This window comes from Xyrauchen texanus, chromosome 38 (assembly GCF_025860055.1).
Source record: "Xyrauchen texanus isolate HMW12.3.18 chromosome 38, RBS_HiC_50CHRs, whole genome shotgun sequence".
NCBI lineage: Eukaryota > Metazoa > Chordata > Actinopteri > Cypriniformes > Catostomidae > Xyrauchen > Xyrauchen texanus.
The window spans coordinates 15,385,680-15,450,642 of record NC_068313.1 but is presented as its reverse complement, the minus strand read 5'-3'; the positions used below and the strand labels follow the sequence as shown (position 1 = coordinate 15,450,642).

Here is a 64,963-nt window from a genome sequence, read left to right as displayed (position 1 = left end):
ATCCGGGTGGCAAAGGACAAATCTCAGTTGCCTCTGAGACCATCAATCCTCACATCTTATCATGTGACTTGTTGAGCACATTACAGCAGAGACATAACTCATGTGGAGGTTTCACATCATCCAATGCAGCATCCACATGCCCCTCTGAGAGTGACCACATTATAGTGATCACAGAGAGGTTACCCCATGTGACTCTACCCTCCCAAGCAACCAGGTCAATTTGGTTGCTTAGGAGATCCAGCTGGAGTCACTCAGCATGCCCTGGGATTCAAACTAGTGAACTCCAGAAGTGGTAGTCAGTGTCTTTACCACTGAGCTACCCAGGCCCCAATGATTTTTTATTATTATTATTTTGGTAAACTTGTACTTTTACTTTACTACATTCCTGATCTCATGAAAATACAATTACTATGGCTTCATTGATGCAAAATTATATTATGTGGTTCTTTACATACAGTATATCAAGGCAGTTGAATATAATTTATACTGTGTGGCGCTAAAAGCGAGTTAAAAGTTGTACAAAACAGATCAAGATTTAAATAAAAACAGACCTCCCTACCCTAAACTTTCAACCGGACCTAACTGATAGTGCCATAAAAGCAAATGTGAAAAAGGAAAAAGCAATGGCCAAAGCAACTGTCATTTTGTGGTGCTTCTATGACACATTTGGCTCTTATGTGTTGACTTGTGTGCTCTCCAGGACTTGTACTCCAGACCTTTGCACCACAAATGCAATGCTCTATCAGTTGAGCTACTGCACAACTAAAGAACATTTTAAGCCTTACACAATAATAAAAACATTTTGATGTAAAAAAAATAGCATTGTGTGAGGAACAGGGTGATAAGTGTTTATGAAGTGATAATCTGTCATTTTATTCGTGATTTGTGTGAAAGAGAATAAAAGTAATCCTTGTTGTTGCTCCTCTAGTATTCATTTCGCCAGGAAACTGCTGAGACACGTACAAGGTTAGGTGCTTCTGGGAGACCAGGTTACATATTACTCAAGCTTACTTTAGAAAAAACATTCTGAATAACATAAAAAATATTGGACAATTCGTTTTGGTGGTAAAACACTCTCATATGAAGTGTGGGAGAATCTTTCAAGCAGACAGAGGGCATTGAAAAAGAACTACAGAATGAGATGCTCTTTGAGGTCGGGTAGGCTAACAGCAATACTATAGGAAACAAGTTAAAGGTGATCCACACAGACTTTTATGAGGCCAGTAAGGTCTTGATAGAAAGTTGTTCTCCTTGTGACCTTTACACTGCTCTACATGAACAGACAAAGAAAGAAAACTTACTTCCTGGAATAGATAGTTACGGTACATTGTCCTGATACCATTACTTGAAAATAGTTACCTTTGATAACTTCAGTCACATTGTTCATTCATCTGTTGTCATCAGGCTTGAAGTTCTTTCAGTCAGAACAAAGGCAAACATAAATAGTACTCTATAAATATTAATTTTCTCCTGCTTAATATTGGTTAGATCCAATGACTTGCTGCAAATGTGCTTGTCGTTCAATTCCTACTCTTTCATCATCTCTTCTTCCCTCTCTCCCCAACACCACCCATTTGTCCAGCTCTTTATGGTTCTACATCTTGTAATCCTGCCCATTTATTGCCTTCTCTGTGAGCGGCTGTCAAGGATAAGGCAATTAGCTTATCACCGAGACATGATTTATAGAATATACAAGTGACACAGTCCTTGCGAAACTACCCGGTGCCTCTTTGATTTTGGCAAAAATTTGCTCTCCATGACTCTGTTTCAAGACGTACCAAAGTCCCAGTGTCAGCCCTGCTGAAAAGACCTGGTTAACTAGCATACAATTCCCATGCTGGTTTAGCTGGTGGACCAGCATTGTTATGTTGTGCACTACAACTTAGCTTATGAAGCTAGTCGAACAGTATGGGTTTTCTGCAATTTAACCACAGAAGTGTTGCTGGTTAAGCTAGTCAAAAAGCAAACCTTGTCTCATAGAAACACATTACTATAACTAAATTTTTGCTAAATAATTGTGTGTGGATCATACTGATTGGAGCAGTTTCGTGGCTAAATGAACACTAGAGGTGCTACAACAACATTGACTTTTATCAATGGACCTCGTCAGGCCATTAGAGCATAATGCACGCAGGCATTGCTTTGTATTAGTTCTATTGGACTATGCAACTCGATATCCGGAAGCAGTGCCTCTATGCGACATCTTAGCACATAGTGTTGTGGAGGCACTCTTCAAAATGATCTCCCGAGTGGGGATTCCAAAAGAAATCCTCACTGATCATGGCACAATATTCATGTCACATACACTACACAAACTGTACAAATTATTAGGCATTAAATCGATTCACACCAGCATTTATTAACTGACAGGTTGGTTGAACAATTTAATAAGACCTTGAAAAACATGATTCGTAAGTTTGTAAATGAAGATGCAAAAAAATAAGGATAAGAGGCTTGAACCCCTGTTGTTTGCAGTGCGAGAGAAGCCACCACAGGGTATTCCCAATTTGAGCTACTGTATGGGTGTCGGCCGCATGGCATGATCGATGTCATATGGGAAGCTTTGGAGGATGGACCTTCGAATAGCAAAAAACAAATTCAATACGTTCTCGACCTTAATAGCTAAATTCCACACTTTGGGGCAGGTAACACAGGAATGGGGTTGCACAGAATTTTCTCAACTTCAACACCAACTGTACGACGGTGCACTTGACTATGGGAATTCACACAGGGAGATAAAGTGCTTGTATTGCTGCCCACTTCGAGCTCCAAATTACTCACAAATGGTAAGGACCCTTTGAGGTCACACGACGAGTTGGAGATCTCGATTATGATGTTAGACCAATGTATAGGGGAGGGGCACGCCAAATCTACCACCTCAACCTCCTCAAACCATGGAGGGAGGCAGTGCCTGTAGCCTTGGCTACTGTAGTTCTGGAGAGGGTGGAGCTTAGTCTGGAGGTGACTCCCAAACCAAATTCATTCATGCCGGTCCCTTGTGGAGACCACCTCTCACTGTTGCAGCTTACAGACATTGCCCAGTTGCAAGCGTAATTTGCGGACGTGTTTTCACAACTTCCTTATAGAGCACCATATTGGGCAATTGAGGCAATGCTTGTAATGGGAGTAATACAAGAGTCGCACAGCAATTAGGCCAGCCCAGTAGTTCTGGAACCGAAGAGTGATGGCTCGGTCCAGCTCTGTGCGGATTCAAAGGACAGATTCGTATTAAATATAACACCTAAGTTCTTTGCTGTTGAAGATAATGTAACAGTACATCCAACAAGAGTCAAATTATATTTTAGCAGCTTATTTTTAGAGGTTTTTGGTCCAATAATTAGTACCTCTGTTTTGTCGGAATTGAGTTGAAGGAAATTTCTGGCCATCCAATCTTTTATTTGATTGATACACTGTGCTAATTTGGAGAATTGTGAAATCTCATCAGGTTTTGAAGAAATATAAAGTCGGAAACTTATTCAATGATTCCTGATAATATCTCCCAGGGGAAGCATATACAAGGAGAAAAGCAGAGGCCCTAAAACTGAACCCTGTGGCACTCCATACTTTACTTTTGTTAGGTTTAAAAATTCCTCATTTACATAGACAAAGTGGTAGCGGTCTGCTAAATAGGACCATGCTAATGCAACTCCCCAAATGCCAACATAATTCTCTACCCTATTCAAGAGAATGTCATGATCTATCGTGTCGAATGCAGCACTAAGATCTAAAAGCACTAGAAGAGAAATGCAGCTGCGATCAGATGATAAGAGCAAGTCATTTGTAACTCTGATAAGTGCAGTCTCTATACGGTATTGAGGCCTAAATCCTGACTGAAATTTTTTGTATATACTATTTCTCTGTAGAAATGAACATATTGGGGAGGATACTTCCGTTTCTAGTATTTTCGACATAAACGGGAGATTTAAAATCGGTCTATAATTAGCCAGTTCTCCAGGATCAAGTTGTGGCTTCTTAATAAGCGTTTTGATAACTGCCATTTTAAAGTTTCTTGGGACATGTCCTAAGCATAGCGAGGAGTTAATGATATTAAGAAGAGGTTCTGAAATTACAGGAAATACCTCTTTTAAGAACTTAGTTCATATTGGATCTAACAAACATGTTGTGGCTTTTGATGTTTCAATATAGTTTTTAGCTCTTCATGACCTATGACAGCGAAGGATTGAAGTTGTATGTGAGGAAAATTATGCCATTCACCGCCAGTCTCCGCACACCTGCTCTCAAAACTGTTCTGGTGTTTTCTGACCAAATTTAATGACCAGCTGTGGGTTTAACACTTCCAAGTGTCAAGTGTCATATTAATTTTGATAGTTTATTCGCAAATAAAGCTTTTCCATTCAGGATTTCTTATGCGCAGTTTCAAAATATGCATAAAATAGTTGGATGGAAACCCAGCTAATACATCTAAATTATGTGGTTGTTCGGGAAATGCATATTTTCATCTTACATTTGATTTTATTACACTATCTGTTAGGTTTAGGTTTGAGGTGTAGGGTTGGAAATAGGGTTGGGCGTTTTACTGGTAAAAAAAGAAGAACCGCGATACTAAAAAAATAAAAAATGTATGGTATCATCTTATAAGCTAATTTCTAAAACACAGCTAATCAGATTTTTTCATTAATGTTTACATTAATACTTTGAAGCTCTGTTGTGCAGCATTTCATTTTATAAAAAAAAATTGCTATTTTTTGTAAAGAAAATAATTATGATTTTTTTATGTATCAATTTGATTAAACACCATTTGATTATAACATTTAATTATAACATTTAACATGGAATTCAGAAAAATTCAAACAGAAAACACATCATTTGTATCTGTGAAACTTTATGCAGTTCTTTAAATCAAGTCATGTTCTGTGTATTTGTTGATAATAGTATCAATTTAGTATCGATACCGAAGCAACCAGGGCTGGTTTCGTACCAAAGCCAAAATGTTGTTATCTGAGCAACCCTAGTTGGAACACCAGTACACTAGCATCCAGTGTTGTGGACCAGCATTCAAAACACTTCAGTAGGGTAATTCAGGGAGAGAGTGACTTGTTTTAGCAAGTGCCTGGGCAAATACAATGCATCGCTACTGTGCATCAGTGCCTAACTTTTAATGCCATTTAGAAAGCTCTGGGAGGTCTTAATAACCCCTTATGAAAATGACTGAGGCCATGTCTCTGAGTTTCCCACTCCCTGTGTTTGTGTGACAGAGTGAGAGGTCAGATTGCTGCCAAGCTTGATCCCTCCTGCCTTATCTCAGGTAATATCCCATCTCTCAAGGCATGTGATGTTGAGCAATGGGGTTGTAAAGCGGCGGAATGCTTTATGAGTGTTGCTTAGAAACTCAGGCTTCGCTGCACGCTCAATGACCGATCTGCCGCAGGGTCTTCATCTTTCTGTGCCGAGACATTTCCAAGTCATTCGCTCATGTTTGCTCTGCATCAATGTGGATACGGCTGAATTGGTTAAGATTAAATCACAAAAAACTTTGGTCTGGTGAATTTGAGATAATAGAACAAAAATGACCTATTAATAGTTCTGCTCATCTGTCCTGCAAAGTACTATAGTCTTTTCGGATGTTCGGATTCACTGCTATAATGTTAGGAGCTGCGTCTGAATTCACATACTGTCAGAATATGTACTGTATTTGATGAATAATGTAAATTTCAGCCGTTAATAAAATATGTTCCTTAGGTATGCAAGTGAGTAGCATGAATACATTCCCAAACATATGTAACCAGTCCTGGATACATATGTCCCGAATCGGGTCTCCGGCATGGGAGGTGGGTGTGCTGATGAGGAGGCTAAAGGCTACAGCCTCTTGAGGTTTACACATAACATACAGCTATCACATACCAGCTGGCTCCCGTTAAACATACTTCTTAAAATTTCCCATGACCCAAATATATTACATAGTAACAACAACCGTTTCCTTTGTTAAGCAAGTGTAATTTAACCACAAGTTACAGTTTGGTATATACAGTACTTACAGTTGAAAAGAGATGTCCAAATCATGTTTCTCCATTGTTGTTTTTTAAATCAGCATTTTTAAATTTATGTATCCTCAGTTCCTGAGGTCTAATGGATGTGTCCTTTACGTAGTTGATCAGCAGGGTGTTTCTTGCTTACTGTTTTAGGAATACTGAAGATTTGGACACACTACTCATTTGGCATACTGCTTTTGGCATACTGACTATATAGTAGGAAACATGCATATTCGAACTCCAGGAGGGTGTTCTGGGTGGTTGCTCACTGGACAACTGCAAGTCTCTATGATCTTCTGATTCCTAGATTTGGCTCGGTCCCATTTTTCATTCAAAAACAGTAAGTCAGATGGATTTAAAAAGTAATAGCAAACCTCTCTTCAACAAGCTTTGTGAATTTAGGTGTCATACATTGATGTTTCACACATGGGGTGGGGCAGGTTAGATGTTGAAGTGAAATACTTAGGGTTAGAGGTTTGTTTAAAGTGCTTAATTGGCATTGTTAAAGTAAAATATTCTCACATCGCTGTGCCCTGTGATTACCTGAGTCTACCCAAATCCCGGTAGACTGGTCTCAGCAGGAGGTTTGGGAACCAGTCGGGGGGTCAAGCATATCGACAGCTTCATTCCTGGACATAGTGAACGGTATGATGGCATGCAGTCTGGGGAGTGGTGGGCACCCAGGAGGGCAGTTTGTGAAAGTGCAGTTGGACCCCCGTGGACTGTTGACAGTGTTTGAGTGAGTGAGTGACTATGGGAGAAGAGGTTGAGTATGCGCTGGCACTGTGTTGAAATGCAGATGAACCGAGCCTCAGAGCGAGGGGTCGAGAGGCAGGCAAGGAGGGAGGGGGGACCGAGGTGGAAAGGTCAATCTGATGCGGCTCTTCATGGTTGGAGAGGGCCTGTTTTTCCATGAGGATGGCTCCAGTGGTCGGGGTTAATGTGCTGGCTGAGGAAAGGAGATGTGCAGATGAATTAATTAGCGAAGGAGCAGAGGAGCATGGAGACAGAAAGGCAAGGGGGCAAAAGGCAGAGTCCAATCTGAAGGGGGGCAGGATGGTGATGACAGACCTGAGCTGATCGTAGTTGTTTGTGGCCTGTTCATTATGTATACTCAAGCCTGGTATCATGAATTATATTACGTGGTTCCTTACATGTCTAGTGGCAGTTTTGAGGTGAAATGTCCACTGAGTGGAGGTGAAATGTCCACTGAGTGGTGCTAAAAGTCATGACATGTTTTCCCCAAACAGATTTGGTTTTTAAGGTTACTACTCAATCGAGTTTTAAATCAACAAAACCGACCTCCCCACCCTAAACCTTAACCTAACCAATAGATGTAGAATGTAAGATGAAAAATGCAATTGCTGAAGCAACCATGTCAATTTGTGGAGAATTTATGACACTTTCAGGCTCACATGTCGACTTGCACCCTCTTCAGGACTCCTACCATGGTCCTTTGCATTAGATGAGGAACTGCGCAATTGAATCTTACTCGAACAAGCTTGTAAATATAGTTGGTAATGTAATAAAATCTTTGTATTTGTAATTCAAATGTATCACCTTTCAAGTTATGCAAGTAAAAGTGTTTAGATGCCATAAATATAATATTTAGTGAGGAACAAGGCAAAAAGTAAGTGTTGTGCACTGATAATCTGCCGTTTTACTTGTGATTTGTGTGAAAGTGAATAAAAGTCATTGCTGTTTTAGTGCAACTAGTGTTCATTTTGCATGGAAACTGCTACAATACAAACAACGATTCGTAAAAAGCTAATTTTACTAAAATGTAGGTATACTGTAGTTACGTGATTCTATGACACACGGTTGGTACCAAATGTTCTCACTTTGAGAAGATCTCTTTGATTCATTTTTGTGTTAGGAGCTGGCGAGCAAACAATAATTACCAGTAGTTTTTATTAACATTTTTGGTTTAACATGAAAGCACATTACGCTTCAAGAGTTAAATTAAACATATGTGGTGATGGCCAAAGGGACAAAGGTGTTTCGAGATGTCAGGACAGACGCCATGGTTGATTGAGTGTGAAGTTTTTCTCTTTACTCATGCAATAATGGATAACTGTGGATTTAACATTAGGTGGCGTTTTGCCAGGAATTTGCACAAGATTGAGATCTCAGGGGGTATTGAAAATATATGCCATACAGATCTATTTAGAGATGGAGCCACCTTGCAACAGTTTCATACTTGTATTGTAACAGGTTCTGATGATGATGGAACAATTACAAATTAAATAACCGTTAATGATTTCATAGCTCCATTTGAATGCATACGTTTCCCCATAGGAAAATAATTATAATCACAAATTCTTCAAAGATCTTCTCAATATCTTGTTTGTTTCTCAACAAGTGAGTAATGGAGACCAAATGGTGACTTCCCTCAAAAATGTCAAGCTAATGATGTGTCAGGCTGAATGTTCGCCTCAGTCACCATTCATTTCCATTGAATTGAAAAAGTATGCAATGAAAGTCAATTGTGACTGAGGATAACATTCTTAACATTAACATTCTGAAAATTAACTTTCAAGTTTTAAGTGTTTGAAATAACAGAAGAGTGATTAAATAATGGCTTTAATTTTTTGGTGAGAATGAAAAAATTTTGCCGAACTATTCCTTTAACTCTCCGGCTTCTCTGAAGAATTAAAGGACTGTTTTCATGAGAAAAAGACCAGAGTATTACTCTTACTTGCCTCTCACTTGAGTTTCAAAAGCGATCTAAAAAACATTTCATACTGTGCTTAGATTTGCCAAGATAACAAAGTTGGCAATAAAAAGTCAAAGATTTTAATATAAACTCAAATATTTCTACAATATTCTATTATATTATAAAATTATATTCACAATAATTGTATCTCTATACTTTGACTGCATGTCAAAAATATTTTTTTGTATCTATTTTAATTTCTCCAAAGGAATTTTAGGAGAAACATCTGAGATAAAGTTGATATTTAAAAGCAGCATAACTTAGAACTTCAATAAGTCTGATGAGGATAAAAGAGGAAACTCTGAGCAATGCAATTTTCTTTTTGTTTAGCAATCTTAAACTCACTGAAGTTGGTGTTGCCTAAACTAAGCTCTCCTACAAATAAGAAGATATACCTCAAATAAATGTTTCTACTCCAAATGATCACCTGTGTTTTAGATGAACCTTGATACTGGAAGGTTCTAGTTGAGGGTAGGTTACACTGAAGTATGTAAAACAATACTGCCATTTAGTACAGAACACACCAACATTGATTAGTGTCTGAACTGAAAGGGAAATGTGTTGATTCCTCACCTCATCTGTAATACATTAACAACTGGCAAAAAAATAATGATTATTAAATAGAGGAAATAGATAACCTGCTGAATAGGAGAAACCACTGACAAAATTAAAGATCTTAACATATTCCAGATTCTGTGGTGTTTTGGCTTACATGCACAGTTAATAGGTGCATGATGAGAAAGTTTCTAGATTTATATTATAATTCTAGAGAAAAGGTATACACAGAAAATTAAAGAATAAAGTTTTCTCTTATAGACCTTGTCATGTTAGAAAATAATAAAGTATTGCAGACCTGATTGTTGTCTTATGTGTTAAGTTTGTGGGTGATCGAGCCAAACAGAGGAAAAATTAAACCACATTTTGAAACCACTCGGCGTCCTTGAAAAGATCATCAGAAAAGGGGATAGTAATGCTGGCTACCACCCCTGGAGTCACAAGTTCGAATCCAGGGTGTGCTGAGTGACTCCAGCCAGGTCTCCTAAGCAACCAAATTGGCCCGGTTGCTAGGGAGGGTAGAGTCACGTGGGTAAACCTCCTCATGGTCTCTATAATGTGGTTTGCTCTCGGTGGGGCACGTGGTGAGTTGTGCGTGGATGCCGTGGTGGATGGCATGGGCCTCCACACGCGCTATGCCTCCGTGTTAATGTGCTCAATGAGCGACGATTGACGGTCTCTGACATGGAGGCACCTGAGATTCGTCCTCCGCCACCCGGATTGAGGCGAGTCACTACATCACCATAAGTACTTACAGCAAAATTGGGAATTGGACATTCCAAATTACAAGAAAAAGGGAAGAAAAAAAGAAAAAAGAAATAAAGTCAACAGGAACGCATAGTTTATTAACTCTATCGCCTACTCCCAACCCTAAAACTAGCCATCAATGGAATAAAAATGTCAATGTTTATTGTGAATATGCAAATTACACATTGTGCTCGCTGGCACTTGACAATAATTCAGTAGTAAGTGTTTGATTTCAGGGAACAAATCCAACTTTTGGAAGCTACATGTCGATTTCCAGTGTGATCATTTGTGGCTTTTTACTGTTCCAAGAGCTTCCATAATAGGTTTGGTGTGTCAGTAGAAAGTGCTCATAACTCCATTTAGCTCTGGTGATTCTTTGAATAACCTTACATAAAAGAAAACAAAAATTAAATCAAGCCTAATTGAGACTTCTACCTAAGGTGTATTTTCTAAAAACTGTGTGTACTCCTCCTCGGCTATGTTTGCTCTGCAGTGTTTTGGGTAAGACATTCTGCTTCTCATGGTTGCTGATGGCCATCCTGTGTGCTCTTGCATTAATGAGGCGGCTCTAAACCTAGTCTTAATCGCAGAGGAAACCAAGCAGGTAATTGCCTTTGAATGTTTAATTGTGTGTGTATTTTGGGTGGGGTGGTGAGAGGTGGAGATATTGAGTGGATTTGGAGAGGAGGATCAAAATGACATTTTGGACATCACTGGTTTTAGTCCTCCAGTTTGACTCTGGAATGGTTTGGAGCTCAGGTCACAGGAAGGAAACTGAGTGCTGCTTATAAAAACAAGAATAAGTGGCAGAGACCAGTGCCCAGTTGCAACAAACCAACCTAGTAAGGTTCTTAGCAATCTGCTGTGGTAATTTATTTGATTTTCTGAGTTACCTCTTGATAGCACCAGTGAGTGAATCTTCCACAGACGGATGCTAGATAACAGGCCAGTGAGTGTATTCTATTAAGAGAACTGAAACTCCCATCAGAGCAGCGAAACTTTGGAAACAGCCGCAGAACATGCAAATACCCACCAAACGCACCACACCAGAAACACTAATAACTAACTAACTAACATGCAGTCTTGTGCCCTGTACAGGTATTAGAGGCCTTGGCCTCCTTACGTCTGGAATGTTTAGGAGTGGCAGGGGTGTTGGCTGACTAAACATAGAGGTTATGATAATGTATTTCTCCTCTTCTTTTATTCTGAGGTTTATATTAATTGTAATGACACACAATAAAGATGAAAAGTTCCATTCACTGTAACTTAAAAAGTAATTGTCTGTGCTACTTTAAAATCTGATTTAGTATCAACTTGACATGGAACCTTAAAGCAAGCATACAGTTGACTTTAATGTATACAACTTGTTGAGTATTAATTAAATGAGTTCAAAATCAATATTTAAGAATTTAATCGTAAATTATCTTTTTGATTGCTTACACTTCTACACTTCAACCAACAATAACATGAATACTTGGGTTATCTTAACATGTCTGATAAGAGGAGGTACTCTAGCCCTAAATTATATGTTATTACAAAGAGACAAAAACAGCATTTTCTTTCCTAAAATAAAATAACTTATTGGATTTGGACTTTGGTAAAGTATGAAATCTGGTAAGTCTTCCACCACAAACCACAGTCATATAGCAAACAAGACGCAAGCTAACACATTTGTCTTGTATGACCTTTCACTATCATGATGTCCACCTCTAGGCTGGAGGACAAAATGGGATTTGGTTGGCGTCTTTCTTCCCCTTCATTCATGCCTCAGTGTGCCTGCATGTGTGTTTTTGGGTCATTTGTTTTCTCTGAGTCATTCCGTTTGAATATGTGGCAGCTATTAACTTCAGCGCCAGCTGTTTGATTAATTACTCAGGTCTAGTCAGGTTTACAGGGCTACAGCGAAACATTCACACCTTTCTGAACAGAAGAACTGCTGTGCATGAACTGTACCTATTATTTTCTGTCTTTAAAGAGCAGCCAACTTGAACTATCCATTACAAAGTGTTGGATAAGTGTCTGGTGCCTATTAATAACATTTTTGCAGATTTTTGTGCATTGAAATATATTGATGTACATAGTTTTTGTTTCTCACTGGCATGAGATTTAAGAAATATTTGTTTCAGATTTGTATAGATTGTGTGGAAATAAAAGAGAGTTATAAAGTTAGAGCTGGGTGTGTCTCCTTGTGTTTCCCTGATTCTGCAAGTCTCCTCGGTAGTAAAGTTGTGAAACATGACTCTTATTTTGTTTTGCTCTGTATTCATTGTGCTCACTTGATTAATATTGACCCCTTGCCAGCCACTTAGAATATGTTTACTGTACTGTCTTAGAGTTAAAGGAATATTTCACCTAAAAATGGAAATTCTCCCATAATTGTTTTATGCCATCCAAGATGTGTATGACTTTCTTTCATCTGCTGAACTCAAATGCAGATTTTAAGAAAAATATCTCAACTCTTTTGTTCCATACAATGCAAGTGAATGGGTGCCAAAATTTTGAAGCTCCAAAAATCTCACAATGTCAGAAAGCGAGAGCTAGACAAGGAGACCCAAGAGCAGAGTAACAAAGACAGACAAACCCAAAATGATCAACCATGTCTCAAAGCATGTCATTTACGAGCCCCTGGAAGATGGCGGGGGCGCTGACCAATCCGAAAGACATAACCAAATATTCAAAGTTCCCCTATGGATGTTAAAAGCCATATTCCACTCATCTCCATTCCTAATTTTGAAAAGGTGTAAGCAAGTCGTAGGTCCAACTTCATAAAGACGGACGCACCCTGCAAGAGTTTGAAAGCTGAGGACATCAACGGCAAAGGATAGCGATTCTTCACTGTGATGTCATTCAGCACCAGATAATCTATACAGGGTCTAAGTGAGCATTTTTCTACTCCACGGAAGGGCGGATGAGACCGGCTGCCAGAGAATCATTTATATACCTGTTCATGGCCTCCCTTTTGGGAGCCGAGAGAGAATATAGCTGTCCCCGAGGAGGCGAGGTGCCAGGAAGCAATTCGATCGCACAGCAGTACAGGCAATGATGAAAAAGGGTCACGGCATGGGACTGGCTGAACACTGCCCCCAAGTCATGGTATGACAACGCTACTCCGGATAAATCTGCAGGTTCATCCTGCTATGAAACACAAGACTGAACTGGGGAGACAGCAGAATTAAGACTAATAAGGAGTTGGTTGACCAGTTTATGTGTGGGTTATGCATTACCATTCAAGGATGCCCCAACACTACTGGTGCCGCTGGAGATTGGATCAGTTAAAAGGAAAACTGCTCCATATGATTACCGGAGATGAAAGTGACTGGCTTGGTGGACTGGGTGATGATGGACAGAGGCATGCCACTGAGGGTGTGGGCTGTGATAGGTTCATCCAACTGGACCATGGGATGCCACCATTTGGATGCCAAGTTGATATCCAAAATGTTCCCTTCGGCTCGGGAATCCACCAGGGCTGAGACTGTGTGACAGGTAGATCCATACTGCTGATGGGCTGGGTGAATTGTACAAAGTCTGGGGGCTTTGTCCAAAGGTGATGCATTCGAAAATAACCCCCTTCCTACTGACGAGTGGTGTCTTTTACCGGGCAGAAAGCAGAGAGGTGGCCATACCACTCAGAATGAAAGCCTAGTCCATTAACGAGGCGTCGCTGCTTCTCCTTATGTGCAATGTGAGTTCTCCCGACTTTCATGGGCTTGCAGTGTTGGGGCGTGATTCTTGTGACCTGGCCGAAGTAGTGGAATGGAGAGAAAGGTCAGCTGCCCGAGGAGGTGGTGAGTGGCTTCGCCGATGGTGATAGCATAGGGCCAGGCGTTGATCGACTCGGATAGCTAGATCCACCAAAATCTTCTAAATGTGGGGGCAGATCCAAAGAACAGATTTTGTGCTGGATGTCATTGGAAAGCTCATGCAGGAGGGATATGAGCCTCTGAACGCCCAGAAACGTGGGGAACCACCAGGGCCAGTAATTGTGCTTCCTGAGAGGGACCAGCATCGGGAGGTAGGTGGAGTTGTTGAACAGCAGAGTTGAGCTCAGCAAGCTGCGACACCATTGTCTCCAGAGCCCGTTTAGATGTGGAGATTTGGTCCTGCTTACATCCCAGTAAGGCTTTTTGCTGATAGAAGGCAGAGCAAAGAGTAGATTCTAGTAGAGAGAGAGAGAGAGAGAGAGAGAGAGAGACAGACAAAGAGACCCAAGAGCAGAGGAACAGTTCAAAGAATTTAATAACAATAAATTATAACTTTAACTGTGCTGGTGAAAACTGGAGATCCCGGCGCCGGCTGTAGTTGAGGGAAAGAGTTTTGGGGATGAGTGTGCACCGTGGCTGCACAATGGGCAGATCTTTGTGTTGTTAGCACGCCAATTAGTGGCATGATCAGCGTTCCCCTGGGAACAACCAATGCTCCCATGGAAATATTGATCATGCATACCGGCTTCGCCTGCGAGACATGAGGGAGAGAAAATAACAAAACTCACAGAATAAACCGACAAACTCACCAGAACCGTGACACACAAGTCAGCATAAAAGAAATCTCCAGTTCTTAGATCCATGTCATCAGAAGCAATATGGTAGGTGTGGATGAGAAACAGATCAATATTTAAGTCCTTTTTTTACTATAAATTGTCCTCCCTGCTCAGTCAGTCTCCACTTTCACATTCTTCTTCTTCTGTTTTTGGTGATTCGCATGCTTCATGAACATCTCCCCCTGCTGGGCAGGGAATCTCTAGCAAAAATGGACTTAAAAATGCATTCTAATCCACACCTATCATATCACTTCAGAAGACATGGATTTAACCACTGGAGTCGTATTAATTACTTTTATGCTGCCTCTATTTGTTTTTTGGGACATCAACATTTTGGCACTTATTCAGTTTCATTGTATGGACCAACAGAGCTGAGATATTCTTCTAAAAATCTTCAATTGTTAAATGCAGAAGAAAAAGTCATACACATCTTGGATTGCATGAGGGTGAGTAAATGATGAAAGCATTTTCATTTTTGGGTGAACTATCCCTTTAACAATTGGAAGACTATATTGTTACTCATAAGATGAGTAAACATGATTTTGCCCATTTCTAGGATCTCATTTTTTGACAATTCTTATTAATTAAAAACTAGAAATAAAATCTTAATTTTAAAGTGATCTGAGGTAAGTAGTAGGTCTAATCTATATTTCAGTCTGAATCCTCTTACCAGTCATAAAAACTTCATTTAATGTTTTATTTTTTTTTATAGGTATCGCATCCTGGTTCCTCTCGATTGTTCAGGGCACACAGCTGCAAGAACATACAGTAAATGGGCCCATTTACAGTAGCTACCAATGTCTTATTAATGGTCTCTCTTTATTCATCATTTGCGTTTTGGGTGCACGATTTAGCCAACCCACTGGAACCTAGATTTAGTGTATGCTTGCCTAAATACACCAAATACACTTCATGGCCATGCATTCTGACATTTTGTAACCACTCTAATTTCACTGGTGATTAATGTGAGAATTTGTTTTTCACTGTTGGCTGGTGATGTCTCTTGGACAAAGATCTTGAAGAACAGATGACTAGAAACCTTGTTGTGTAATGTGAGCACTTCAGCCATTCAGGTAGCCTGATGAAGCCTGATGTAAGATACAGCAGTCTTAAAATAAGTCGTAAAGATTGACAGACTCATAACATAAAAGACACTCATTTGTGTCACCTACTGGCATGAAGATGAAATCGGCTGAAATGGTCACTGAACAAATCAGTGAATGAAATCAAAATGTATGATGAATCAAAATCCACACAACTATTTGGAATGCCACGAACACAGAGAAGAGGAATGATACGTAAACTGAAGCATCCCAGCTGTATATCAGCACTCATGAAACGCTGCTCGTCCAATCAGATTCAAGAACTAACTGTTGTAAAATAGTCACTAAAGTCTATTTTTAAACAGGTATTTCACCATAGACTACCTCTGTAATCAGAGGGTAATGACTGGTTGATTAGATTATTATTCAAGCCCTAATTCCAGCCCTAACCCTAATCCAAAACCTAACCCAAACATCTGATTGGTTGTCTGGCAAGCTGTTCCGAGACCAGTAAGGGTGTTTATCCAGGAACAGCTTTATGAAATCATGGTTAACAATTTTATTTTACATGTCCCAGACATTAAAAATGAATTATAGCCTTAATACAACAGTATGGCTTTTACTGTTTTATGAAAGAGCTCACATTGTCCAATGCTCCATTTGTCCCATGCATTCAACTCTGCTGAATGTTCATACATGTTTAGAAACCAGACTGCACTTTTGTAAATGCATGGGATTACAAACTTGTTTGAGTAAAGCCTTGTGAATGGTACTCCTACGCTGATGTAATAATTCAGAATTGTGGTGGGACAGTACTCTCCAGGCAAATAGGAAAGGGGAGGTGTATGCATAGGGTCATGGAGCCCTGATGAGGAGCTAAAGACTCTGAGGACGCCCTTACTCTGAACAGAGGCAGGGTTCTCCCACGCCATACTTATCTTGAGAGTAACCTCTTCTTATTGTCTCAGAGATAGGTCAGCTTGCATCTCTTTTCATCTAGAAGTGATTTTCACTGATACCTAACACCTGTTGTACTTGCTGTGAGATGCACAATAGAATTGGATTTAAAGGAATCGTTCATCAAAAAAATGTAAATGTTGTCATGACTTACTCATCATTTACCCTCGTGCTGTTCCAAACATTGACTATTATTGTACAGAAAAGAGCATTTCTCCTCTTGTGTTCCACAGAAGAATACAGGTTTGGAACAACACTTCCAAGTATTGGAAATATAGTATTAGTATTTTTACTCTAGCATGAACTGTCCATTTAAATCATTCAACATTTAATTTCAAGAAAAAATAAAGTTCATAAAAGATGAGGCAAAGAAACCAAGTAGAATGCCTTGTCGATAACTCTCAGAGCAACCTCAAAGCCAGTGTGATTTGACAGGGCTTAACAAAAAGAGGGAATTGAATCACTGGCCCTACACACACCTCTAGTATTTGTAAGAGTACACATGACAAGGAGACTTTAAAGTCTTGGTTACCTTTCAAGAAAAGTGTACACATGTCCACACTTACTCTGTAGTATGTGTTGACTGAGCCAACAGTGTGTCAGTCAGCAAAGGCCCGAGGTCCAGAGAGCCGCAGACGCAGTGTAGCCACGCAGAACACAATGCGGCCAATCATAGGTTCTGTTTGTGAAGAGGGTGGGGAACCTGGATCCATGAATCTGAAATACGTTCTTTTTGGGCTTCCCCCTCAAATCAATTTACAGGACTAACACAGGCTGTTGTTCTTCTTTTCCTTTTTTTGGTCTCATTCAGGTGAGTTCCTTTAGCATTGCAGATCAAAGCTCCATTTGATTTAAGTTGAAACTATGTGATCCAATCAGATCATCTATGTTCTTAATCAATGTCACTCATGAGCTCCTTCACAGTAAGAGGACTAATCAATCAACAATTCTTCACAGGTATCAAATCAACTGACAACTGTCATGTCAGAATAATAGCCACACCCATTAATGAGCCATTGCAAACAATTTTACAATAGACAATTTTGCTTGCATCTTACATTCAATTTTATAGCACTATTGGTTAGGTATGGTTTAAAGGAATATTCCAGTTTCAGTTAAGCTCAATCGACAGCATTTGTGGCATAATGTTGATTACCACAAAAATGTATTTTGACTTGCCCCTCCTATTCTTTAAAAAAAGTACAAACCCAGGTTACACTGAGGCACTTACCATGGATTGGTGCCAATCTTTAAACATTAAATAGCCTACTCACTGTTTCAAGATTTTAGCCTCAAGACATAACGTTTATGCGTGTAAATATGATTTTAGTGTGATAACATCTCTTACAAAAGTTGTAGCTAATTTTACAACTTTGTTGCCATGGCAATGTAATGTCAACAAACCCTAAAACAACTGTAAAACGTTCAATTTAAAAAACTTTACAGATAAAATAATACATGAGTTTTGACAGAATAATTAATATAAGTGCTTTTATAAAATAATAAGCTTTACATTTCTGATTTTGAACCCTCCATAAAATTGGTCCCATTCACTTCCAATGTAAGTACCTCACTCAGGGGCGGACTGGCCATCGGGAGAACTGGGACTTTTCCCAAAGGGCCGGCCGCAGAACGGGGCAGAATGGGCCACAATAAATTGAAATGGGCCACCGCGTTATGCAGAACGGGATAAAAAAACCACGTCGCAATATGCCAAAGGGGGGAGCTTCCCGGTCTGCCCCTGGCCTCACTGTAATCTTCAATTCCGAACCTGGAATATTCCTTTAAGGTTTAGAGAAGGGACGTAGGTTTTGTGGATTTAAACCTCAATAGAGCCTTAACCTTTAAAACCTCATATGCAGAAAATTTTAGCCTCCACTTAGTGGACATTTCACCTTGGAACTGCCACGATACATGTAAGAAGCCATGCAATATTATTTAGCAAAAATGGGTGTTCGCTGTACTTTTCTGCATATCGCGGCACCATTTTGTGGTCTGTTCTGCATAACGCGGTGGCTCATTTTAGCTTATCGCATTCGACACGTTTCTCGGCCGACCCACTGGCCCGCTAGGTTTTCACGATGGCCAGATCGGCCCCAAAGTACGTCGGCACACTGGGAAAATGCCAGAGTACCAGTCCAGGTAAGACGTTAAGTGGATTCAGAGATTGGATAACTAAGTAACTATTCGTCCTCCAATAATCTGGTGGAAACACATGATTTTATGACAAACTGCACCCCAATGTGCAGCTGTAGTAGCTCTGGGTGTAACGACGATATGTGTATGTGTTGCTGGAGATTCAGGTTCGAATCTCACTCCTTGACATAGTTGCTCCCATGTCTCTACTCTTAATATTTCCTCAATACTACATACAGTAATAAATAAAAGAGATTCCTAGCAGTGATTTGGTCACAATGAAGGTCAGGGAGTTCAGAGAAGGATTTGATCTGGATAAAATTAGTCATGGTTTTCTTGTGGTAATATTGTAGTAACCATGTGTTTTGGTGGAAACTATATAGTTCTGATGTACTAACCATGGTGTTAATAGCGTAACATGTTGTTAATAGTAGTTAATAGTAACCATGTTTAATTTTGTGGTTACTATCACTTTACTAGAATAATGCAATGGTGAGTCTATGGTTACTGTAGTAAAATCATGGTTTATTTTTGTACGGTAGGGTTATGGGTAGATGTTGGTGTAGGGTGTCTGTGGGACTCCAAATAAATTCAATAAAAATGCTGCAGTGATGCCACTATACTGTATGTTAGTATTTAAGCAGGGGTTTAAGAGTGTCTGCCACTATCTGCATTAAAGTACAAATAACATTTAATGCAATTTGCACTTGGTGCAAAGAAGATGCTTTTTGTTGGTTTTTCACTTAGTGTAAATCAATTGCATCAATAGCAAAAAGCCTCTGCATTTTTTTTTTCGTGAGATCAGGCTTGACATATACTTCAAGATAAACACAGTTCATGAATTATTCATTTTAACAGCAGTTAGGACAGGTAATAATGTCATCAAGAGGTAACAATATTTGTTTTAGAATGGAAGCAAGTTGAATAGAGGTTTACACGAAGATTCAGGCCAGTACATTCTCATTGTAAAGCAAATAAACCTCTGTGAACCTCACTTTTGCTAATTTACCACTGTTATTTAGTAGACCGCCAATTAGACAACACAAGGTGGCAGATGTTTAGAAGGAAAAACTAGTTCTTAAGCAGAGATGTGGAACGGTTGGAGAGTGCATGCTGAGGGTAAGGTCCGGGTTACAGTGTGGAACGAGACATGATCAGTGGCTGCTCAATCTCACACACACACCATACCTTCTCTGCCCTTTTCAGCCAAAAAGTTTCCAAGCGTTCCGCTCTATGCCCCAGACTGTGATGGAGGGAGGTTTAGGGTAGAGGAGGGGTATCAAGAACGTCACAGATCTAAATTGCTGCCAAGCACAGTTGAGGTCAACCAGCTATGCTCAAAGTTAACCTAAAACTTATTGCTTCATTACATCCACACTGAAACCACCATGAACTGACTTGAACTGGATTGAGCTCACTTTTGAAATCTGCAGTATTTTAGAAATTACTTTTTTTATGTGATGTCCAATTTGTCATAATCACAGTGTCTAAAATGTACATTTAGAGAGGGACAGATTAGCAGACACTTTCCAAAGTGCCCAGAAATAAACAGGACATGTAAAAGGTGGGACTCAAACCCAAATCCTTTGAATGACCTCTGTCTGCCACCCACAAGCCAAAACTATTGTACCAAGGACACCAACCTCAACCCAACCCAACTTGTGAACTGTACAGTCCCACTTTATTTGAGGTGTCTTTACTATTTACTAACACAACACAATATACACTAAATACAAAACAATATATTTATTGTGTAACTACATGATTCACATTTGGGACTGAGGTTGAGGTATGGGAAGGTATAGGAATAGGATTACGATTTAGGGTAAGGGTTGGGGTAGGTTTAGATTTAGGAGTAAAATGAACAGTGTAACTTCATATGTAATTAAATGCAGGTACTTCAAATATAAGTAAATTGCAAAAGGTTAAAGACACTTAATATAAAGTTGGTCAACTGAGCCTACTAATTAGCTACTAACACAATTCTTGGGCAATTTATTTAAGCTCTGTGATAAATGTATTAGTAGACTCTTAAATAAAATTTTCCCAACAGGGACATAGAAATGGATAATAATAAGAACCAATATCCTGATGTGAAGAACACGACATCAAGAACATTTTTAAATCCCAAGAACCATATGGCCTCCAGAACCCTGCAGCAAAAAAGGTTCTTGATACGAAGAGGGACCTTTGTTGAACCTTAGGTGACGTAATAGATATACTGTATATATTTGGCAACATGGAGTGTAATTTAAGGTAAGCTGGTGCTGTGTGCAATAAATCCAGAACTTCATGAAGTACTTGCGTGATGCAGCCAGGCAATCTATCACTATTCCTTCACCACATAATTTTCATCTACTAATATCACATCTATATTCAAATGCCAGCTTGTTCATGGGAATTGTTGGCTTTAGAAATCCAGAAAAACGTCATGGTTGGTCCCACTTTCTTATTCGAAACTTTCAGAATAAGTTGCTACTGATGAATATCATGCGTTTCTCTTGTAATTAAAGTAATTTACAAAGCGACCGGTTGTTTGAGCTCATAGCGCGTGCTGGCTGAGATCTGGCTGTTAATAACTATTTGCATGCACCGTTACTGTCCAACTGCTCACCATCGACAACCCACATAGGCCTACTGTATTCAAACTGTCCCTGCTGGTGCATGTATAATTTGTATCTTTGAGTAACACCAACTTTTAATAAATGATCTGAGAGATGTCAGTTTCTCGACACGCTGTACTGCGCAAACTCCTTTCACAACAGGGCTGAACCGGCTGGGGCGTTTCTTTCTGGATAAATAATTTTTGCTGTTTGTTATTATTGGTTGTTAATTGTTAAAAAGAAATGCTTGAAAAAAATGCTCGGGCCCATGCCCATTTCCATGTTGCCCAATGATAATTCGGCACAAAACATTGTGCTTCATGTGGTAACATTTAACTGCTTATTATTTAGCATCACTATCAACCTGACTACATTAGGTTATTCCAACAAATCTAATTTCAAGGGTTAGATCGGATAGCAATATGTACTTATAAGGCAACATTTGTAGTTTACCACTTTTTAGATATTATAGAAGAGCTATTAAAGTCATAAAAATTATATATAGGTTCATATGATAGGCTATATATATATATATATATATAGCATATTAACATATTATATAAGCATAATTTCATGATTGAGACTCAGATAGAAACGAAACAGAATTATCATCATAACTAATATGGTGAAATAATCTAATTGATTTTGTATGAGGAAATGTAGCGCGTTTGGATTGAGCGCGTGCTGGTATCCTCAGATTTAAACATAAAACAGGTCTCTTTATCTGCCTTCACTCAAAAATAGTTTAAGATATATGCATTTAAGTTTCATAACAAAATTTCATAAAATTCAACTTAGTAATCTTTAATAAAATAAAATGCAAAACGAAATACTTGATAAAAAATAAATAGTTGTATTCATTTAATTTGGTTAAACATTACACAATTCAATTTGATGGAATTTTGTTTTGAAATTGAGATGCGTAAATCCTAAAAATAGGCAAAAATAATTTTTGAGTGTATAGAAAGAGCTTATAAAAGCCTAATTAGAGCATTCCTTCCTTAAACCCTTTGTTACAGCATCAAGTAATTATATGTGAACTCTAGGCAATGTTTCTATGGAACATCCTTAAACTTTGTTTATCTGATTTTTTTTAAATATATTTATATTTAAGTCAATGTAAATCATTAGTTTGAATACTGAAATACATCAGTGAGTTTTTGGTGCATTTTGAAGCACCTGCTGGTAGCCTAAGCATCACTGAAAATCCCAATGGCTACTGTAAATGTGTTTATACAGATATAGGGCTGCATTTATGTCAGTATGTTGTGTATTAAATACTTCTCAAAGATTATTTATGCGAGGTTCCAGATTTATTGAATAGCCCATTCCCTAAACAAGAGAAAAATAAACAATATGTCTAATCTTCTTAAAATCCAATTCAACTTATTACTATTACAACCCTTTTCTTTCTTTCTTTCTTTTTTTTTTTTTTTACAAAAGTCGACAGAGTCCAAAGTTCTTGAAAGTTCTGCTGATAACAGAGACCAATAAAAACATCGCTGCTCTAGTGTGTAAACACGCCGTACCTGTACGTCAGTCAACATGGCCTCGGATTAATTTGCATAAAGGTCTTGAGCAGCCGCCCACTCATTACCATATTTTATATTGCCTGCCCTCTGGAAGCATCATGGCAAGTTATATCATTCTGTCCGACAGGCAAGTGGCCCAACTTCTCGAAGCAGGTGTCTATAGAGGAACTCATTGGAGGCGTGAGGAGGGGGACTTTGACATATTGTTTTCCCCTCTTTTCCTCCTTGCGTTCATTTAAATGTTTGCAAAAATGGTTTCTAAGTTGACATCTCTGCAACAGGAGCTTTTGAGCGCCCTACTGGACTCCGGAGTTACAAAAAACGTGCTTCTTCAAGCTTTGGAGGACCTGGACCCAAGCCCGAGCGGTTATGGAGTTAAACTAGATAGTCTGCAGATGTCACCGTCCAGTTCCAATCTGAATGGGAGTGATGCGGATTTAAAGCCGGTTTTTCATACGCTGACCAATGGACACAGTAAGGAAAGGTTATCAGGGGATGAGGGCTCGGAGGACGGGGATGATTTCGACACGCCGCCGATACTGAAAGAGCTGCAGTCTCAAAACACAGAGGAGGCAGCAGAACAGAGGGCAGAAATCGAGCGAATATTGGCGTAAGTTCCTGTTTTATTCTTCAGATATCTCTTGATCTGTATATTAAATATAACGAACCAGAGTTGGGCTACAGAGACGTCAAGGAGCCTCTGCACTGACATTGTACTGTGGCTAAAGGCCTTCTATAGCTACTGGGAAATGAATGCAGTTTGACAGGCCTACTTCTTTAGGATAAATAAAATAAAGTTGATTTATTATCTGCTTGGGTTGCACCTGGATGAATAAGTCAACCAAAATAAATTATATATATATATATATATATGTATATATATGACAAATGTGCTCGTAAAAGGGCATTTAATAAACACGTAGGCTACACACGCAGGCTCCAGTAGGCCTAATTCACGCTTAACAGTGATTTTTCAGTCATGATTTTTCATGATATGGGCCTACTGCGGTGTTTACACATTTAAAGCACCCGCCAGTGTTTCCTCTTTTCACATTGTAGTTACTAATTATCTACGTGGGTTATTTCTTTAACTTAGAGATATATCAGCTAAAGAAGATCTATTTATTATTAACCACCTCTCTAAAAAAAAAAAAAAAAAAACACGCGCATAGTTTCTGAATTAAATAGCCTATGACTTGATTCATGTAACATTTTATACCGTTTAGAAATTATACTAATAATTTATGCATTATTATTATTATTAATGTATGTAAAAAAACGCAAAAAAAATAATAGTAAAATAAAACACAATATAAATGACACAGGTTTGTTTTATTTGCCTACTTGTTTATACTTCTCCAGATTTCCACAATCGTTACAGCAACATTAGCGTCACGAAATATAGCTGAAAATCAAAACTTAACCTCGTGGAGTCGAGTTATTAATTTAATCCTATAAATCATCTACTGAAAGACACACAGTGACGAATGATTAGCGTGAATGAGATCTAGTTATTCATTGTCGAAAGTTATAAAGCAAGATCTCGCTCAGCCAAATGTGTTGTCATTCTCCAAATGCAACAGTCTGAACAGATTTCAACAATTAGACCTCCGTAACCAAAGTTTCATCTAAATGACCTTGGTAAGAAACTTCGTTTTAATGCATCTTGTAACACGCTGGCAGCCTCGGGCAGCTGGATACCACAATCAGCTTTCCGACCATGTGTATCTATTTTTATTCAGGTCTGTTTAGCTATTATTTTCATTTAACTTATTCAGTTGTATCATTTATATTTATCAATTTGCGTTTTTTAAATATAGCTATATTTTGCTGCTTTAATCGCAAACTTGATCCAGAAGGCCAAACCACTAAATTACTTAAGACGTGTTTTCCTCTATTTTTTAACGTTAGGATATTTCTCGATATGTTTCTTTATAAATGTAAAAAAAAAAAAAAAATGCTATGCAAAATATTTTGTAATATGAATTAGCTTATGACAGGTGTTCCAGTAAGCTAATATAGGTGAATAAAACATCTTGGCATCCTTTTGGATTAAGTCAGAAACGTGTTAATGTTCATAAAGGCTAAATAATAATATTTAGATATGTTGTTCTTATTTTTAGCATAACATGTTATATAGCCTACTTCAAGGGTATGCTTTTTAATAGCCGAACAAATTCGTTTCTCTACTTCAAAATCTTAGCTGCTTTGAGTTTAAGCATTTGTCGTATGTTTTTTCCCCACATGAACCATCGGGTATAAAATACAGAGCAATGCTTATAAGCGTGTTTAAACCCTTGGCTATAATAAGGACTTATTATTTATCTCGAATGGCTTTACAATGTTCTCACTGAACAATATACAGCTGTCTTGAAGTCCATCTCAGTTGTCTCCAACTTGTCCTTTTGTAATTAAATCATGGCACTTGAATTGCACGCACGCAATGAAGTCTTTAACTTTTGGAAGTATTTACAACCCATTGAAAGCGTTGATTAACGATTGTTTATTAGCGCTGGGAACAACTGAACGCGCTAATAACACTTTAAACTTAGAAACTGGAAAACACTAGTCCTACTGGCGCAGAGAAAGGGGAAACCGTTAAATGGATTACAAAATCACTGTTATAAATTTGAAAGACGCCAGACACGAAATCAAATGTCTAATTTTCATATAAAAATGAGAGTGTCTTATTAATGGTTCATGTGTGCTTTCTCTTCAGCGAGGACCCGTGGCGCGCGGCCCGCATGATCAAAGGCTACATGCAGCAGCACAATATTCCGCAGCGCGAGGTGGTGGATGTGACGGGCCTCAATCAGTCCCACCTGTCGCAGCACCTGAATAAAGGCACACCGATGAAAACGCAGAAACGCGCGGCGCTCTACACCTGGTATGTGAGGAAACAGCGCGAGATTTTGCGACGTAAGTTCATTTGTATTTCTTGCTGAATGATTATGTGACTTAATAATAGTTGAAACAATAATTACTTTGTTGTATTCCATGAATCTGTATGCAGAATCCTTTATGGACAGTGACTGTATCAAGCAGCAGTTTCTGAGATTAAAAAATAAATAAATCTGCCTTGTATCCAGTAAGATTGAATAATAATAATTATAATAATAATAAACGTATTGATGCATTAATTATTAAATCACAATAAAAAATACTTTTTATTTTTATTTGAAAACAAACGAGGCTAAGTACAAATTTCATAGTTGTTATATGCACTGTACAAAATCTTGTTGTTTCAATTAAAAAAAGAGTAAGTGTTCCTGCTGCATTACATTTTTTAGTTTTGTCAACTCCATATGGAAAGTTGTTTAAACAGAGCATAACGCATATAGTGAATATCTTGTAAATGAGCACAATGACTTTTTAAGTAAACTTGACTTTCTCAGTTCAATCAACTCCATTCTAATTCAATTCAGAATATTGAAGTGCAATTACTTATATTATCATTTAAAATTTACATTTACATTTACATTTACATTTATGCATTTGGCAGACGCTTTTAACCAAAGTGACTTACAGTGCAATTATTACAGGGACAATCCCCCCGGAGCAACCTGGAGTTAAGTGCCTTGCTCAAGGACACAATGGTGGTGGCCGTGGCCACCACCATTGCTAACCATATAAGTAGTTACTATGCCTTTGCATAAGTGAAAAAAAAAACTGCTATTTGATGGCCAGATGATGATCAGAGATTAACTAACTAATATGATCCCTCTATCATATTCAGACGTAACGCTTGTGCGACCTTCAGGACATTTATGTCTTTTTCATTTTATTTTTTTTCGATCATTTTGGCTGTGATAATGCCAATGGCATAACGTTTCCCAAAGGTGTGTATTTTTGGGGGAATTTTTATATAGATAAAAATATATTTATATAGATAAAATATATTTTATATATTTATAAAATAGTTACACTCAGGACCTTAAGGACAAAAATGTCCCCATTGAAACCCATTAAAACAGCAATATTTGATCCCAGTGCCATTAAAGCATAAAATCATGAATTGTATGATATTATGCTTTCATTCCGGAGCCCTGGATTCAAAACCTAATTAAAAAAAAATATTTTTTTTTTCTACCAGATGGTGCCATTTTTCTTTTGTTTAGCCTATGGAGCAAATACATGTTTTTTTTTTTCAATTTTCTGTTTGCTGTATTATAGAGCACTGTAGGCCAAACTAATAAATGATGCAGCTAAAATTATGTGGATGTGTTAGTATTGATGTCAGAGTGTGTTTTGTATCTGTGTACTGAGAAATTTGTGTGTGTGTAAAAAACAACAGTGGCATTATGTAAACAAACTGGTATTTAAAGAGTTAAAATCCTGAAAATGAATGAATATTTGGTAGTTATGATCAGGACTGATGTTGGTTAAAATATTAATTAATTTAAAGTGGGAAATAATATTAATATATAATATTATTATGGCAGTTTTTGACACTGACATTTCTGTCCTCTAAGGACCTCTGAGTAGCTTTTTTAAATTGATGTACAAGGGTTAAGCTTGTCAAGCAGACACAAATGAGCCCCAACACTTTACACACAAATCACAAACATATGGACTGAAAAGATGAGATTTGATTTATTTCCATTTTAAAAATTATTGAAAGTGATAACAAACACAACAACCAAGAGCATAAATAAATGCAGCAAACAGAAACAAATTACACTGTAACACTGCAATTTGCATAATTTATTCATGCAGCAGTGTTTGCTGGGGATCCAAATATGTTGATGTGTTTAATTATCTTGACTCATAACTTTTTGTTTGGCTGAATAGTTTTTCGAAGTTCAATAACTTGTCACAAGTTCAGCCAACAAAAACTTCTTTGACTGCGTAATCTCAACAACATCAATCCAGGGGAGTTATTCTCCCTCCCAATTTTAAGTTGTGGTAACTAAAATGCAAAATAATTATTTACAGATTGATTATACTGGTATTTAAAAAATAATAATATCATGCTTGCCCCAACTCACCCAGTTGTATATGAAACACTGTATGTCGTGTTTGAATATATGCAACATAATTATTCTAATTACTCACATTATGTTTCAGAATTCAACCAGGATATGCAAGGCTCTGGCAGCAACATGTTGGACAAAGGCAATCAGGATCAGGTGCTACTCTTTTTCTCAGAGTTTAGTCAGTCCGGACAGGGTATGGTGCAGCCAGGGGATGATGCTGGCATTGAACCTGCTTGCAAGAAGCTTAGACGGAACCGCTTCAAATGGGGACCTGCATCCCAACAGATCCTCTACCAAGCTTATGAAAGGCAGAAGAATCCCAGTAAAGAGGAGAGGGAGGCACTGGTGGAGGAGTGCAATCGGTAAGGACAAAACAGAGTGCTAATTGCTAGCAACAACATCAGAACACATTCCCCACTTTCACGTCATTTGAAATTATTTTAATAAATTTTTCTCACTACATTCAGGGCTGAGTGCCTCCAGAGAGGAGTATCACCATCCAAAGCTCATGGGCTTGGCTCGAACCTGGTCACAGAGGTGAGAGTCTACAATTGGTTTGCCAACAGGCGGAAGGAAGAGGCCTTCAGACAGAAGTTGGCTATGGATGCCTACAGCGGACCAACGCACAGCATTAACCCTCTCTTATCTCACGGCTCTCCACTTCACCCACAGGCCAGCAGCTCTCCACCGAGCAAGATGCAAGGTACTGAAACATTCATTGTATGCTCATGTCTTTTATTTGATCATACAATCATATCATTGCTCTCCAATTGAGTTGTTGGCTGCTTGGCAGAAAGGCCTGGAAATGATAATTAGCTCAAACTTCATCATATTCATTCCACGAGAGCAAGAAGAATGGGATGACATAGTTGATGACATCAGGGAGACAGCAGAGAGGACAGCAATGATCAATGAGACAGAGTGAGCTGACCAAATGGCATTGTTATTCCCAGCTTTGAAAACACGCTGAGAACAATCTGCATTGTACCTGCAATCTCAGCTCCACTGAAGTCAGCAGGCAAGAGTGAGACACAAAGAGCAGCCACCCTTGGACAGGGCTCAGGGTCAGTCCTGGGTCAGGCGAGAACAAGGCCAACTCACTCTTGAGGCATACTTATACCTGTAGGGTCACGACAGTTTACCGCCATTCCCGCTCCTCTGTTATCTAACGAATTGTATTCCCAGGAGGATTTATTGACTTAGTTTGGTATGGAAAGACTTTGACACTAAAAGAAATATATACTCTTTGACTCCGCTAGCTTATTACCTATTGTTTCCTCTTTCATGTTTGAGTACCAAAGAGTCAGAGTGCTTTTGCCGTGGGTGTGTTGTGTAAATGGCGTGGCAATGAGTGGCTTGTCTGTTTGCAAGTAGTGATTGCCCCTGCACACCTGACCAGTCAATGACCTCAGGTTGTGTATGTATATGTATGCGTGTGTGGAAGTCTGTTAGGATGGGGGCGGGTGCGTTAGGTCAGAGGTGGAAGAGAGTCTTCTCTTCCTCACTTTTAGTCAAGGGGCTTACAAGGTGTCCTACCAGTGCCCTGCCAGCAGCATCAGCTGTTTTTTGGTGTCAGAAGCTGGCCTGAAAAGAATGGCACAGCAGGCCACCTCATCACGTTACCAGGGCACAGCCTGTATTATGCATGCTTAATTGACAATTAAAATCCCAGGCTACTACATCTCCCAGGCCTTTGATAAGGGACTCCCCTCTTCCCTGGTCTCTTTACCCTCTCTCGGCAGGGAGCCCTTTTGTCTGGGGAATATTAGAAGACTGTAGTGACTATAACTGAGGTTCATTTATCTCTGCTGGGCCAAGGGGAGGTACACTCCAAAGGCCCTTTTACCTTTATGGGCTGGCCTATGGAGGCTGAGGCCAAGCTCTGAGCAAAACAGCAGGCGCTGTCCAATGGGGTATTGGCTCTTTTCGGGCCAGACAGGACTGATGAGTCCCTTCTGCTTGAGGTATGGAGGTTGAACTGGGTGATTCTTGCCCTCAGCCCCCCTCTCCAAAACTAAGTGAAACCCAGGTTTTCAGAGGTCGTTACCAGGTCAGATCAGAGAAAGACTCTAGTTTTTATTGATTCTTGTTTGGCCTGTTGATAACAGACAAGCCATTTTGCCACTGCTGGAAGGTCAGCCAATATGTGCTTTTGGGGGCTCACTGTGATCTCTCATGTGATGTTTGTGTTATGATGCCACTGGAAAAGCAAACCACAGTCAAAATGTTCTTTGATTACAATGTTACAATGTGCTGGTTGTCTAAATTATTAATCGTTTTTTAAAGAAACTTAAATTTTTAGAAACGTTTCACTTTCAATAATGTTGAATGTTGAGTACTATTATATTGTGTTGTTGAGGTGTCCTCCTCCTCACAATACTGGCAGACGACAACCAGAGGACAGGAGAGTTCAACTGTCCTTGCTCGGCCTATTGGGGGTAACAGAAAGGCTGAAAGTCCACATAGGTCCTGCTAAGACCCAGGAGGCCTCTCAAATGCAGCAATGCTATAAAGGGCACTGCCTGAGGATGAGGAGCAAGGCTTTGATATTACATGCGTCCAAGGGAGAGATGAACCCTTTAAAACCTGCTACCACTCCCCTTTAGGATTTCCCACCTCACTTTGCCTTTTTAGCTAGGGAATTTTGCAGTTGCAATAGATATTTGTACATTTGTATTAGCTTAGCCCACAACAAATGGTAATTACAAAATGTATTTTTAGCATACTTCATTGTAAAATATATGGAATTAAAAATACAGAAGCCTCAGCTAAATCAAATAACATCTACACAGCAAACTAAAAAGAATCTATAATACTAACCACAGGCAAAGAGCTGTAGTTCCAATCACTCAACTTTGCGATGCTTTTTGCGAATGTTCGGTGGAACTACGATTTCAGAAAACACCAAATCGTTGAACTACTTAGTAACAATGGAACTTGGGACCGTAGTTGGCTGACGATGTTTTGGGAAACGCACTTCAGGATGATTAAACAGCCAATATCAACCGATTACCTTGTCTGCTTGGTTGATTAACTGAAGTGTTAATACTTTGGTTCTAGTGTTTTTAACACTTCTATAGTATACTTCGGTTTTCCATGTGCCGCATCAATGCTATGCTATGCAAAATGTAATCAGCACAGAATTCGTGTACGTGTGCCATCTAGTTTTTCTAGATACGCGGACAGTCGACATATTAATGTGTCATCGGCACATGCTCCTGCTGTTGACTGTGCTAAAAGAGTGTATCATCTCTGTTTAGGCTTCCGGTCAAAAGAGTACACTTTGAAAGTTCAGAGCCCTTGAATGTACACAAGCTGTAACGGCACGGGTAAAAACTAAGTATATCCTAGCCTTTAGCTCTCCCTTGTATCAGCACCAAACTCTACTGACAACCATGTCTATAATAAGCAAATATGGTTTTCAAATTTGTTCAGTGAATTTTGAGTAAATAATACATATCAATAACATGTATACATTGAATCCTCATAAGTTGTTTAGGATAAAAGTGTCTGTCAAATGAATAAATATAAATGTACAAGCATTACATCGCCAGTGATCAGCCTGCATTCTAAATATTGGCGTCAGTGCTTGAAAAACCCATGTGGGTTGACCACTTGTCTTATATTCACATTTTCTGTGTTTTACAGTAACAAATGCTTCTTCACCATTCCACACAGCTTTTATATCATGTTCTCAGTAGTTGTATTTTGGTTCTTGGTTCCCTGAGAAACAGAGCCCTCCTGCTGGTCAGCATGGCCCAGACTGCACAGACCTGAATGCTTGAACATGAGAGGAGATCCCTGTAGCCTGAGTGAATGCCTGACGGAGTTGGACAATAGCCCGTTCTCTCCCTGACACTTTTAGTGGGTGCACGGCTGTAAAGTAAAGACTGTTTATGGTTGCTCTACCATTTTGTGGTAAGCAGGTCATAGGCACAATGGAATACTTTATTGTCCTGTCCTGGTGTTTACAAGATGCCTTTGAGAGTTGGCAATGCCGGCTGACTGCTGAGGGGGGCAAAGTTGTGTCTGCCCTGAGTTCCCTGCTGCAACGAAACACTATAGAGGGATCGATTGCTTGTTTTAATTCACAGAGCTCATGGTCAAATTAGCTGTGACTACTGTTGTGGTTTGCATATAAACAAGCTATGGGAATAAGCACTGAATAAACATCTTTTGTCAGCACAGAATCCTCACGGTTCATTAACAAATTGGGAAGCTCATTTGGAATAATATGTTGTGTTTACTTTACGCTTTTGCTGTTCTGTTGGTTTAGCTTTTTGTATGTTGTGTCATTCTGTGAGTGGCAACTAATCTTTCCACAGCAAACAGTGTCATCATCTTGACTGGCTAGATAAAGATACACACGGAAACACCAGTCAGCCATTTTGGAACAGACTGAAAAACGTGTCTAACATTATCATTAATTGACCAATGTTTACCTTGTTCATATCTGAGGATGCTGGGAGTGGCAAACATCCATTTAATAGTAGACGGTTTAGATTCCTGAGGCCCTGACTGGTCAAGAGTGCCAAAAGAAGATAAAAAAGGTCTAGACAGAGGATTAGAGTTTGGTAGAGTGAAATTCACTCATAAAATTTTATTTTACATAGATTCCTGTGAAGCTCAGAGGGTCAGTGTGGCGTAGTTGTTTATAGAGCTGAGAGCAGACTTCATGTACACATTTAGGTGGCCTTGACTGTTCTGGGGCCAATATCACTTGCAGGGGCCCATTTGTTTGCTCTGCCTTAAGCTGTCTGCGGTCAACAGAAACAGACTGGATCACATTTTTTATTTAGTCCTGGGATTCTCACGAAACCTGTCAAGAAAGGTTCTGGTCATATTTAACCTCAAATCAATACATAAAAATATAAAATTGTATTCAGCATAAAGGAAATTAAACCAGCATTAAGGACTATTATTTTAATTTTACATTGTGACATTATATTCAGGAGACTTAATTACATTTTATACATCTGGACATCTCAATTTTACTATTACCATTGCTTTCAATGATGAACCTCATTACTATAACAATGTATCATTTTTTGTACTGTCCAATGATTTTTTTTAAATCAGCAAAAATGAAAGGCAGTACCAAGAGAGAACTACTATTTACAGTTTAAACAATTTAAATATCTTACCCATTAGGGTAATGAGAATTGGGAGTGAGAAAATGTGCATAACTGTCATAATAATAATCTCACAATCTCAAACAATCTTAAAGGCATTAAAATAGGCTTAATTTTCTATATGCAAAATATATTTTAAGTTTTTAATTTGGAGTAAAATTGGACCAGGATATTTCCTCTGCAATTTTCAGAAGAATCACCCAGTCAGGGAACTAAAAGTTTATATGTGTGACACATTTTGTAAATGGTACTTTCATGTATTTTCTGTCTTTTTTCTCTTTTCCTAAACAGGTATCAGGTACAGCCAACAGGGTCCTGGCGAAGTCAGTTCCTCCACAACGATCAATCACCATAGCAGCAATGTCATCGCGACCAGCCAGTCAGTGTTACAGCAAGTCTCTCCGGGGGCCCTGGACCCCAGCCACAGCCTTCTGTCACCTGATGCCAAGATGGTAAGCACACATGGGCACTCCTGGGTTGAGATAAGATAACGGCATTTCAGCTCTTGACACAGAAACACAAAGTAGGGCCTAATAGATACTACATTTACCCAGTAAGTAGGCTAACAAATGCTGCATTGTACTTCCCTATGCTTACAGCAGATGCAGATTGCAGGCCTTGGCCTACAGTGCATCATGGGGCTGATGTTAGAAAATGTTAGCCAGTGGCAGTGAGAAAGGGGCACGGCCATGGCTGTGCCAACAAACCTGACAAAGAAACATTATGTTTGTATTGATTAAATGCCCCGTTAAGGGAGGAGAAAGGTGCAGTTTTGCTTGCTCTCTGTCAGTTTAGTGACAACTGCGCTCAATGAAGTTAAATCTTTATTTTCCGTTCCCCTGCGCTATCTAAATGCTAATGTTTGAGTAGGGCGAGATATTCATGTACTCTTTTGTTTCAGAACAGTTTTATATGCATACATTTTTCCAGCAAGGCTGCATTGCTACTCTGACACAGAGGTGGTTTGCACTATATGTTGAATTTATCATGACTTTAAGGTGTGTTTCTGTTAATGGGAGGGCGGAAGTCAGCACAGGAGGAAGGGAGTTTGACAGCAGCTTATCTGAGACGGTTGTCTGAGCACGGCCACCTCTCAACTCAACTTATTCAAATAAACCATCTGTGTCTCTCTCAGGGCTCCAATACCTTCTTATGATAAGAGTACTGTTGAAAAATATCTGATAGAGAACTGAAAATTCTAGCCGTTTTATTGGACAGTGAACTACTCTTAAAGGAGTATTTCACCCAAAATGAACAATTCTATAATTTCTTATTCATGTCTTTCCAAACCTATTAACATGTGAAAACATTGATTAGACACTCATTTCTATAAAGGGAGGAACACATCATGAGTGTTATTTCGAGGCGTGGAGTAGAATAGGCCACAGAATTTCTCTGTGACTGTGCTAAATGGCGTGTTTTGTTTATAGATCTCGGTATCAGGTGGAGGTCTTCCTCCTGTCAGCACACTGACCAACATCCACTCAACCCACCACACACACCAGCATACCCCCAACCTCATTATGCCCCTCTCTGGAGTCATGGCCATTGCACAGAGTGAGTATCGTACCATCATTTTCTTTCTTTCTTTCTTTCACTTTGGGTCTCATTCACGAACATGCTGCCCACACTGGATGTGAGCAGCATAACATGTCGCGACTGTCACAGTGTCGCTGGATGTGATGCGACTGTATTTCTGAAACGTAGCCATGCGTACACACTTATTTGCGCATGAAACCCTTTTTTTAACGCAGAAATCAGGATTCAATATAAGTTTGCACTTAATTTTATTCTAAATTGACAATAACATTTAGAACCAGTTGAAACCACACATATGCAATTGTTAGACTCTCTTCTAACCTTTGAATGGTTATTATATAAATTTTTAGAAACTGAATAACTGCATGACTCTACATTGAATAATACTTATGTAAAGGTGCACTCAGTAATTTATTCCTCATTAAAAAAGTTTAACTCCTAAAGACATGAATGATAATTTTGCTAAATATTTATGAAATCATGATCACTCACATTAAAATGAAGAATCCAATCATATCAGTACCTTATAAAAGCAGTTTTATTCTACATGGAGAGGGTCTGCACATGGAGGCTGCCATTTTGGAATCACATGACCAGCCGAATACTACTCTCTTAATCTCAGTAACTGTCCTGTTATTGGACACGTTCACTCATTGATTAAATTAATCATGGCTGACAGTGAATACTAAATTTTTACAATAGCATCTGAAACAGAAAACTATTGATTTTGAATGATGCTGCATCCAAGCCACTAGGTGTCAGTGTAAGTCCAAGAAGTGCACCTTTAAGAGTAACACAAATTATGTGCATTATAGCTCAAGATGAGATATGGAGATTATACCAGATTTATATATAAAAGTATAAATCATTAAATTGAAATCATTGTATTGATATAAATTATCATATTGAAACAATTTGTGTATTTTTATGCAAATTACTAAATTTTCACAAAAAATGCATAAGGTAAGAACAAATGTATGTGTATTCACACCTGTTGTGAGGGTGTGAATTATTTCTGCGCACATAAATATGCTACTTTTCAGTGAATGAGATTCTTAGTCTTTAAAAAACAGCAGATGCTATTTACACCCCAGTGCAAATATTGGTAGATATTATTTACACCCCAACCCTGGTCCAAATAATGGTAGATACTTATTGCACCCTAGTGCACATAGTGTCAGATGCTATTTGCACCCATAGTTAAATATTATCATACAGTAGGGGCATCACTGCAGTGTGTTTATTGTGTTTAGATTCCCACAGACACACTACATTAACCCCTACCCCTAAACCTAACCTTAACCTTACCTTAGAAAACATAACCTTGGGTTTACTACTGTAACCATAATTTCACGCTGGAACGAGTGAGATCGACAGACCACGCCTCTATATCAGACCCTTCTCTGCACTCCCTGACATTCACTGTAACAAATCACTGTGATGAAATCAACATTTATATTAATTTTTATCTATTATTTTAAGTAATATTAAAGGAAATTTTAAGAGTGTAAACAGGAAATCGGACCATTGAATGGGAGTGGGACAAAATGCAGATTCGACCCCAGTAGCTAGGACAACAGCACACATTCACACACCGTCTTTACACTCCACGCCACTGCAGCGACATTTATTGGTTCGTTTTTCGTATATTTCTGTGCTTCCACCAGGCTATTAGTGTACAAATAGCTTCCCAGTGTGGCAGATGCTATTTACACCCTTTCTTTTGCTTGATATAATGACATAATTTCATTGTCCTTGAATGCAGGTTTAAACACATCGCAGGCACAGACAGTACCCGTCATCAACAGCGTTACAGGCAGTCTGGCAGCGCTGCAGCCGGTGCAGTTTTCGCAGCAGCTAAACAGTCCACATCAACAGCTCATGCATCAGTCACCCAGCCATATGAGCCAGCAGCCCTTCATGGCCTCCGTCTCACACTCACACAGTCAGTGGTCCTCCTTTCTCCAAGATCTACAACTCATGATCAAATCAAGATCTATTCAAGATCAATTAATAAATATCTATTAATCATGCATGCATGAAAAAACACTCAAAATCTTCCTCAATTTACCAATGTGATCTTCTGTCTGTGTCTTTACAGTGTACTCACACAAGCAGGAGCCGCCCCAGTATTCTCACCCTTCTCGTTTCCCCCCGACCATGGTGGTGACGGACGCCAACAGTCTCAGTACACTGAGCTCAATGTCCACCAGCAAACAGGTCATTCATACACAACATTTACCAGTACACATAAGAATATCTTGAATCTCAACTAACTGATATGATTGCTTTCTTTAATGGGAGTTCACATCTTGTCTGCATGTTCTGCATGTTTCAATTAAGCTTCTTGATGTGGGTTAGAATCATGAGCTGTAATCACTTAAAGGGTTATTTCACCCAAAAATGATTTCTCATCTTTTTCTCACTCTCAGGCCATCCCAGATGTGTATGACTTTCTTTCTTTTGCAGCACACAAACACATTTTTTTTTTTTAAGAATATTGCAAGTGAATGGTGACCAGAACTTTGAATTTTAATTTAATCCATGTCCTTCGGTGCGATATAATGGATGTAAAAATAGATACATTTTTAAGTCCTTTTTTACTATTAATCTCCACTTTCACTTCCTCTAAAAATCTTTATTTGTGTTCTGCAGAAGAAAGAAAGTCATACACATCTGGGATGGTATGACTACATCATGAGTAAATGATGACAGAATTTTCATTTTTGGGTGAACTGTTCCTTTAAAGCCTCAGCAAAGCTTTAAACTAAAACTATCATACTAAATTTCCACACTCCCAAGATATATTTACTAGATGTGACTGTTTTTTGACTTGTCTAATTCCTATCACATTAGGATGCTCCTGTAAACAGGATGGTGCAACTTGGGGGTCTCTCCTGGGTAAATACTGTTTATATACTGTATAGTGATTCTGTAGATCTGCATTGGGTGAGGATTTCAGATCCTCTCTCAATCTAGGTTAAATACAAGTTAAGCTTTACTGAAAGCATCTGTGGCACTTACAATGGAATTTTGGAGTTTTTTGTTTGTTTGTTTCTTGGCAAACTGAGGAACAAGTCACAATTATTTTATATGATAATCGACAGGATGCCACAGATGCTGTCAATAGATCACAACTTGCATGTATGTATCCTGGAATATTCCCTCAAGCCAAGGTCACCTGACCAAACAAAAGTAATAAACCTTTAATCACCACCATATCCTAAACTGAATTTCAGTTATCTGTTGAAAGACGGCAGGTAAAATTGTATTAAAGCAGAGAATGTGTACACAGACTCGACCTGCTTCTATGTCTTTTGTTTAGCTGAGCTTGTTACACATCACAATCAGTGGAGCGAGACAACATGTGGATACTCCTCAGAATTCCTGTTTCCTTTGAACAGCCTGACCAATCAGTCATCCGTGATCCCAGCCTGAGCACGGCTTGATTGATGAAAACTCCTTTCACTTTCTTTCTTTCTTTCTTTCTTTTGCATTCTAAAACTCCTTTGGAAAATAAAAAAATGGATCAAGATGTCTCTTCTATCTCTCTACAATGCCACTCTTAAAGTCGCATGAAATGAAAATTCCCCCTATCTGTTTTCTAAATGCATGTTATTGATCTTATTGTGAATGATTCATTCATGCATATGTTTTATTAAAAAAATTAAATAAAAATGTAATAACTCCATCTTCCGGTGAAATGACAGACTTCTCTCTGCTGATATATGCAGGATTTCTTCAATCAATTAGTCCGCTTAATCCCCGCCCCTTTCTTATAAATACCACAACCTTGCATAGAGCTGAACAAAGTGCCAATCGAATGTGGGTGAAGATGACAAGGTGTATTTTCGTCTGTTTTCCTTCAAAACTATCATTCCTTAACTCAAACTTCCTTGGTTATGGGTCAGCTAGCTTGAATTTACATTTCGAATGAAGAGGAATAACAGCATTTCGAGACGTGTTTGAGACATTTCACACCTGAATAGCTGATGTGATCACTCATGAATGCAACTCAGATGCCTCTGGAGTTCATTAATAGTTTTGAATGCAGTTAACTTGGGATGCACAACACGATTAAGTGTTTTTTCCTTTATATTTACTGTACTGTGATTCAAAACATTAAAATATGGTTATCTTTTACTCACTCATGTTTATGTTGTCAAGTTTGATCATAAATGTCAATTTCACCAATAACCGGCTCTGACAAATGTGTTGAGATCGCTGCTCAATTTCACTAATAACCGACTCGGTAGTGTGTGTGTCCACTCCAAATTCGTAATTAGATCTGCCTCCGTTCTGCTGTGCAACACCCATATTTTCACAATCCAATCAACAACCAAAAGATAAACTTAAATCCCGCCCCACATTCAAATACGTCACAATACGGAAGTCGCAACTTCTGTTTCATGCCAACTTTAAGTCTAGTTACTAAGGCCAGGAAATGATCCTCATTGTTAATCAAAGCCCTCGCTCTCCTTCGGCTTCCCCTGCGTTCTGTGTCCGCTACAGCCTAAAATGCGGTCTGCAGTCACTGCTTTCACATGCCCAATTTTCCACACTGCTGCATCATTGACAGCACTGGGCCTTATGGCTTGAACTTCCTGCCAGCATGTGCCTTACTTATCAAGGTGCTTCATCTTTCCATTTACAATAAACTTCTCTATTAATTTGCAAATATACAATTTACAAATAGAATTCATCAAGTATAGCCAACAATTTGAGTTCAGTTGAATGCATTTACTGTAGATATCTCAGGTATGTGGTTCCTCAACCCCCTAAGCTCCGAGAGAGACATTTTAAGCTTTTCCAGGCTGTCTCTTATCAGTGTGCTGTATTTGGACTGGGTGGTGCTGCTGTGGGCTATGGGCACTTTGGGGGACATTACAAACTATGCTCAAGCTTTATAACCCTCCTGTTTGCCGAGCTATCCCACCCACCAAAACAACAAAAACTCACCTCCACTCTGAGACCTATATGTAATGAGCATAGTCTGAGCAGCTGGCAGGCACCTTTATCAGGTGAGGCTGTTTGTTGGCTAACGGGTCACGAGAGGGTCACTTGCCTCTCCCTCGCTAAAGAAAGGGAAAAAACAGAAGACCCAAACAATATAAAAATGCCAGTTTCAATGGAAAGGATGCAGGAGAATTAGGGGAAGGAGAAAGAGGAACATATTTGGTCAGGTGTGGCAGAGGTGTAGAGCTGATAATGCCTTTGAAGCCTTAGGAAATTCCATACTCTCTTTGTGTATCTGTTCTTTTTATTTGGCGAGGGCAAAACTTGCTTATTTGACCATATCTTTTTCTTCCTTTATTTCTGCAGTGTCCGCTGCAGGCATGGTGAGCATGTACACTTGACTTCCTCGATGCCTAGCAACAAGAGCACATCCTCCCCATTCCCCCTCATCACACCCGTATCTGTGGCAACCCCTAATAAGTGCTAACTCCGCAATGTGAGTTAGTCAATAAACCAGGGGCAGTGGTAGGCGAGATGGACTCTGTGAGCAGACCATAATCGAACACTGTCGGGTTGTTTTGTTTCATCGTAGAGTGACGAGAAGACCGGGTTTCCTAGGTCATGTGATCAACAAGGGTAGATGCCAATTCAATCACAAACTTTTAGTGACAGAATTTGATTTCCCAGACCATTTCAATGAACATTGGTCATCCGGACATCGTTGAAGAACAAATGGAAATATGGTCAGATAAAGCTACAGATACAAAGGCACAGTGGAAACCTGAACAGTGCTCCAAAAGAAACCTAATGTGCTTGTCAATGGACATAACGATTGCTTTGCTCTGACGGTTCCTGGAATAAGAGCACAATATTTGTCCATGTATTTCTAAACATGCTTGATACTGTGATTGAACTGTGGATAAAATGACAATCATAAATGTTAACCTAGAAGCAACAGTGGGGTTTTATAATGTATAACTATGATGCAGTTGGATGTAAATAGAAGCAATTATTATATCATTGTTATATCATTAGTCTGAAGGATGTAAATATTTGATAGTCCATGTGGTGTGCTGTTTTATTTGTCTTGCTGAACGTTTAAACTGCGATTCAGGATGTGACAATCTATGGAACAGGTAGGAAGTGTAAGACTATGCAATGTGTCAGAGAAAACAGTTTGGATGTGTGGCGGGGCCTGTGAAGTAACATTTCAACTTTGCTGGCAGCATATCTTAAAAGTAAGATAGAAAGATATGATAATGTTAAAGCACAATCAACAAAACATGATACAAAAGGTCTTCAGTGGACATATTTATCTTTCAACTTTGAATTATTGGCATTAGTGTCATCAAATCGATAAGAATCGTTTATCCGTGCCAGCATTCATATGAAATTCCATGGCATGACAAACCCTCATCCAAGGAATACTCGATTAGTTAAGAGATGGTCGATCAGATAAAAAGATAACTCTGTCCACATAACGCTGTTCACCGAACACTCTTTGTGATCCTGAAGGGAACGGCCATGATTCATGACATGCCTTCATAATCTAAATATTGACCCACAATCAAGATGTTATTATCATTGGTAAAAAGTTGGGAAACGTGAGGTGACAAAGTTGTGTCAGTCCAGTCGCCATTTCAAACAGTATTACCTGCTCATGCAACCCTGAACTACTAGGAAGTATTGTGAAATTGTTTTTTATTGCGATTGTCAAACGTTTTCTTACACATTTACTGGCACATATGTCCAAGAATCTTAAGACGTATAAAATGCTATAAAAAGATGTATAAAAAAAACTGTCATTTGGTAAACTGAAGAAATACATATTTTCCCTTTCTGTCCTATCTAGAGTTTTAACACTTTTCAAAAGGTCACTTCAAAGTTTTTTTTTCAATGTTGTTGACTGTGTACCCACTGCCAGTTGACCTGAGGCTACATTGCTGGGGTATTCTCCTGTTTTATACTGGATTTATACTAAATATGATTCTCTCCACATTGTATTATTTTTGTATAAGATTAAATCAATCTTTTAAAATCATTATTTATGCTTTATGGGAAAAAAGTTGATGTCAAAGTAAAGTTTTTTTCTCCAAGATTGATACTAGTGCTCTGTCTCTGCTTACTCTGTTTATCTAAACTAGTCAAGCTATAACAACAACTCTTAAGCTACTTCATATTTTTCATAAATATCACATAATTTATATAACATTACATAATTTTAAATTCGAAAATATCTAAAACGTATAAATCAACATATAAATAAATAAAATATGTAAAGAAAAAAGTACAACTGAGAACTATATTGCTAATTGCTATGTGTGTTACCTTTCAAAAAAGAAGACTATGTAGCGTGGATACCAAAGTACTTGGTTCTCAAACTTTTTTTGATGAACACCCCCCTACTTCATTCCCTTACCTCCACTTAATTATACCCCAAATTAATTATATTCCCTCACTCCCCAAATATAGCCTATGACAAATGTAATAGAGCTGAAGCAGTGATATGTTAATATTGATTATCAATCTATTTTACTTAAAGTACAGTTAGTGTTACTATAGTAAATTCAAGGGTGGTGATGTAGAGTTCTGTGCTGAATTCAAATGGTTTCTGCTCTCTCGCCTTGTTTCTCACTGATTCTCGCAAAGCTGCGAGTTTAAGAGCTGGAAGAGCTTTGCACTCACGCTGCTCTGTCCATTGAGCCGTATCTATCTAAAGAGCCACACAGGTGGATTAGCCGAGGTTGTGCCTCCACCGGTGTATTTGACGCTGTAAAACCTGATACTTCAAATGCGTCGCTAGACTTCAAAATCAGGTGAACCGCGATACAAATACGTACCAACCCTCATACTTGAGAACCAACTGATATATTCCAAGTCTAGATAAACGTTAAAAACATTATAAAGAGAAACTTGACGATAGATTTGATTATTATGACTGATGAATGCCCCCCATTTGTAACCCAACGCCCCCTTGACTACTACTGTGCTCTCAGCGCTCCCGGCATCGCTACCGCCCCTGTTGAGAACCCCTGCATAGTACATTGATTGTAGCCGATCAGATGGTGGTACAATATGGTACTTTGAAATACAGCATATTCTAAATGATGACTAGTATTATATTTATGGTAGTGCCATGGTACTTCTGATTGGAAAATGTAATTACCTCTGGTATAGAAGCTACACATGCATATGTTAAACATAATTGAGACTATCTTTGGCAAACGACTGGATGCAGGTTTTGTTTCAGTTGATTCAAGGCATATATCCACTTCAAGCAGTGCACTTTTTAGTATCCTGTTACTGTTACTCCAAACGATTCAGTTTGCGTGTGAGCTGTCTGAATGATTCAGAATGCATTGCAAACCAATTCAAACTGTTTTGCAAACACGTATGACCTATTCATTGAAAAGAACCAACACTCAAGGGTTATTCCTTTGTGACTTAGGCATCGCTAGCTCTGATTCTGAACATTGGCCAAAACACAAAAAATATGACTTGATTGCTGAAACATTCATTGAGGAAAATGTAATGCTTTAGGTTTTCACAATGCTACAACAGTTCTTAATGAAATTTATTTGCCACTGACAGGGCCGTTTCTGAGCATATGGGAGCCCTCAGCGAAATCCTATTTGGAGACCCCTTGCCAGTCTCCTTTGGCTTGCTCGGGGTCTAAAGACAAATAATATTTTTAGGGCATAAACTACAATCACATATTTCATCAAACCGCACAATGAAGACTTGAAATTGTTAGACTTGACAGCTTTATTTTCTGTTACAGCATATTTTTCTGTAAAGCTGCTTTGAATTGTGTGTTGTGAAAAGTGCTATACAAATAAAAATGACTTTACTTAATTACAAGTAATTAACCCCATTGCTCATAGAAGTATTAAAATACTATACAGTATGACATTTACTGTACCTATAAACAAACTATAGTGACCTGTGAGAAAACTCTAGTTATGAGACAGGCTCTTGCATTAGCGATTTTATATCTAATGATTAAATACAAAATGGATGTTTACAAGGCATTTGTGTACCTGAATCCCCAGCTGCATTTGATGTTTATATTATAAATATTTCGATATGGCACCTGAAAATTATGCATAAAAGACAAATTTGGTTGAGTGCTGCAACTACCATCAGCTAGCTAGCTAGTTAGCTAACTGAAACAAAGATAGCATTGAGTCTTTGAGATAATCTTTGCTAGCTACACTGTCTATTGTGACTGAAATAACAATTTTCAATTACCCCCCTCTTTAACAAAATGGTGGATGAGACACATGGTTTTGATGGAAACAAAATTCATGCCAATGCCATACAGAAAAAGTGGCCACATTGTTGCTGTTGGGTTGTAGAGTATGCAGGAAAACATGTGTCCCTGTTTGGCTGAAGGGTAGACAATATTATGCATTTGTGATTAAGTGAAGTTAATTTGTTCTCAATAGATACTTCATCCTGCACAAATAAAAGGCACAACATATATTCATTTGACAAGAGCTACTTTCAATACAACAAATGCTGTAATTGGAAAAAGGGTCTGTTGTGCTAGTCTTTGATTAAAAAAAAAACTTACAAAAATTAACACACACACACACACACACACACACACACACACACACACACACACACACACACACACACACACACACACACACACACATAGTTGTGTTTCCATGTTTTATGGGGACTTTCCATAGACATAATGGTTTTTATACTGTACAAACTTTATATTCTATCCCCTAAACCTAACCCTACCCCTAAACCTAACCCTCACAGAAAACTTTCTGCATTTTTACATTTTCAAAAAACATAATTTAGTATGATTTATAAGCTGTTTTCCTCATGGGGACCGACAAAATGTCCCCACAAGGTCAAACATTTCGGGTTTTACTATCCTTATGGGGACATTTGGTCCCCACAAAGTGATAAATACACGTACACATCACACCACACACACACACACACACACACACACACACACATGTTGTGTTTCCATGTTTTATGGGGACTTTCCATAGACATAATGGTTTTTATACTGTACAAACTTTATATTCTATCCCTAAACCTAACCCTACCCCTAAACCTAACCCTCACAGAAAACTTTCTGCATTTTTACATTTTCAAAAAACATAATTTAGTATGATTTATAAGCTGTTTTCCTCATGGGGACCGACAAAATGTCCCCACAAGGTCAAACATTTCGGGTTTTACTATCCTTATGGGGACATTTGGTCCCCACAAAGTGATAAATACACGCTCACACACACACACACACACACACACACACATTTGAAAAAATACAGTTAAACCAGATCTTCATTTAGTGTTTTGTTACAAAATAGAAGATAAAAAATGAAGCTAAACTTTGATGTAGTCTTGACAAAGCCTTTTCTGAAAGTTTAAACTAGATTTAAAAGTTTGAATTTTGATGAATATACAGAAATTAGAGTTAGACAAACTACAAGCTAGCTAGCAAGAAAGATTGCTAGCTAGCTAGCTAGGGTATAAAAGTAAACACATACAAGCATATTTTGAGTTCAGCTATTGCTTGATGACTACTGTGACCAGTGATAGCTATGTTAAACCTATTGGAATGTGAATTTAAAACTTTTTTTTAGTTGAATGTCCCTTAAAAGACACTAATACAGTTATGAAAGAGAGCTTCCTGCTGGGTATACACTTGTAACCCAATGATGTTGCCCTGTTTGGTTATCAATGAGGCCTTTGATTTTGCTTCCAGGGAGCCACTAAAGATCTTACTACTGGTCTCTTTTACTGCTCGCTTCCCTGAAAGAAGAAGAGCTTCAGAAGGGGAGAGGGAGAGCAATGCTTATTAGCATTCTTTGGAGGTGCTGAGTTAACAATGCAGCCAACAACAATGATTATGACAATTGTTTCAGTTCCATTCAAGTAGCTCTCACAGTAAATAATGGCATATACTTCATTTAGCCATTTAAAAAAAACTAATATCAAAGTCAGCTTTAATATGGCATAGCCTACACAAAAACATAAGAAATATTCGCTAATGCTGAAATAAAAATGTCACATTAGAAATGTATAGATGCAACAGACACAATAGGGAAGGACTGGATCTTTGCTTCCGTACAAGTCCCAGAGGTCAACACGAGAGCAAGCTGGACACACAGAGAACAGAGAAAAGGGACAAAGGGACAGAAAATGGAAGTTACAAACTGAATGTACCCGTGTGTTTAGTGGTCAGAAGAGAATGGGCACTACATCAACTCCAGCTGGGCCCCAAAGGGTTTTAATGGGCAAAAGAGCCCAGCAGGAGACAGAGGTCAGGAGGCCAATCTTTTCCAGAGCTAATTGGTAACACTGTTTCAAACTGAGACCAAAATTTGCCTTTGAAGTTTGTAATTTATTATTATATATATATATAATGAACTTCAAATTATATATGTATATATATATATATATATATATATATATATATATATATATATATATATATATATATATATATATATATATATACTTTTTTTATTATTATTTCAATATAAAGTTTGAAAGATGTCAATTGGGCATATGTGGGCATTCACAATAATCCAGCCCTATTATTGTCAGATTTATGATGAGAAGTAAAGAATGACTAAACAGGAGGCTATTTCATAACATCTTAATCTCTACGATCTTGTTTAAAAATGTTAAGAATAACACCAAACTAGAAAAATCGAACAATTTTAGCCAGACTGTAAATTTTAGAGATATAATTATTATTATTATTTTTTTATAATTAAAAAAAAATAATACATTTTGGAACAAATACATATGAATTTGTATCAATATCAAATATCAATATAAATATTAACTATTGACCCTCACAATGGATCTGTGCAATGATTTCAAAGTTTAGCAAACGTTTGCAGATGGAGAAAATAAAGAAAAACTATAATGTACTATTTTTGGCACTGTTGTCTGCAAGGGTTAAAGGGTACACTCAAAATAAGTATTTTAAGATTTGCACATTTCAATTTCACAACAAAATTGCATAAAAATGTAATTAAGTAATCTTTAATAATATATTGTTAGAAAATTTAAACGTGTTAATCTTAAAAAATATTGTACTTTTTTTTTTTTTTTTTTTTTTTGTGTAACTAAAAATAGTAAATTCACACAGTCCATAAATTTTAGAGGTAATGCCCAAAACATGTAATAAACGAAGCAAACAACAGCTTAATTATCTGACAGGCTGACAGCAGCTGGTAGTCTTGAAATCAGGGGTTGTACAGAGGAATAAAAATGTCATTATTAATCATTCATTGTTCTGCATCCATCAAAGGGATGTTCTGTAAATGCTCTGTATCCTAAAATACAATGATGGTGAAATCTTTACAGATAAGAAACGGTCTACTGTATGTAAACAGACATTTTCATGACCCCACAAACTCTGTGAAGGAATTTATCATTTGTGTCTTTGTGATTCTTTGGTGGTTTATTGATCGATCCTCTAGTCTACACAGATCCACAGAGTGGATGGTGGAATGAGAATGGATCTAGTGAGGCTTTGTGTCTAAATGGGAGTAAATAAATTCAGCCTTTTATCTGCCTTTCACCTCGGAGACTGATCATACAGTAAAAGCCAATCCTGACAGATAGCAGTGGCCACGCTGATGCTGTCACGGAGGCTGGTGAGGAATACATTGATTTATGGTGATTGGTGGGATACTCTGAATCAGTTGTGGGTTAATGTTCACCTGGGTCAAAGAGACACTGCTGGAACCTGCCTGTATTCACATCAGCTCCTCTGATGAGGCTGGCCTCAAGCTAAACTCACTGTTCTCAGTGGGGAAACAGCGTCCTTCATGCCTCCTGAATGGATGCTAATGGTTGTGTAAGATGGCTATTCAGAGAGCTGAATGGGTTTGGGTAGGAGAAAAATATCAATCTTGTCCAGTGTATTAACAAACCCAAAGTCAGTGTACCTCCCCTTTTTTCATGGTAGCACCATTATGCAAAAGCACATATATTAACTGCAGATATGTGTTTTGATGAAACAACACACACAAACAATAATTTTCATGAATAAAAATAAATACGTCTGATTTCTTTCATTGTTTTATGAACTGAAGTAATATACAGTGGTCCAATTATTGTCCAAATATTTTGTTGCATAGATAACATATTTTTTTTTTTTTACTAACTTTCCTTAGTCAATTTGCAACTGGTCCCAATATCACTTTTAGTGGACACATGGGGTCAGTTCCTCTCAGGTTCACATACAGGTGAAACTCGAAAAATTAGAATATTGTGCAAAAGTTCATTAATTTCAGTAATTCAACTTAAAAGGTGAAACTAATATATTATATAGACTCATTACAAGCAAAGTAAGATATTTCAAGCCTTTATTTGATATAATTTTGATGATTATGGCTTACAGCTTATGAAAACCCCAAATTCAGAATCTCAGAAAATTAGAATATTGTGAAAAGGTTCAGTATTGTAGGCTCAAAGTGTCACAATCTAATCAGCTAAACACCTGCAAAGGGTTCCTGAGCCTTTAAATGGTCTCTCAGTCTGGTTCAGTTGAATTCACAAGCATGGGGAAGACTGCTGACCTGACAGTTGTGCAGAAAACCATCATTGACACCCTCCACAAGGAGGGAAAGCCTCAAAAGGTAATTGCAAAAGAAGTTGGATGTTCTCAAAGTGCTGTATCAAAGCACATTAATAGAAAGTTAAGTGGAAGGGAAAAGTGTGGAAGAAAAAGGTGCACAAGCAGCAGGGATGACCGTAGCCTGGAGAGGATTGTCAGGAAAAGGCCATTCAAATGTGTGGGGAGCTTCACAAGGAGTGGACTGAGGCTGGAGTTACTGCATCAAGAGCCACCACACACAGACGGGTCCTGGACATGGGCTTCAAATGTCAAACGTCTTACCTGGGCTAAAGAAAAAAAGAACTGGTCTGTTGCTCAGTGGTCCAAAGACCTCTTTTCTGATGAGAGCAAATTTTGCATCTCATTTGGAAACCAAGGTCCCAGAGTCTGGAGGAAGAATGGAGAGGCACACAATCCAAGATGCTTGAAGTCCAGTGTGAAGTTTCCACAGTCTGTGTTGGTTTGGGGAGCCATGTCATCGGCTGGTGTTGGTCCACTGTGCTTTATTAAGTCCAGAGTCAACGCAGCCATCTACCGGGACATTTTAGAGCACTTCATGCTTCCTTCAGCAGACAAGCTTTATGGAGATGCTGACTTCATTTTCCAGTAGGACTTGGCACCTGCCCACACTGCCAAAAGTACCAAAACCTGGTTCAATGACCATGGTATTACTGTGCTTGATTGGCCAGCAAACTCGCCTGACCTGAACCCCATAGAGAATCTATGGGGCATTGCTAAGAGAAAGATGAGAGACATGAGACCAAACAATGCAGAAGAGCTGAAGGCCGCTATTGAAGCATCTTGGTCTTCCATAACACCTCAGCAGTGCCACAGGCTGATAGCATCCATGCCACGCCGCTTTGAGGCAGTAATTAATGCAAAGGGGCCCAAACCAAGTACTGAGTACATATGCATGATTATACTTTTCAGAGGGCCGACATTTCTGTATTTAAAATCCTTTTTTTATTGATTTCATGTAATATTCTAATTTTCTGAGATTCTGAATTTGGGGTTTTCATAAGCTGTAAGCCATAATCATCAAAATTATATCAAATAAAGGCTTGAAATATCTTACTTTGCTTGTAATGAGTCTATATAATGTATTAGTTTCACCTTTTAAGTTGAATTACTGAAATTAATGAACTTTTGCACGATATTCTAATTTTTCGAGTTTCACCTGTATGTAGTATCCTAACCACAGATGTAGTATTACATTTAATATGGACATATTTCACTAAGTTTTGACAACTAAGTGGCCAAATGCCTTTTGTTTTCAGTTTGGGTGGTATATCTTTATACAGTATATATACACTCACCTAAAGGATTATTAGGAACACCTGTTCAATTTCTCGTTAATGCAATTATCTAATCAACCAATCACATGGCAGTTGCTTCAATGCATTTAGGGGTGTGGTCCTGGTCAAGACAATCTCCTGAACTCCAAACTGAATGTCAGAATGGGAAAGAAAGGTGATTTAAGCAATTTTGAGCGTTGCATGGTTGTTGGTGCCAGACGGGCCGGTCTGAGTATTTCACAATCTGCTCAGTTACTGGGATTTTCACGCACAACCATTTCAAGGGTTTACAAAGAATGGTGTGAAAAGGGAAAAACATTCAGTATGCGGCAGTCCTGTGGGCTGAAAATGCCTTGTTGATGCTAGAGGTCAGAGGAGAATGGGCCGACTGATTCAAGCTGATAGAAGAGCAACTTTGCCTGAAATAACCACTCGTTACAACCGAGGTATGCAGCAAAGCATTTGTGAAGCCACAACACGCACAACCTTGAGGCGGATGGGCTACAACAGCAGAAGACCCCACCGGGTACCACTCATCTCCACTACAAATAGGAAAAAGAGGCTACAATTTGCAAGAGCTCACCAAAATTGGACAGTTGAACACTGGAAAAATGTTGCCTGGTCTGATGAGTCTCGATTTCTGTTGAGACATTCAGATGGTAGAGTCGAATTTGGCGTAAACAGAATGAGAACATGGATCCATCATGCCTTGTTACCACTGTGCAGGCTGGAGGTGGTGGTGTAATGGTGTGGGGGATGTTTTCTTGGCACACTTTAGGCCCCTTAGTGCCAATTGGGCATCTTTAAATGCCACGGCCTACCTGAGCATTGTTTCTGACCATGTCCATCCCTTTATGGCCACCATGTACCCATCCTCTGATGGCTACTTCCAGCAGGATAATGCACCATGTCACAAAGCTTGAATCATTTCAAATTGGTTTCTTGAACATGACAATGAGTTCACTGTACTAAAATGGCTCCCACAGTCACCAGATCTCAACCCAGTAGAGCATCTTTGGGATGTGGTGGAGCGGAGCTTCGTGCCCTGGATGTGCATCCCACAAATCTCCATCAACTGCAAGATGCTATCCTATCAATATGGGCCAACATTTCTAAAGAATGCTTTCAGCACCTTGTTGAATCAATGCCACGTAGAATTAAGGTAGTTCTGAAGGCGAAAGGGGATCAAACACAGTATTAGTATGGTGTTCCTAATAATCATTTAGGTGAGTGTATATATATATATATATATATATATATATATAGTCACATATTTAATTTTATCTTCTTTGTTAGGTTTTTTTCAAGCTTGAAGTCATGACCTTACCTAGAGACTGCAATGACAAGCTGTACAGTGAAAAAGGAGTTACATTTTGGTCTATTCTAACCTAATACAAATGGATTAATCCACTGGAGTCTTATGCATTACTTTTTGGTCACCATTCACTTGCATTGTCTGAATCTACACAGCTGAAATATTCTTCTAAAAATCTTAATTTGTGTTCAGCAGAACATAGAAAGTCATTCACATCTGGGATGCATGAGAGTGAGTAAATGATGAGAGAATTTTCATTTTTGGGTGAAATACTGCTTTAAATTAATTATATGTTCAATGCAGTGCAATTCATACATATTCAGAAACCCAGAATATTACAAAGGCAACATTTGTTTAAAGCAATTAAACAATACCTATTTTTTAATATTAAAAACAGTACAAAACTGCACCGATGTCAATACTTAAGTCCTTAATGGTTAAGTGGCTGAAATATCCAAAATATGTGTGTATAAAATGTGTGTACGTGTGTGTGTGAAAATATTATATTAGTTAGCAATTATTTTGTCTACAATTTGATTATATTTTCAAAAAAAAAAGAAAAAAAAAGAAAAAAAAAGATTGGCTTAACAACATTTTTTTATTAAAATTTGTATTATCTTTATTTTTAAGAACTATCCTTATGAATCTGGTAAGATGCTCAAAGCAGCACTCTTTTTACAATTGAAAAATGTAAGACATCCCAATTTAATGAGCATGTGACATGAGCTGTCATACCAGCTGCTTCTCCTTCTGTGAATTACATTACAATGGCGCCATCGCCTGCTCAATATGGGGAATTTTTCCAAAAATCACCAGACATTATCTAAAACTGTGATGTTTGCTAAAACTGTTAAAAATACAAACAACGACTGTTTCTCTTGAATTAAAGTCATTTTATTTTCAAACGAAAGGCTAACTTAAAATCAACGTAAATATTTTATTAGAAAAGAACACATTAAATATGTGACATTTTAAAATATGGTATCAAATGTATCAAAATGCAACATGTCAAAATATATTATTTTATGCAGTCTTTAGCAAGACACAAGATGACGTCATACCTGATGTGACGCAACCGGCGCATGTGACCCCGGAATTTAGACTTAATCTACAGAACAAAAATGGGCTTTTCACAATTAGTTGGCATTTTCAAACCGTTGAGATTCCCTAGTTTCTTTGGATAGTTTATAAACGCCCATCCCGGTTTGAAAACGCCTACGATTTGACAGCTGCAGAGACCTTGGCGGAAGTGGCGCTCGTCTCTTCGCTCTGATGACGTCATTTCATTGATCTCTTCATGATGGCGCTTCGGCCCGGATCAGGGGGAGGTGGCAGGTACGGAAAATATCACTTAAACGCGTTGTCATCTATTTTTCATCTAGTGTTCGCCTGCTGAAGTCAGTATATGTTAATTCACGAGCCTGTTTGAAAATGCCGTTGTTAATCCCGCACGATTTCACTTTATTATGCGTAATGTTTGCAGTGTTAATGGCTGATGCTGGTCAGCTGTGATAGTGATGTGACGTTTATAATATTGCTCTCATTTTTAAAAATGATATTAAAAATTTGTCAAAATGTATCTTTGTTTATATCGCTTTGTTGCTATTTATTTATTTGCTTTAAACTTAGACAAATAATGATATTAATGCTCAACGATCATTAAACCGTTGACAAGCCAACTGACCAATAGCCTACCTAGAAAAAGGCGTTTAGTGTCTATGTCTGAACCTAGTGAGCTGCCTACCTAGCGTTTGTTGGTGCCATTGGTGCCCTATAAAAAATGCGGTTAAGTTAGGCAGTTCAGTAGAAGTTAAGACACAGGCATCTAACGTGACTGGGTGTATTTCAGTATATTTACACGGTTGTATTTCAGTATATTTACACGGTTGTATTCTTATTTCGAGATGTAAAGCAGCTTTTGAGGGAGACGTTCATTGTTTGATGGTTGCAGGGCTGGTAGACCAGACCCACCATAACCAGCATGATATATGTTTGCATAATAGACATGTAGGCTTCCTGACTGATGTGGATCTGGTGGCCTGACAGCTGCCATTATTGGCACAATGGAGGATAGAAACAGTCTTTATATCTTTTTTTTGAGAGCGTGGCCCAGTTATATTTTTACTGTAAGATTAAAATGAATTCACACCCTTTTCAGACATTACACTGGCATAAGCAATACAACAATGTGAAACCTGCAAGGTTTTGTTGGATCAGTAGTGCAATCTATTATTAAGCTGACTTGCTGCCTAATCAGTTAATATATTCTCATAAGTAACATATTTTAAATATATCCAGTGCTATTAATTAATGTGGACTGGATATGTGATAAAATAAACGCAGCATCACCATTACAGATGTCACTGAGCCTTTATAGTTTGATATTGAGGCAGGAAGACACTGTGCCAAAGTTTTCATTAAGTAGAGCACATGTCTTTCAGAAGGTATGAAAAGGATAACTTCATGTTTTATTTTCCTAGAGGGCTTTAATCTCTGCTGAACTGCCTGAATAATGAATGTCTGGTTTCAAACCGAGCAGCACCAGGTAATACTGATACCTGCTGTGAAACCAAATATCCACTGGGCTCTACATAGAGCTACTCTATTTTCTGATATAATAAAAGAGCATGAAAAGAGCCACAAGTTCAATTCAGATTTATGAAAGAATTTTATTAACATATCCATGATCTTGCAGGGGTCGAATTGTTTTTAGGAGCACAGTTGGATGAAATGTTTTCTTAGAACTCAGCTTTGCTTAAATAGTTTGCACCTTACTGTGTGCTGGAGAAAGCTGTTATAAGCATCTTCTATGTTTCTGTTAAACAGCTGCAGTGGAGGGCACATAGAGTTTATTGGAACAGGTGTAACTGTATTGTCGGTGTCAAAAGGTGCATTCAAAAGATGCTTATCAGTAAAAAAAAAAAAAAAAAAGAATGAATGTAAGACGGTTATGGTTTTTCATAGATACAGTCTGTTATTCTGTTTGAAACTCACTAAATAAATACGAGTGTCTACTCTCACTACTCTCACTCAAAGGTGTTTGAACATTTGACGGTTCTCAAATTCCCGTATCGAGTTTTGGAAGGAAGGTCTTGTTTGATTAGAAAGATTGATTGAATTTGAAGTATTGACAGTTACTGATTTGAATGATGGTTTGTTACTTTTTCACTTTATTTTTCTTAAACTTATTTTTATTAAAAACATAAAAAAAACATAAAAAGGCTTTTCAATCCAATTGAGCTATCAGTCGGATTATAAACTGATTATTTGGTTGCATATAAACGTAGCTACCATTGGGCAAAACCGTTCCGATCAAGGTGAGGAGCAGTTACAGTAGCATTTCCAAATTAGCACGATTCAGCATGGCACAATTATAAACCGTTCTCAGCCTGGAATTCTCAGCACAGTTTGCTAACCGTATTCAACCGTTCTCAACCATGCTGGTGGAATGACTTTAGTACGTGCCTACTCACGATTGTCAATTTGACAACACCAAGGTAACTTTTGTACTTTTTTGCTGGCCAAGTTTGCTAATATTTTTATGGGGATGGTTTAACTAGTTTTGTAGCACACATTTATTTTCCGACACACCTTTTTCATCGGGGGAAGTAGATTACTAGCTTATTAAAATGCGAAATATATCAATAATATAGGCCTCATATAATACTTGTATACAATGTTGTTAATAAGTATCCATTTTAGTTTGTCTGGGAACTTTAAATTTCTGTGTGTTCATTTCCAGTGGCATACACAAGCCCTAAGCAAATGAGGGGTAAACCTCTCACCTTATTCTCTTTGCTTTCCTTTTTGTGACATGGGCCGTGCCTTTCTTGTGTATTAGCAGAGTAGAAACCAGGGAAGAAAGCAGTCCAAAAACTGGAATATGTGATCATCCTCTATTGGGCACCTGCTCAAATGTTTACCTTTCACAGTGGGTGTCATCAAAAGACTGATCTGTTAAGTAGATTTACATGATTTTACCACACAACACAATGTAAAAAGAAACCATAACCATGCCAACTGGCCCGGATTGGCACGGAACAGCTTGGTTTTGCAACGAGAAAACAACATCTCGGTGGTGGAAAAGCTGCTTTTAGAACACTTGTTACAGTAAAAATCTGTATTAGCAGAATTTGTTTGAACTATGCATAATATGAGGTGGTTTTATCTAAAATAGCTTAAGTTGATTTGTTATTAGTCTTTTAAGACTCTTGGAGAAAATACTATTGCCTTTCTGTTTGGCTAAATCTAAAGTGACTCGTATAACAATATTAAATGCATCTTGCACTGCATAAAGGGTTAGTCAGCCATTCATATTTTAAGCTTATTCTCTATTTTAGTGTGGTTTTGTGGATGTAACTGGGTGTGCTGGTAGAGATGGATGTATGTTGTTGACGATAACAGTTTAAAATGGTGGCTAGACATGATCCCTCCCACCCTGATGTCAAAGCAGATTTCTCTTTGAATGTTAATCTGGTGTTTTATTTTTTTTGTCTCATTCTGTTGTTGTATCACAGCCTCTGCGAGAGCTCAGTAAAGCCGTAGCGTAGGCCTGCGGGTGAACATATGCAACACAGACAAACCAAAAACAAAAGCTAGGGTAACTCTTTGGATGAGATTGTCGGGGTGCTTTCAAACTAGCACTTTTGCTGTGAACCTGGACAATTTTAGAAAGTCCACTTGAAAAGTCCATTGGTTCATGTGAATTCAAGTGTGGCTCGCATTTAGCAATAAGTATAAAGGCAATCTGGCCTAACGTCCAGAAGTGATCTGCTATTGATGCCGTAAGTAGTGGTGTTTGAGCTCATAATGGTAAAATGCTCACCTGTTTCATTCACCCTCTCTCTCCTCAACATTTACCTGTAACTTTTATCTGTCTTGTCTAATGATAAAAAGGCCAATATCAAATAAAACTAATATCATATATGGTCTGCAAATATGTACAAATCTCATTTAAATAGATGTAATAACCCAACCACACACAAGTATGCAGATATCTAATTTAAACCGAAGTAATTCACAAACCTCACAAAAATTCAGTTTTCTTCCATCGAACGCTCAGCGTTCCTCTAAAGCGCATATTCCATCAGCCAGAATCAAAACTTTAGGATCAGGATCAAAAGTTCCTCTGATTCACAAATCATGACAGTCACTCTGTGTTAGTCCAAGCAGGCTATGCAGGCCGTTTAAACTGTCAGGAAATTGCTTCTGCTTGCGATGGATCCACAAGAGTGCACGAGTGTAACTTCAAGGCTGTGTCCGAAACCAGGAAAATGCTGCCTCCAGAGGCTGTATACAGAGCTAGAATGAAAATAAAGTGCTTCTCAAACTGTTCGGAGACCAGTTTCCTTAAGAGTGCCATTCACTCAAAACAGATGTCAGCTAATCCATTAACTGATTAGGCAGCTAGTCCGCTGCCTACGTTTTCAGGTGCAGCCCAAGGTAAAAGCGTTTCACGTGTGCTATAAGTAAATGCCTTATTCACTATGTATACTGTATGTACAATAGGTTTGATTCTATATTTTTTAGTAAATGCGATTGCTAATGTGTACATGCCATCTATGGTTGCTGTACTACCATGTGTACTAGGGCTGTAATGATTAGTCGATGTTATCGACAATGTCGATTAATAAAAATGTTTTGTTGAAATAGTCGTTTGATCTCATTTAACGCAACATGAGATCACATTAAACTCTAATGATGATGCGTTATTAGCAGTTCACACCTGACTGAGGAGAGTAAGAATTACACAGCTTACAGTCCAGATGCACTCCAAACTTTCCAAACAACTTCCGGTGATGTAGATCACAAAGTATTGATAAGAGGGAATTATAATAAAAGTGAAGTAAATACAGAAGCACTCTCATTGTGGAATAAGCGGAGCCGGAGTTCTTTAAAGGAAACACCCTGGCGTTACATCTTTAATAAAGGTATAACGCATTAAATATAACCGCATTTAAGTTCATATAATACAGAAGCAGATCATGTAAATAACTTCAAACTTATTTCTCTGTGCAGTCAGTGCATTTTCTATGAGTTGCACAAATTTCCTGATCTGAGTGTGCACCCTTGCTGCAGCTAGATTATAACATGATTGCTCGTGACTTATTGAATCATAATATATGCGTCACTGTGTTTATCTTATCGTGAAGAAAATTGGTAATACGCAGCTTTATTAATATGAGAGAATTTGTGAGTTAAAGATGGATTGAAGTGAACAGAAATGTGAGCGAGGAAGTCTTCACCCCATTATTCACTGCAACAAAATACATTTTTGATTTGTTTTGGATTTGGCTTGTTTTTCAATATAAATATCTAAAACTCCTTTAAAACAATGTACAGTTTTTTTAGCAGCTATACTGCAGAAGAAAAAATATTATTTGAGAATGTTGAATATAATATTGAAGACAAATATTTTAAAATATCTAAAAATCATTTAAAAAAGATGCATTCACCTGAGAAACAACAAGATATTCAAATAAGATATTTAGACTTGCTTTTAGAGAAACTATCTTGATTATAATTATATTTTGTCTTTACTGCACTTGCAGAAGTATAACCAAGTGAAAAAATACACTTATATACAAAATACACCTATATTTGTCTCTAAAGTAAGTCTAAATATCTTATATGCTGCTTCTCAAGTAAATGTATCTTGATTTATAGATAATTTAAAATGGAAAACAAGACAAAAACACTTGATAACAATATGATTTTTTGCAGTGAATCTTTTTCTGAATTAAACCTAAATACAATTATTTTCCCCTTTCAGTGAATTTCATTTAGAGGTATTTTTAAAAGATGTTTTTGTCCTCTATTGTTAGTAAGCACATTTAATACAACATTTTATGTCGGGCACAAGCTGAATAATTGGTTAAGAGAAAGACAAATGCAAATGCCATTCTGTGCATGAAAAGTTTTGGTTGTAAATCCAAAGGGACAAATACTTCGATCACAACAGTTATAGGATTTCTGAAAAATAAAGAGTACCGTAGTTCCCAAGATTACATCAATATTACTTCAACACTACTTCACTCAGTTTTAAATGGCGTACAATCCTGCCATGGACTCTGTCTGTTTCTTGTAAGATTGCATGATTGATTTCTTGCCTTTCAGTTGTTGATTTCAAGGGCAATCAGAGACAACATTAGCTTGATACAGAAATTAGCTTATGGGCTTTAAAATGGGCAGACTGGTAAATTACAGCAATATTGAATGTTCCTTTTCTTTTCTAGTTTTATGTACCCAGTTGGAGGAGGCATTGGACCACCTCAAGGTAAGAATCTGGCATTTTACTTGTATATTGGCTCTTTTCATTTACATTGGATGTTTTTCTCTGAAGTTTAATTTTTTCCTAGAACTTGTTTCCTAGTTTTTTGGTTGTGTGACAAACCATTATGTTTCCTATAATAATAAAGAAGCACCAAGTGATTTTGGAAACATTTCTTCAATGGTAGGAATGATGCCCATGCAACATCAACAACAGCAGGGCTTCCCCATCCTCCAGGTGATGCAGCCCAACATGCAAGGCATGATGGGAATGAATTTTGGAGCACAGATGCCTGGTGCCATGCCTATACAGGTCAGCTTCTATTTCTGAGAAACATTAGAAACATGTAAGACATATATCATGTTATATCATCATCCTTTTCCTTTTTATCCTTTCTTCCCTTTTTCTTTATATTTTCAACTTATTTTCTCTACCTTAATACACCGATCAGCCACAACATTAAAACCACCTGCCTACTATTGTGTAGTCCCCCCTCGTGCCGCAAAATGGCACCAACCCGCATCTCAGAATAGCATTCAGAAATTATATTCTTTTCGCCACATTTATACAGAGCGATGATCTGAGTTACCAGTCTGGCCATTCTCTGTTGACCTCTCTCATCAACAAGGTGTTTCCATCTGCAGAACTGCCGCTCACTGGATGTTTTTTTGTTTTTGGCACCATTCAGAGTAAATTTTAGAGACTGTTGTGCATGAAAATCCCAGGAGATCAGCAGTTACAAAAATACTCAAACCAGCCCGTCTGGCACCAACAGTCATGTCACGGTGCAAATCACTGAGATCAAATTTTTTTCCCCATTCTGATGGTTGATGTGAACATTAACTGAAGCTCCGCCTGACCCATATCTGTATGATTTTATGCACTGCTGCCACATGATTGGCTGATTAGATAATCTCATGAATTATTGTTGGTGCCAGACGGGCTGGTTTGTATATTTCTGTAGCTGCTGGGATTTTCACCCACAAAAGTCTCTAGAATTTACTCAGAATGGTGCCAAAAACAAAACAGCAGTTCTGTGGATGGAAACACCTTGTTGATGAGAGAGGTCAACAGAGAATGGCCAGACTGGTTCGAACTGGTTGACAAAATCTACGGTAACTCCGATAACTGCTCTGTACAATTGTGGTGAGAAGAATAGTTTCTCAGAATGCTATTCAGAGATGCAGGTTGGCGATCTTTTGGTGGCACGAGTGGGACCTACACAATATTAGGTAAGTGGTTTTAATGTTGTGGCTGAACTGTGTATGCCAGCTTTTGTTTCTGAGTCAAATTAGAAACATGTAAGACATTTCCTTTCCTTCCCCTCTTTCTTTTCCTCTTTCATTTTTATGCCTACTAGGGATGTGCGAGACTAGTTGACTAAACAGTTCTGATGATGCTAGTCGACACTGGAATTACTTGTCGGTTAATATTTTTCTAGATTAAACTCAACATTTTTACACATTTACGTTTGGCTTTTTATCTTTACAGAGGCTGCAAATAACGGTCATATTAATGTTACACATTTTATATATAATTAATAATACAAATATTATCTAAAAGGAGATTTTATCTGGAGCAGATACAAAGTTTAATTTCACCTCAGGCTGCGTGCACTTTTTCCCTCTCTCACTCGTGACGGACTCCGGAAAATGTCCCTTCGCTAGATAAGAAAACTCAACAAAGTAGCTATAGAAATCACTGTGGTGGTGATGCGGGAAGCGGATTTCTGAAATGTTGGCTTGACAGTTGGATGTTTTCACATTTGAGTCTTGAGTCTTTACATCTGTGCATGCTTGTGCATTATTTTTCTGCTGTACAGGATTTCTCAAGTGCAGGATAGCTGCCTCAGGTGAGTGAAGTCCCATCTTTCATCGGAACATGTTGACGCGTTAATTTTACTAATCAAAAAATGTAAGCTTTTGAGTATGTAACCAAAAAAATGACTGTTTTAGGCAAGGAATGACATTTTTATAATCTGCTGATTTAAGAAAGCTATTTTTAACGAGGTGCTGTCTGCTTAACGGGTTAAACTATCTTTTATTCTGTGAGCATGTCATGTTTAGAATACAATAGGTTTATTTTAGGCTACATCACAGGACTTTTTTCTTCTATCCTATGGCTACTTTATTTTTTTTACATAGTAACTGTTATTGGTTAATGTTCTTTACTGAACAGCTGTCATATTAGATCAATGGCTAATGCGCGACTGCACGTCGTGAAATATGCTAAACTTTTCAGTGCATATTTTTTCTCTTGTAGATTTGGCTTAGTCTACTTCTTAATTATTTTCAACAATGTCCTGACTGTTTTAATGTTAATTAACATTTACTTGGCAAATTATGTTTAAAACAGGTCCTGCACTTTTCATTCAGTTGTTTTCAATAAATTTAATCTGTATTTGCTAAAGGTGAATGCATGTCATGTTCCATATTTAATGTACAATGATGATAATGGAAGGCAAGTACATCGCAGATAAACTGCCTTTTTCAGCAGAATTTAGCATTGGATTTGGAATAGATTAAGTATTTAAGATCAGTCGCATAAACAATATTTTTTTTTACTGTTTTCTAAAGGCTGGTTTCTTTTTAGACTAGTCGATTATTTGACTTTGAAAAATTTTATTTAAACGTCATTGAAATAAGTCGTTCTGCACATCCCTTATGACTATACAGGTCAGCCTCTGTTTCTGAGACAGAATAGAAACTAGACATTTGCCGTTATTCAATAGTAAGGTATAACAGAAACGTCTAAAGGCTCGTGGTATATTTTATTTTTGTGTGGTCCAGATCAGATCACACCTGGGCCCGGTTTTTCAAAAGCAATCCACTAGGATTTTGGATAACGGATTGGATCAAATCTTGAAAATGGGTTTTTCAAAAGAAAAAACGGATTACATAATCGGATTAGATCACGTAATCCAATCTTGGTTTTGATCCGGATCAAACCTTTAGTTTGGGTTTTTCAGAACTTTTTTTGTAGGATTTGGATCACTTTGATCCAAAAAATCTGGATTAAACTGATCCCATCAGAAGGGTGGATTCAGCGTGGATTTCATGCCCAAAATGTAATGAAAACTTTAAAAATGTATCAAATAATACTATATTTGGATCATGCAGTATCTTACAAGATATCCTATTTATTCATAAGGTTTTAATTTTATTTGTTCATCCGTCAGGCTACAGTGATTTGGTAGGCTTTAACGTATTCAGCCTTTCAGTATAGGCCTACAGCAAAATAGAAAGAGTTTGGCCTCATAAAATAATCCCCCAAACAGCTGTCAAAATTGACCAAAAACAATAAATTTTATTCTGTCACTAATTGACATATTCATCACAATCGAAACTATTTTTGTTTTTAGAATATTTATTAGTGATGCATGCAATGATTACAGAATAACCAAAAAAATGCAAAGAATGGCAATCACTGATTTTTGAAATCTATTGCATCCCTTGTTGCACGTCCTGTTTGCTCGTTCTGGCAGAATGCAGGAGGTTGGTTAGGGTCTCCAAGGGGCTCAGGTGCACCATTGTCAGCACAGAAAGGGACATTGTGCTTAGTAGCGATGTTGTGCAGGACAATACAGGCAAGGGTTATGTTGCATGCTTTCTGTGGTTCCGCTCTCAGGTAGTTAAGGCATGCAAAGCGCCTCTTAAGAACTCCATTTAAACGCTCAATTGCACATCTTGCTCTGCAATGAGCAGTGTTGAAGCGTGCCTGCGCCGGTGTATTTGCTGTTAGAAAAGGAGTCATCAGCCATGGTAGGAGTGGGTAGGCACTGTCTCCTAATATTATGCCATCCGGTCTCTATATAGAGCGCTCTTCCTCAGGATGCGTGCATCATGGACAGACCCAGGCCACTTGACAACGCAGTTGGTGATGATGAGGTCAGCATCACACACAAGTTGGACATTGATGCTGTGCCTCCCCTTTCTGTTTATAAACTCCCATTCATTCTCACGAGGTGCTTGTATATGCACATGTGTGCAGTCGATTGCTCCAATAGTATTGGGCATATTCCAAATCAAATGACTTGACTTGATATTCCCCTTTGGAAAAGAAACAAATTCATTGACCAGGCTGGCCAGTGCGATTGACACATCTCTCACCACATCACACACAGCTGATTTCACCACTCCCATATAGTCACCAACAACTTGATAGAAAGTCCCACATGCATAAAATCGGAGAGCAATGAGGATCTGGTCTTCCACAGACAGACCGTGACTCCTTTGGGTTCTGTGTTGAAGTTTTGGCCTGAGAAGGTTCACAAGGTACTCTATATCAGCCTTCCCAAAGCGAAACCGGACATACTGCTCCTCAGTGGTGTATTGCTCCAGTGGCTTGGTACGTTCAACATACACCCTTTGACGGTATCCTCTCCTGGCAAAGTGGTGGTGGCGGTGGACAACACCTGCCATTTCACTGTCTCTCTGTGAATCCTCTGAGAAAGGCTGATTTATATGGCTGTGTAGTTGGTCTTTTCAAACACACCTATTACAACTGATCAGTTTTGGCTTGTGTTCAATTGAGGTAATTGGACCCAAGGCTTATAATTGATGAACAATGTTCACTATAGTAAAGCAACGGAACCATGGACTCAAGAAGCTGTAACTTCACTGCTGCTGAAACCAATGCACTACTAGAGGGTGTTCGGTGCCATTATGAAACAATAGTGGGAAGTTTTAATTCTGCTAAGGATACCAACAAAAAGAAAAATGATGTTTGGATTTTAATCACAGAAAATGTGAATGCCATAGGGTCTGGCCAGAGGAGGACCACAGACCAAATCAAATTGCGGTGGAAGAATCTTAAGGCCAGGGCAACAAAGGACCATGCTGAAGCCAAAAACCCACAAACAGGCAACAAGCCATTTAAGAGGGGAGATTACACAGATGTGGTCCTCGACATCATTGGAGGTGAGAAGTCGCAAGCTGTCCATGGTATTCAAGGTGTTGTAGGGGATAGCGAGCCTTGGATTGAGGAGGAGGAGAATCTGCCAGTTCCTCCTGAGGCTGATCCAGAGAGCGTATTTATATTGAATCTCAGCTCTGTTCCTTTGGAAGAAGCTGGATCCTCATTGGTTGAGCCAGTGGTAGTTGCCACAGGATCTCAGAGGAAAGGCTTGAAGCACCCTTCATCAAACAAAGATGATGATTACAAGGCACTTCTGCAAAAAGAGGCTGAAAGGGCAGAAGCACAGCTTCGTCTGGCAGAGGAACAACTGACTCTGACCAAACTGCAGCAAACCAAGGCCAGACTTGAGATCCGCCTCCTAAAGGCTACGCTCAGACAAGCTGGTCTCTCCACATCAGATGAGGAAGTCTGAAATTATTGTGGAGTATTTGACATTAAGTCTTTTTTAATTCAATACATCTATATTTGAAACTTATTATAAATATCCTCAATGTACAGTGTTTGTGTTGTAGGTCTCAGATGAGCGGACTGCTGGAAGAGGATGGGGTGGGGTTTTTCTTGTTTTTAGTTTTTTTAAATGTGTGTGTTTTCATTTCAAATAAAAATAAACTTATATTGACCCCACACTGGCTATTCTACTTGTTGCTCTTTACATATCTATAGTTCTACATTGTGATTTCCTATCCTGTTTGAGCACTGGTTATCCAGATTTGGTGATCCTGAAAAGTTCCTATCCGGATCAGATTGATCCAATCCGATGTTGCTTTGAAAAACTGGCTCAAAAGTAAGCTGGATTACGTGATCACGGATCGCAAAAAAAAAGGATTACTAAATCCGGATCAATTTTATCCGGATTAAACCTTTTGAAAAACCGGGCCCTGGTCTACAACGTTACCTTTCAAAGTATACTGTGCATATTCTATCAGCAAGAATCAGAACAATAGAATCAGGATCAAAAGTTCCTCTAATGCACAAATCATGGTGGTCAGTCCGTAACAATCCAAGCAGGTGATCCAGGCTGTTTAAACTGTCAGGATCCGCACGAGCGTATGAGTGCAACTTCAAAGTAAAAGTGTTTGAGTAAATGTCATATTCACACACTGTATGTACAATTGGTTCGATTCAGTATCTTTTGAGAAATGTGATTGCTTATGTGGACTGTGTGTACTGTTATTGCCTTCCTAATATATCACCAATTTCTTCATGTGCAAATAAATAAAATTGGATGACTAAAAATAAATCAGAAGAAATGGCCATCTACAATTTTAAAATATTTTATTTATTTTAGATACTTTTTACAAAGTAGTGTGAAATTTATAAAATTTTGTGCTAAATAAGAGTTTATAAATCTTTATTTTTTTTGTTTTGTTTTTGTTATTTACTATATTAAATTGTGTGATATATATATTGGCATTTTATCTCCCTATCGGCCACTCTGCTTTCTGGATATTGGCATCGGCCAATAAAAAAAAAACCCATATTGGTCAATTTGAGATGTGGCAACATTTTAACAGGAAACGATAACACTGCTGGCTTGTTATGATGTGACTTCTGAGCCTTCTTACATTTTATTTTCCTCGTCTGACTGATTATAGGTTTTTAATATACATTATTATAGGAGATTGCAATATACTTCTATTCAAATTCATGGGCCGTGCAGGTCTTTAAATTTTTATTAAATTAGTTTGGTGGATGGTGTTAACTATTTTTATTCCTCAATATGGCTCTTTCCTGCCATATTAATGGTTTTGCCATTTTACATGCACATTGAACGACTAATGTCTATTCAGATTTGCTCATTGTCTTTCTGCTGTGTTTCTAGGGTGGGATGGCTATGGGCATGCAGACTCCTGGGATGCAGTTCATGGGTCAACCTCAGTTCCTGGGCATGAGGGGCCCGGGGCCGCAGTTCCCTGTGGATCTACAGAAACAGATGGCAGAAGAGCATCAGTAAGGCTTTATATATTCACAATGCTGGAATGTTGTTTGTGCATCAAAACTTGTCCCTGATCAGTGTGTGTCCACAGAAAACGGCTAGAGCAGCAGCAGCGGATGGTAGAGGAGGACAGGAAGAGGAGACAGTTTGAAGAACAGAAACAGAAATTGCGTCTCCTGAGCAATGTCAAACCC

General features: G+C 38.3%; 2 protein-coding genes across 4 annotated transcripts in view; both read left to right on the top strand.

The window, feature by feature from the left end:
- The first annotated feature begins 22,931 nt into the window (after positions 1–22,931).
- On the top strand, positions 22,932–41,521 carry LOC127631392 (hepatocyte nuclear factor 1-beta-A-like). 3 transcript variants are annotated; one of them, XM_052109499.1, is made up of 10 exons: positions 22,932–23,426; positions 25,536–25,735; positions 27,884–28,154; positions 28,260–28,495; positions 33,216–33,376; positions 34,355–34,481; positions 36,229–36,408; positions 36,565–36,683; positions 37,320–37,364; positions 39,786–41,521. In XM_052109499.1, exons 1-10 carry the CDS (start codon positions 23,056–23,058, stop codon positions 39,804–39,806), a joined length of 1,731 nt encoding a protein of 576 aa, XP_051965459.1. In that variant the 5' UTR covers positions 22,932–23,055; the 3' UTR covers positions 39,807–41,521. The 3 variants fall into 3 exon arrangements, with proteins under 3 accessions (XP_051965459.1, XP_051965461.1, XP_051965462.1); XM_052109502.1 differs by lacking the exon at positions 22,932–23,426 and adding an exon at positions 24,413–24,558; XM_052109501.1 differs by lacking the exon at positions 37,320–37,364.
- A 10,422-nt stretch (positions 41,522–51,943) lies between these two features.
- LOC127631747 (synergin gamma-like) overlaps positions 51,944–64,963 on the top strand; it is a 65,655-nt gene continuing 52,635 nt past the window's right edge. The window contains 5 exon segments of the mRNA XM_052110053.1: positions 51,944–51,981; positions 57,882–57,922; positions 58,104–58,228; positions 64,656–64,783; positions 64,861–64,963. The exon segment at positions 64,861–64,963 is cut by the window's right edge and continues 3 nt beyond it. Of these exon segments, the coding sequence (XP_051966013.1) occupies positions 51,944–51,981; positions 57,882–57,922; positions 58,104–58,228; positions 64,656–64,783; positions 64,861–64,963 (435 nt within the window).

Bases quoted from the DNA above. Each gene is read 5' to 3' on its own strand.
- LOC127631392 (XM_052109499.1), top strand. From the start codon at position 23,056: ATGTTTGCAAAAATGGTTTCTAAGTTGACATCTCTGCAACAGGAGCTT. The intron at 28,155-28,259 runs GTAAGGACAAAA...CACTACATTCAG, and splicing joins CTGGTGGAGGAGTGCAATCG to GGCTGAGTGCCTCCAGAGAG. The intron at 33,377-34,354 runs GTAAGCACACAT...TTTTGTTTATAG, and splicing joins TGTCACCTGATGCCAAGATG to ATCTCGGTATCAGGTGGAGG.